The sequence below is a fragment of the Rhinoderma darwinii genome, chromosome 2, assembly GCF_050947455.1.
Source record: "Rhinoderma darwinii isolate aRhiDar2 chromosome 2, aRhiDar2.hap1, whole genome shotgun sequence".
NCBI classification, from domain to species: Eukaryota; Metazoa; Chordata; class Amphibia; order Anura; family Rhinodermatidae; genus Rhinoderma; species Rhinoderma darwinii.
Genome location: NC_134688.1, coordinates 458,899,118 through 458,971,206, shown reverse-complemented (window position 1 = coordinate 458,971,206; position 72,089 = coordinate 458,899,118). Strand labels below are relative to the sequence as shown.

The 72,089-nt window shown below is 46.1% G+C and overlaps 3 protein-coding genes across 3 annotated transcripts; all 3 read right to left on the bottom strand.

The window, feature by feature from the left end:
* Positions 1–2,008: 2,008 nt before the first annotated feature.
* LOC142741597 (uncharacterized) lies at positions 2,009–6,093 on the bottom strand. The gene is made up of 7 exons (XM_075850962.1): positions 5,895–6,093; positions 4,562–4,629; positions 4,150–4,292; positions 3,755–3,917; positions 3,121–3,176; positions 2,601–2,687; positions 2,009–2,382 (listed from the first exon to the last, which is right to left on the bottom strand). Exons 1-7 carry the CDS (start codon positions 6,017–6,019, stop codon positions 2,260–2,262), a joined length of 765 nt encoding a protein of 254 aa, XP_075707077.1. The 5' UTR covers positions 6,020–6,093; the 3' UTR covers positions 2,009–2,259.
* Positions 6,094–30,840: 24,747 nt separating this feature from the next.
* On the bottom strand, positions 30,841–34,926 carry LOC142741596 (uncharacterized). The gene is made up of 7 exons (XM_075850961.1): positions 34,735–34,926; positions 33,438–33,505; positions 33,026–33,168; positions 32,631–32,793; positions 31,998–32,053; positions 31,476–31,562; positions 30,841–31,257 (listed from the first exon to the last, which is right to left on the bottom strand). The coding sequence occupies exons 1-7, from the start codon at positions 34,857–34,859 to the stop codon at positions 31,135–31,137; spliced, it is 765 nt and encodes a 254-aa protein (XP_075707076.1). The 5' UTR covers positions 34,860–34,926; the 3' UTR covers positions 30,841–31,134.
* Positions 34,927–52,181: 17,255 nt separating this feature from the next.
* On the bottom strand, positions 52,182–54,869 carry LOC142741595 (uncharacterized). Its single transcript, XM_075850959.1, has 6 exons — positions 54,703–54,869; positions 54,291–54,433; positions 53,896–54,058; positions 53,263–53,318; positions 52,744–52,830; positions 52,182–52,525 (listed from the first exon to the last, which is right to left on the bottom strand). The coding sequence occupies exons 1-6, from the start codon at positions 54,731–54,733 to the stop codon at positions 52,403–52,405; spliced, it is 603 nt and encodes a 200-aa protein (XP_075707074.1). The 5' UTR covers positions 54,734–54,869; the 3' UTR covers positions 52,182–52,402.
* Between the last annotated feature and the right edge of the window lie 17,220 nt (positions 54,870–72,089).

Genomic DNA, 72,089 nt, shown 5'->3' with positions numbered 1-72,089 from the left:
GAGAGGACTTGTGGCTGGTGATCCCGTCAGATAACCCCTCGGCGTCCCGGGAATGAGTGCCAAGGGAAGCAGCAGAGTTGACCGGGGCCTTGGAGTCATCAACACCCGAAGAGAATCGCGGATTACGGTATCCTCAGAGAAGTAGCCGTAACAGACGACCGGCTTATCTACAGGACTACGAAGTACAAGTGCAGAGGACTGCACTTCAGAACGAGGGGGGAAGTGTAAGAGTGGTCAACACCACAGAGGACTTACCTGTCCGGAGCGGAGCGGGATGGCGTCGGCTGCTGTCTTGCGCGCGTGCATGTGCCGGAAGTGAGGTAACGCGCTACCAGAAGTAGTCAGAAGGGCGCGAAGAGAAGGAGGAGGTGAGAGGTGACACGCGACCGGAAGTGGTGAGAAGGGTGCGGAGAGAGGAGGGGAGGTGACGCGCGACCGGAGGAGAGGATGGAGGGCGGTAAGGAGAGAAGGAAGTGGGTGAGGTGAAGCTGCGGAGTGTGGCAGAAGGGAGAGAAGCGGCGGAAGAGAGAGAAGCGGCAGGGAGACCAGTGGAGCAGGAAACCAAGGCAGGCAGCCTTGGAGTGAGGGAAAAGCGAAAAAGAGCAGGACCAGAGAGAGACAGGCCGGACGAGTGTGAAGGAAAGGGCCGCAGTGAGTACCAAAGAACCCCCAGCCCAGCAGCACTAGCCGCCCAGCAGACAGCAGCACTAGCCGCCCAGCAGCACTAGCCGCCCAGTAGCACTAGCCGCCCAGCAGCCAGCAGCACTAGCTGCCCAGCAGCACTAGCAGCACTAGCCGCCCAGCAGCACTAGCCGCCCAGCAGCCAGCAGCACTAGCCGCCCAGCAGCCAGCAGCACCAGCCGTCCAGAGGTCCAGCCATCCAGAGGTCCAGCCGTCCAGAGGCCCAGCCGTCCAGAGGTCCACAGGTCCAGCCGTGCAGAGGTCCAGCCGTGCAGAGGTCCAGCCGTGCAGAGGTCCAGCCGTGCAGAGGTCCAGCCGTGCAGAGGTCCAGCCGTGCAGTGGTCCAGCCGTGCAGAGATTCAGCCGTGCAGAGATTCAGCCGTGCAGTGGTCCAGCCGTGCAGAGGTGCTGCAGCCAGACCCTGGGACGCCACCCCAAAGCCGAGGGAGAAGACGCAGAGGAGCACAGGTACTGGACTTGTTTCTCCCTAAGCGAGGACGAGGAAGCATGACTCCCGTAGTCGCGACAGTGCACCAGAGACTTTCCCATACCGAGGAGGCTGAACAGCCATTGAGCCACGTCCTTCAACGCCCCAACCTTTTTCCCGTGGCTACCTCCTGGCTGTGTTCCGGCGTTCATTTCAGAGGACAATTGTTACCCGAAGTTAAATGTTTTAACCATGAAGAGGAGATCCGTTTCTGAATTTCCACAGTAAACAACCGTTAAACCAACCGCAGTGTCGTATCTATTGCCCACCACAGCAGCACCCACCTCCACATGGATGTCTCCAGTCTGCCAGAGTTGCTCTCTAGCCTGGCTCTTAGAGATGGGTGCTGAGAGGGGTCACCCCCTCTATGACGTCTATATGCCCTAATAAGACATATAAAAAGGGGTTATCTTCATGAGACAACCCCTTTAATCCTTTCTTTCTCCTCATTTTTTTCAAACCCTTTTTAAGTAGTCAAATCTCAATACCCATATCCCTGCTCCACCCCTTGTCATCCCACTTTACCTCCCAACATTTTAATCTCCATTTGTAGAACATTTAGACCCTACCTCCGGTTCACCCAGCAGTGCCCATAAAACATACCAAATACGCCCATTTTGGATGCATAATGAATGTATAAGCTCCACCCCTTTGCGTTCCATTTCATGGTACAACCCTGTGTAATACGGGACTGTCGGGCGGTATTCTTACACTACATGGTCGTCTTTCTATGTGCAGTGCAGCAGAATATATTGTTGTTTGGTAAAAAGGACAAAACAAGTAAAAAAGTAAGTCTTTATATATAAAATTTTTATGAAAATAAAGTTTTATGTATAAAATATTATATACAAATATAATAAATCTTCAGCAGCGTAACTATAATGGATGCAGAGGTTGTGGTCGCACCAGGGCCCTGGAGCTTGAGGGGCCCAAATGTTCTCTGCCCCATATGAGGAGACCAGTGCTATAAATGCCTCATGATAGTTTGGGGCCATGTTACCGGTTTTACATTGGGGTCCAGGAACCTCAGGTTACGTCTCTGTAAAGCTGCGCTGGAGTTCAGACGAAGGGTCCTAACACTGTAATACAGCCTAGGGCCCCATTTTCTCAGGGTCTGGCTCCTTTTCTTCATTGCTGGGTGATGTTTCCTCCAGGTCGTCCCTCAGGATTATCCAGTCCTCCTTTAGGCTCTTCCTGAATTTTATTGTTAGAACCTGAGAAGAGAAAGAAGAACAGGACACGTTATATCCATTCCTATTCCCTGAGATTCCACGACATATAACAGTCTCTGGAGAGGGGAGGACTGAGCGGACGACAGAAGAGAGGGGGTCCGACAGCTGAGAGCGCCACAGTCCCCTCCTCCGCCAAATGTGTAAGAAATAAGGAGGGAGCAGTGTGAATATGTAGAATAGATCTGATCTCATATACTGACCTGGAAATCCCGATACAGCAGGATTTGACTTATACAGGAGCTGAATAACACCAGCCATTCCAGGATTGTTAGGGACGTTTTTGCAGACTGAAAAAAAGGGAAAGAAAATACATTTGACATTGTCTTTTCTGTTCTTCTTACCCTTCCACGTAGTGATAAATTATTACTGGGACTGGGGTCCCCGGGATTGTATATATTATATTCTATACAGCCGCTTCTTAGTTGTATCTGTGTCTGGAAAAGCAGAGTAACAACCTATATGTCCGCCATGACAGCGCTAATAGTTGTCATCCAGGTTCTACATCCTCATGAATAGCAGTGATACGTCCTCCGCTTCCATATTACTGCAGAACTCAGCAGATCACCCAAAACGTCATGAAAACTGGCGTCACCCCCCTGTTAAGGGCGTTTTCATGGCAGTCGTATTGTTGACATCCGGCTTTCCCAGAATAAGATATATATAAGAAATGGCTGTATAGAACTATGAAGAACTTGATCCTGAATGGTAAAACACACATACCTGTATACAGTGATCGCTGGTACAGAGGGCATACATAGCCATTTTACATGCCAACTCTGCAAGGAGGATGTATATAGGAAAATAACCGCACACCTGTAAAATGGACTTTATATGTGTCACATGTAAGTGGATAATCTAAGCTGTAAGGAGCGCGGCAGACGATGATGTAATGACATAGAGGAGGGGTCCTGCCACTAAACAGCCACGGAGGCATGAGCCACAAAGCCCCTCATTATACCTCAGTGCTGTTTATAGTCCTTTCTGTGATGCATAAGCTGAAATATAATAACTATTTCTTCCACATAATGGCGGCTCCATTAGAAGTTAGCAGGAGAGGTAGGGGTTAATATTATGGGTCACTTTATGGAGACAGAACTACCCCCAATGCCCACTTGTAATGTGCCCAGAAAAAGAATATTCAATATGTCCCTTTATTTGCTTCAGCTGAGGGTGCTGGTGGTCATGTCCCCAGGAGAAGTCCAGGGTTGGCAGCGCTGGTGACGTCATCTCTACTCATCACCCACATTGCTGTTATCTGTAGTGATGATGACGGGGCACAGGAATAAGGAGATCTATCATTACAATAAAGATGCTGCTCGCTATAAATGATAACGTGGTGACTCGGAAAGGATACTGCTCAGGAAGGCCAGAAACATCAGTACGGACAGGGCAGCTTTCGTACAGCGTACACAGCGGACGTTCCTGGATGCCGTGTACAGAGGTCCTGCCAGGCAGATACTGTAGAGTCCGGTACATAACATTGCTGCAAAGCCAATATAATTTCTCACACAGGATTCCTAGAAGGAAACACAAAATATATTACACGTCCCATCATGGATTACATGTCATCATACAGCGCACATGTCCCCCATATTATTAGATTATCCTGGACACCTTCCATTGTCAGGTTATACACAGTCCCTGCAGTGCTCCTTGGTCAGGGGTCATAGATGAGCAGCTGAGGGCCCGGCACCCTGAAGGGCCCTTAGTCCACGGTGTAGGGTCCCGGTTAACACTATATACACCAACCTGTAAATATATGGCTATCAAGTTCCCCACACAGGCCGTCCATCCGAGCGCCAGCAGCAGTTTCCGGAAGATGACGCCACAGATTTGTCTCTCAGCCGCTCTGATCTCTATTAGTCTGTACATTACGTACATGATGGCGACTTCTGAAATACAGAGCAAGACATCAGCCCATAGATGTTACATGTACTACACACAATAATGATATGTTATATAAATGTGAAGATAAAAACATGTTCACGGGTCGTATCACCCAATAACTAGGCAGATTCACCATTCAGGAGTCTGGGAAAGTTGGGTAACAACCTCTGTTGGAGCTGTCATAGCGGCCATGTTGGTTGTTACTCATCTTTCCCAGAGACGGATATAGGACTTATATTGAGCTCTATCCCAGATATAAATATAAGGCACTTACTTAGTAGGTTAGAGACGGTGGTCACTATCATCAGCACTATGGACTCTGGGATCTTCGCTCCAGTGTCGCTGAGAAGAGATAAAATCCATATGTAACATTAGTAGAGCTCCGTGCAGGTGACTAGAGCTCTCAGTAACACAAGTGACTTCACTGCCGGAGTTCTAGCAATTCCTCCATGTTACTAAGTGACCAAGAAATGAATCTTAATTTGGCCACTGCTGGAATAAGTGCTGGATACATTATAGTGAAGCTCTGGTTATTCCATCATGATTCCCTAATATCAGGTTATTATCAGAATTGACGCTTTATGAGCTGGAATCACTTTCTACATCACTGTCCCCAGGCCGATATCCCAGTCAGTGCTGTCAAATCATAAAAAGTGACGACTCAAGTCATGGAGAAGCTGGTACTGGACGGCAGCAGTGGTTATGTAGCCGGGGTCTCACTTTACCTCCCATATGGCACAGCTCCTCTCTGATTTGGCTGCCAACCAAATGTAAACAGAACGACCACCCTCTTTACACTGGGCAGATATCACCTACTATTATCCGGCTACAGAGACATGATCGGGATACACTTCTTTCACCAACCATGCCCCAGTAATGCCCACAGAACAACGCACCCCCTTACATCACATACACTGCAGCACATTCCTCCTCCTTGTCACATACACACATACAGTAAGTATACAGTATATACCTCCTTACACCTGAGTTGTTACTTAAATAGTTTTTTCCACTAAAGTAAGAGATCCCATATTGCTGGGATATGTAATCACTTACTGACTCATGGGGGGGGGGGGGCAACTGCCAGAACCCCTAACAATCCTTAGAATAAAGGGCCACATTACTAGATAAGCTTTTCCCTGCACAGCCGCGCTCCTCACCACCCGCTGTGCAGGGAACAGTAACAGGAGCCCCATTGTAATTCCCTGCACAGCGGGTGGCCGGGAGTGTCACTGTACAGGGGCAAGACCAAAGGGACCTTGGTTCCCTTCATTCTCTGGATTGACAGGGGTCCCAGAAGTCAGACCCCCACCAATCAGAATGTGATGGCATATCCTGGTCAGATACTCTAACCTTCTATGATGGGAATATCCCTTTAACATGAAATAAAAAAAATTATCCTAAGTTCCTTACATTAAACCCACTCCCATGAATTCCCTGGAGTTATATACAAAAGGGTCTAAAATAAAGTTTTTCTAATCTAGAACCTCATGACCCAGAATTCTTGTTACTATTAACATTCCGTCTTTATTAAAGGAACAGTGTCATCACAAATAATTTTCCGTCTTTATTAAGTGTCTCTACATTGTCTATAAAGAGTCTCTTACCTGATGCTCATCAATGGTGTCTCATAATGACCTTCAGCCATAGTCATGGTGTAAGTGGTAATAATACCAATGAAGGTCCACGCTGCCCAGAGACATGGCAGAACAGCCAAGCCTGGGCTCAACATATTGGTGATATATATGTTGTTCAGAAAAGTAGTATATAAATATTTGTCGCTTACAAAAGCAGTAGCCTTCTCCTCCTTCTATCCGAAATCAGAGAAAGTGATCAGTTTTCATTTTACCTATCCTTTGATAGGCACCCAGCTGATGATGTCACAACCCAGCTGATGATGTCACAATGACACAACAACCCAGCTGATGATGTCACAATGGGGCCTTGACATTGACCAGAGCTGGAAAAACTATTAGATCAGAAATAAAGTTATCTTGTAGAAGTCAATTATAAATATCAGATAAATTGTTATTGATGTATTACGGCCAATCACGTTTCCCCATTTTGGTATTTCAGGAGCCGCTGTAGATTACAGTTACAGTTGCAGCGTTGCTTCATCGTCACATCATAGGCGTTATATTATAATATAATGTATTCATTTTACCACTTACTATTATTCAGGAGGGAGATAACTCTATAGAACAATGCAAATTTATATATCAATGGGGCAGGATTTCTGCAAATTTGAATAAAAAGTGGCGTTTTGGGGGTTTTTCCGGGCGGAATACTTTTATATTTGGAAATATTCTGTGTAGATTGGGCATGGCAGTATGCAGAGTCTTAGCTAGGTTCTCCAGCACCCGGGGCAAAGATTCAGTTTGGCGCCCCCCCCCCCCAATCTCTTTCCCGACATCTCCTTCCCCCTCGCCATGTTTGTTTTCTCTACCAATCGACGTGTCATTTCTTTTCCACATTTCTTTTTATGTAACTCGAGCATAAAAACATTTGCACATTTTACAAGCAATATAGTTCTATACACAACACCAGAATAGTGTTCAGTACATAAATACAGCCCCAGAACCAAGCTCAGTACATAAATACAGCCCCAGAACCAAGCTCAGTACATAAATACAGCCCCAGAACCAAGCTCAGTACATAAATACAGCCCCAGAACCATGCTCAGTACATAAATACAGCCCCAGAACCAAGCTCAGTACATAAGTACAGCCCCAGAACCAAGCTCAGTACATAAATACAGCCCCAGAACCAAGCTTAGTACATAAGTACAGCCCCAGAACCAAGCTCAGTACATAAATACAGCCCCAGAACCAAGCTCAGTACATAAATACAGCCCCAGAACCAAGCTCAGTACATAAGTACAGCCCCAGAACCAAGCTCAGTACATAAATACAGCCCAAGAACAAAGCTCAGTACATAAATAGAGCCCCAGAACCAAGCTCAGTACATAAATACAGCACCGGAACCAAGCTCAGTACATAAATACAGCACCTGCCCAAACACAGCTCAATTTAGTGCAACCCCTGACGTATAGGTTCACACTAAATTGTTTCCAGCTCCCAGCATGGCCCGAACAATGGTGAGGAGGCTGGGAGTTGCTGTTTCACAAAAATAAATCATATCATAATCATACCACCCATCATCTCGCTGCAGATCATCCAGTGACTACAGTGCTGATTAGAGGCAGAATAAACATTTACATTAAGTGACTCACCGGTGACGTCTCAGATTCTAGTTCTTTTTCTCCATCCGGTCCAGACCTCTATGATGACTTCTCCCGGTCACAGCCCATTTCTGCAGTTTGTCTTCGTCTTCTCACTTTTCCAACATTTCTACACCTATAAACAAAGATAAAGTTCTCATTATACCACACACTATGTCCCTAAATATAATAGCGCCATACACTGCACCTCTAATTATAATAGCACCATACACCATGTCCCACACACACACAGTGCCCCCTGTAGATAGTGCCTGCCATAGAGCCCCCTGTAGATAGCGCCCCCTGTAGATAGTACCCCCATATAGCCCACCCTTATATAGTGTCCCACATATAGCTCCCCCTATAGTGCTTTAAAGATAGCCCACCCCTGTATATAGCCCCCCTGTAGATATAGCCCACCCCTGTATATAGTGCTCCACGTATAGCCCAACCCTGTATATAGCCCCCTGCAGATATAGCCCACCCCTGTATATAGTGCTCCACAGATAGCCCACCCCTGTATATAGCTGCCCTGTAGATATAGTCCAACCCTGTATATAGTGCGCCACATATAGCCCACCCCAGTATATAGCCCCCCCTGTAGATAGAGCCCCACCATAGAAAAAGCCCCTCTGGTAGATAAAGCCCCCCCCCCCCCATAGGTAAAGCCCCCCCCTGTAGATAATGCCACACACTTTTTTATTACGATAAAATAACAAACTATTCAAACTCCCCTTAATCCCGTTCCCACGCCGTCCGGCAGCAAAGGAGACCCGCTCTTTTCTGCGCAGGTCTCCTGGGGTTGAACGCTTCCCTGTCATTCAGCGCCTTTCAATTTCGCAAGCGGCGCAAAGTATCGCACCGCTTCACTCGTAGAAAGGAGCTGAATGGCCGGCAGTGGCGGATTAAGTAGACCATAGGCCCTGGGCTGTTTCACAAACTTGGGCCCCCCTTCCCTACCGCCGCTCTGCACTGTCTATAGTGAACACCACCTTTTTGTGTGAGCATTGACAATTGGGTGTTACGATTCCCCTTGTCAAAGGGTTGTGTCCCTACATACTGACAGTATCCAACCATCGCTGACAGTATCACTCTGTGTAGGGACACATCCTCCTCACAATGGGAATGATAACACGCATTTGTCTATTAGCTCTGGGTACACAGAGATATGTAGAATACAAGGATTACCTGCAACAGACATGTCAGGAGAGGAGATCCCCTATTGATCCAGTGACGTCTTCTCTGATGGGAGCCGTTTTCTTTTCTTCTCCATCTGACGCAGACCGTTATGGCGACTTCTCCTGATGAGACATCTTTGCCCATCGCTTCTGCAGCCATTTCCAGCCCTTATAGAAACACACAAATTTAGACACCAAGGCCCAGGACCATGCATTAAAGGGGTTGACTGGGCACAGACCGTTTTTTTATACTGATGACCAATCGACGTGCCCGGACAACCCCTTTTACTCAGGCTAATAAATTTGTAACCTAGACTAGATTATACAATGCCTACAGACCCCAGACATTCTAAACTATTGCAGTCCCGAAACCAGGCCCCCCTAAACAAATACAGACCCCGGAATAATCACGCTGAATAAATACAGACCTCAGACCGGACCCCTAAATACAGACACCAGACCTGACCCCCTACACTAATAATGACCCCAGACCTGACTCCCTTAATACAGACCTCAGACCAGACCCCCTAAACTAATACAGACCCCTAAATAAAGACCCCAAAACTAATACAGACCCCTAAATACAGACCTTATAAACTAATACAGACCCCAGACCACACCCCCAAATACAGACCCCTTAAATACAGACACCAGACCTCAAACTAATACAGACCCCCTAAATACAGACTCCAGACCAGAACCCCTATTCTAATAGACCCCAGACCAGACCCCTAAATACAGACCCTTAACCTAATACAGACCCTAGATCAGGCCCCCTAAATAGACCCTGTAAACTAATACAGACGAGAGATAAGACCCCCTAAATGCAGACCCCTAAATGCAGACCCCTAAACTAATACAGACCCTAGAACAGGCCCCCTAAATAGACCCTATAAACTAATACAGACCCCAGACCTCAAACTAAAACAGACCCCCTAAAAACCGACCCCAGACCACTTAAACTAACACAGACCCCTAAATATACAGACCATAAACCCCTTAAACTGATACAGACCCTAGACCAGACCCCCAAAATACAGACCCCTTAAACTAATAGACACCAAACCTTCTAAATACAGTCCCCAAACCAGGCCCCCTAAATACAGACCCCACACCAGACCCCTAAATACAGTCCCCCTAAATACAGACCCATTAAACAAATCAATCCCCTTATACTTACAGTCAGTCTTCTCTGTGGAGTCGCTGCTGATTCTGCTTCTGCTTCTGCTGCTGCTCGAGCTCCTGCGGTCATGTGACCAGCAGGTCTCTAAGCAATAGTAAAAACTTCAGAGATAAGGTCATGTGACCTTATGTCTAAAGGTCCTTTTGCAGGACATACACATTGCAGTTTCGTCGCGGTTTTTGTACTATGATAATCCGCCATTGATGGCCGGGCACGGAACGTACTCGGCCATTCATTGTGTAATGACAGGGATAGGGAAACAGACAAGTGAGCCCTAATCTACCCGCCACTCAGTCCCTGCCTACTTGCAACGACCCGCCCTAGGCGACGGGGTACAACTGGGCGACGGTCCCTACACTCAGTAAGTGCACGACAGACAACCAGACAAGGAAACACAGAACAAAGGGAAACGGGGCAGTTGCCCACGGCAACACCGTGAGCAACAAGAGAAGTAAACGAGCCGAGTCAAACCAGGAGAGTACGAGGTGCCAAACGCAGAGCAGGAGAGTAGTGAACAAGCCGAGTCAAACCAGGAGTGTACGAGGTACCAAACGCAGAGCAGAAGAGTAGTCAGTAAGCCAGGGTCATATGAAGCAGGGTCAAATAGTACAGAAGCTGCAGCAGTGCCAGGAAACCAACATAGAAGATTCACAAGCAAGGAGGAACAGGAAAGGCAGGTATAAATAGACAGAGGGCGGGAGCTAGCTCCGTCTGGCCAGACTGTGATAGGCTCTCCCACTCCTAAGCCTGCCATCCTGAGTGGTGGAAGATGGAGTCAGTCTCACAGACATAGAAGCAGGTGCAGACTGATTACCTATCGGCGTGGATACAGAAGCTGTGCCTGGCAGATCCTTAACACATTGGTTCTAATTGTACTTGTGTCCTATAGGCGCAGGTACAATTATAGTGCAGGAGGGGGTGGCGCTGGCGCCCCCCCTAAGTTGCGCCCGGGGCACATGCCCCGCCTGCACCCCCCCCCTAGCTACGCCCCTGGACGTGTGGACTGAAGGCATGCTGGGATTTATCACACAGCTGAGTTTTCTAAGTTTGGCAAAAAAAAATCATAAACTGTGGTCAAATAGGCGATCATCTATCTGGGAAATCATCTAGAGTGCCAAGACCAGCATGAGTAATGTAAAAACAGTCAGCCAATCAAAAGAACCCCAGGTACTTGTGCTGCCTAGATTATATATATACACTACCGTTCAAAAGTTTGGGGTCACCCAGACAATATTGTGTTTTCCATGAAAACTCACACTTATATTTATCAAATGAGTTGCAAAATGACTAGAAAATATAGTCACGATATTGACAAGGTTAGAAATAATGATTTTTATTTGAAATAATAATTTTCTCCTTCAAACTTTGCTTTGGTCTTGGAATGCTCCATTTGCAGCAATTACAGCATTGCAGACCTTTGGCGTTCTAGCTGTTAATTTGCTGAGGTAATCGGGAGAAATTTCACCCCATGCTTCCAGAAGCCCCTCCCACAAGTTGGATTGGCTTGATGGGCACTTCTTGCGTACAAGCTGCTCCCACAACAGCTCTATGTTGTTGAGATCTGGTGACTGCGCTGGCCACTCCATTACAGATAGAATACCAGCTGCCTGCTTCTTCCCTAAATAGTTCTTGCATAATTTGGAGGTGTGCTTTGGGTCATTGTCCTGTTGTAGGATGAAATTGGCTCCAATCAAGCGCTGTCCACAGGGTATGGCATGGTGTTGCAAAATGGAGTGATAGCCTTCCTTATTCAAAATCCCTTTTACCTTGTACAAATCTCCCACTTTACCAGCACCAAAGCAACCCCAGACCATCACATTACCTCCACCATGCTTGACAGATGGCGTCAGGCACTCTTCCAGCATCTTTTCAGTTGTTCTGCGTCTCACAAATGTTCTTCTGTGTGATCCAAACACCTCAAACTTCGATTCGTCTGTCCATAACACTTTTTTCCAATCTTCCTCTGTCCAATGTCTGTGTGCTTTTGCCCATATTAATCTTTTCCTTTTATTAGCCAGTCTCATATATGGCTTTTTCTTTGCCACTCTGCCCTGAAGGCCAGCATCCCGGAGTCGCCTCTTCACTGTAGGCGTTGACACTGGCGTTTTGCGGGTACTATTTAATGAAGCTGCCAGTTGAGGACCTGTGAGGCGTCTATTTCTCAAACTAGAGACTCTGATGTACTTGTCTTGTTGCTCAGTTGTGCAGCGGGGCCTCCCACTTCTCTTTGTACTCTGGTTAGAGCCTGTTTGTGCTGTCCTCTGAAGGGAGTAGTACACACCGTTGTAGGAAATCTTCAGTTTCTTGGCAATTTCTCGCATGGAATAGCCTTCATTTCTAAGAACAAGAATAGACTGTCGAGTTTCACATGAAAGCTCTCTTTTTCTAGCCATCTTGAGAGTTTAATCGAACCCACAAATGTAATGCTCCAGATTCTCAGCTAGCTCAAAGGAAGGTCAGTTTTATAGCTCCTCTAAACAGCAAAACTGTTTACAGCGGTGCTAACATAATTGCACAAGGGTTTTCAAGTGTTTTCTAATCATCCATTAGCCTTCTAAAACAGTTAGCAAACACAATGTACCATTAGAACACTGGAGTGATGGTTGCTGGAAATGGGCCTCTATACACCTATGTAGATATTGCATTAAAAACCAGACGTTTGCAGCTAGAATAGTCATTTAGCACATTAGCAAAGTATAGAGTGTATTTCTGATTAATTTAATGTTATCTTCATTGAAAAAAACTGTGCTTTTCTTTCAAAAATAAGGAAATTTCCAAGTGACCCTAAACTTTTGAACGGTAGTATATATATATATATATATATATATATATATATATATATATATATATGCACACATATATATATATAGCTGAAATCTGCTTACCGAAATTTTCATTTCCTGGAGTCCGGAGGCAGCACACATATGAGAGGTTATCTCCCTAGGTGTAATTAGAAGAGAACAGGTTAACAAGCAATAACCAATTAACTAGTAATGCAAGGACCTCCTTTATAAGGCCCAGAGAAACCCCACCTCCTTGTATGGTATGTAGCCGTTAAAATAATTAATCAGTCCTACGGACTCCAGGAAATTAAAATTTCGGTAAGCAAATTTCAGCTTTCCTGATCGTCCGTCGGCAGCACACAAATGAGATTTGTAAAGCAATGTTTATAGGGTGGGAGATCCAGTCGCTTTATTTAACCCCTTAAGGACGCAGCCTTGTTTTGGCCTTAAAGGGAATGTGTCGCATTTTTTTTGTTACAGTTAGTGTAACATTGTTATAATTTTTTAAATTTTTTCACAAGTCAGGAAATATTATAAATTAGATTCTAATTTATAACATTTCCCTGTGCTGGTCACTAGAGGGAGCAATTCCCAAAATTGCAGCATTGGCATGTGGTAAAGCATTGCTTTATGCTGCTAATTTGATGTAAACACACTCGCTCTAGTGAGCTCACAGAATCCCCCCTCCCTTATCCTGGCTAGTGCCAGGAGAAAGGAGGGGATTGAATGTTCAAACCTCCTACATTGTGTGCCGCCATTTTTTGAGCGAATACTCAGTGTAGTAGGTTTACATATAGTGGTAATCACACACTAAAACACGAGCATACACAGACATAACTTACCTGCTCCTGCCGCCGCCGCTCCCTCCGGTCCGTCCGCTCCGTCTGCTCCCTCCGCTCCTAGTGCTTGCTTCAGAACACATGTCCGGAAGCCGCAACCGGCAGTAGTCATCTTACTGTCCTGCTGCGGCTTCCGGTCCACAAGAAAATGGCGCCGGATGTCGCTCGGCCGAAGACCTTCCATTTGGACTGTGTGCATGCGCCGTTCCCACACAGACGGCGTACACCATAGTGAATGCAAACGTTTCCCGTTCGCAGTCTCTATGGGGATGTATGTGCCATATTCCATCTCTGTATGTGTCGTTAATCGACACATACAGAGATGAAAAAAAAAATAGCAGCCCCCATAGTGAAGAAAAAGTTAGAAAAAAAAAAAACTAAAAGACAAACACACAAATAAATAAAACATTTTTTAATAAAACACTAAAAGCAAATTGATCGAAAAAATTTTTTTTTTCGTGACACCCTTCCTTTAAGGTTCAGAGCCCATTTTTGAAATCTGACATATTTCACTACTTTATGTGGTAATAACGTCGGAATGCTTAAACCTATCCAAGCGATTCTGAGATTGTTTTCTCGTGACACTTTGAGCTTTATATTAGTGGTAAAATTTGTTCAATATAGTCAGTGTATATTTGTGAAAAATGTCAAAATTGAGAGAAAATTTTGAAAAAATAGCATTTTTCTGAATTTAAATGCATCGGCTTGTAAAACTGATGGTTATACCCCCCAAAATAGTTACTAGTTCACATTTCCCATATGTCTACTTTTAGATTGGCATCGTGTTTTGAAAATTTTTTTTATTTTTCTTGGATGTTACAAGGCTTAGAACATAAACAGCAATTTCTCATATTTTTAAGAAAATTTCCAAAGCCTTTTTTTTAAGGTACCTGTTCAGTTCTGAAGTGGCTTTGAGGGGCCTATGTATTAGACACCCCCATAAAACACCACAACTAGACCTCTCAAAGTATTAAAAACAGCATTTAGAAAGTTTTTAAAACCTTTAGGAATTTCACAGGAATTAAAGCAAAGTGGAGGTGAAATTTTCAAATTTCATTTTTCTTGCTGAATTTCAATTTTATTCCATTTTTTCTGTAACACAGAAGGTTTTCCAAGAGAAACACTACTAAATATGTATAGTCCAGATTCTGCCGTTTTTAGAAATGTCCCACATGTGTCTCTAGTGCGCTCGTGGACTAAAACACAAGCCCTAGAAGCAAAGAAGCACCTAGTGCATTTTGGGGCCTCTTTTTTATTAGAATATATTTTAGGCAGCATGCCAGCTTTGAAGAGGTGTTGAGGTGCCAAAACAGTAGGAATACCCCAAAAGTGACCCCATTTTGGAAACTACACCCCTGAAGGAATTAATGTATGGTTGTTGTTAACATTTTGACCCCACAGTTTTTTCACAGCACGTATTTGAATTGGGCTGTGAAATTTAAAAAATAAAAATTTTTCCAATAAGAAGACATTTTTGATAAAATTTCTTATTTTCACAAGAAATAAAATACCCAATTTTGTTGCCCAATTTGTCCTGAGTGCGGCAATACCCCATTTATGGTGATAAACTGCCGTTTGGGCCCATGGGAGGGCTCAGAAGGAAAGGAGCGCTATGTGTTCCAGATTTTGCTGGATTGGTTTTCGGGTGCCATGTCGCATTTGCAGAGCCCCAGAGATATCAAAACAATGGAAACCCACCAGAAGTGACCCCATTTTGGAAACTACACCCCTCAAGGAATTGATTTATGGTTGTTGTTACCATTTTGACCGCACAGTTTTTTCACAGCACGTATTTGGATTGGGCTGTGAAATTTAAAAAATGTAATTTTTTCCAAATATCTTATTTTATCTTATCTTATCTTATTTTCACAAGAAACAAAATACACCCTTTTGTTGCCCAATTTGTCCTAAGTGCGGCAATATCCCATTTGTGGTGATAAACTGCCGTTTGGGCCCATGGGAGGGCTCAGAAGGAAAGGACCACCATTTGGCCTACTGGGGATTTTCTGGTGCTGTCATGTATGCAGAAGCCCCTGAGGTACCAGTACAGTTGAAACCCCCGAGATGTGACCCCATTTTAAAAACGACACCCCTTAAGACATTCATCTAGAGGTGTAGTGAGCATTTTGACCCTACAGGTATTGTGTAAAAGGTAATGCGCAGCAGATGGTGCAGTGTGAATTTGCAATTTTCTATATATCTATGCCATTTCAGTGTCCAATATATTGTGCCCAGCATGTGCCACCAGAGATATACACCCCATAAACTGTAATGTGGGTTCTCCTGGATATGATAATACCCTACATGTGGCTGTTATCAGCTGCCTGGGCACACAGCAGGGCTCAGAAGGGAAAGATGAGAGGGGATAAGCTGTGCGGAGTGCGTCAGGGTAGATTAAAAATCTAAGGGATGTATGGTCAATTTTAAAACACTTTCATACAGAGCCTTGGTTTTTCGGGACACGTGTCACATTGATATATTGTGTCCTCCCTTATCCCTCTCTTATAGCAGACTTTGCACCTCTTTTGACTTTTTCCCTTCTTGCCAGTTTGGGGAACTTCTTCTGGAAAGTGTTGCCCTGGTATGATGCGTGTGGCCTCGCTTCTAGAAGTACTGGGTGCCCCCCCTTCTTGGTCCCTAAAGATTAGGTTCTTGATAATGATGTGCACGGCCAGCTTCTTATACCACACCGCATGGCGCTGTGGGGCTCGTCCTGGTACATGGGTACTGGTGTGACATCTCTCTTGTCCTTGTACTTGACACACAATATATTGCTGCTAGAATGTGCCTTGCTCTCACCCCTTATGAGTGTTTGCCCAAGCAGAGTCTTAGGGAGGCCTCTCAGATTTCTTCTAGCAGTGCCGCATGCCGCAGGACTTCTGGAAGTGAGGCACTAGAAGAGTGGGACACTGGTATAAAAATTATCCAGGTAGGAGTAGTAAGCCTGGTCCAGCAGTGGGTGCACCAAATCCCACACAATTTTTGCATTAACTCCCAGTAAGGGGGGGGGGGCATTCTGGAGTTTGAATACTGGTGTCCTTCCCTTCATATATCCTAAATTTGTAGGTATACCCTGATGCACTCTCGTACAGCTTACACATCTTCACACCATACCTTGCCCTCTTACTCGGCAGGTACAGGCGGAATTGAAGCCTCCCTTTAAAATGTACCATCAATAGAAATACACTTCTCGGGGGGTCTATGCTTAGAAAAACCGGGCACTGAAATAGTCTAATAGGGGTCTCCGTTTATACAAAACTGGGGCCATCAGAAGGTGGGCACGGCTCATTATCAGTATAATGTAAGAAGCGAAGTATTGCCTAATTTATTTTTTTAGGTTCCAGTTCAGTTCTGAAGTTGCTTTGAGGGGCCTATATATTAGACACCTATGAAACATCCCATTTTAGAACCTGGACCCCTCAAAGTATTCACAACAGGAGGGGCGTGGCCAACTGCCGACTGGAGAGGTCGCATGATTTAGGAGCTCCGCTCTCGGCCCCGATTTCCCTGCATTTATCCTGCTGACATACCGCTAAAATTACTCACAGAGCCAGAAGACGACCTCGCCGACGTAGAGAGGGTAAAATGAACCGCACACGGCAATCCATGGCTGCAGAGAAGTTGAAGGAGTTTGCCCGCGCTGCTCCTCAAGATGGCGCCGACGCTTCTTCCTCCTTGCCGCCTCCCCCACCAGAGAGTGCACAACAAGAAGTCCCGCCTGCTCCTGAGCCAGAACTTACGCTGGCACAGGTATCAACCAGATTCCTGGATGCCATACAGCTCTCCACCTCTTCCCTGACAGGAAAGATCGCTGAAGTGAAGTCGGATGTGGGCCTCCTCAGGCAGGACCTGCAGAACTTAAGGGACCGGGTGAGGGAGACGGAGGAACGCATATCTGGGCTAGAAGATAAAGTGGCGCCACAGACAGGGAAGCTGGCACAGCTAGACAGAGTGGCTACTCAATGGCTACAGCGAGCAGACGACCTGGAAAATCGTCTGAGACGCAATAATATACGGATCCTTGGGCTCCCAGAGCGCTGTGAAGGCAGACCCCTGCTCCTTTATCGAAGCCTGGTTTAAAGAGATTCTACCGAATGCTGTATTATCGCCGTCTTATACTATTGAAAGGGCGCACCGTGTACCTGGCAGACCGCCGCCGCCTTGCGCCCCACCGAGACCCCTGCTAGCACGCTTTCTCAGCAGTAGAGACCGGGATGCCATCCTGCAAGCTGCCCGTACACATGGAGAAATTCGATTCCAGAATACTACTATCCTGCTATTTCCGGATTTTTCTGCTGCATTACAGAAAACGAGGGCATCCTTTGTACAAGTCAAGAAGCGGTTGCGAGGTCTTCAAATTTCTTATTCAATGGCCTTCCCAGCACGATTGAGATTTATGCATCAAGACAAGACGGTTTTCTTCAACACTCCGCTGGAAGCGGATGAATGGCTGACTTCCTTGGGTCGTTCACCTCGACAATAGAAATGAAGTTTGCAGCAATATATGGAACTGTTCACCGTGAACACTTTGTTCTACCTGCCTTCCTGCACGGGATTTCGTTTTGGATGTCCAGATGAGTATTAGCCTGTCTTATCCTGAAATGGTGTCCTCATGCAAGTTTTGTCTTATATTATTTTTGTGATTTTTCATATGCAAGTTCTGAAAGAAGAGTTCTGAAAGGAACATTTAGTAATACTGCTGTTTATTGCTATATTGATGTAATTGGTACTGTGTGGCAGATGACTGTAAAGGGTATCATTTACTGTACATATGACCTCTCAATTTAACTTGGTAGTTTGAATAACGGGCGGGTGGAGGCTGGCCATTCTTTTCTAGAGAAACTGTATGCAAAGTTTGTAATTAGCGGACAATTATCCGTGAAATTGGGAATCATAACGCCGGTTCCCTTATTTCACTTGTGCTTTTTCTTTTCCTTTGTTCTTGTTCACCTGTATTAGTCATCTGATATATAGGTGATCCCCCGTTTTGCCTCAATTATCACTTCTGTGATACAAAAACGCGTAACAATTAGTGCGTAGCATTGGTTGTTCTATATTTGTTATTGTTGATAACCTGACTGTTTCACTGCATATCTCAACTGACGGTATTTATTATTGCTCTCTTACTGGTTTATTCTTAACTATTGAAGTATTATGACATTATCTATTCTTTCTGTGAATGTGAGGGGTCTGGGAGACTCCCATAAGAGGAACCTGACTTTTTCTTTTATCCGGCAGCAAGGTCCGCAGATAATATGCCTTCAAGAGACACATCTTATACAATCTACTGCCCATTGCTTAAATAGAACATGGATTCAGTGGTCGGCCCATTCTACACACAGTACGTATTCTAGAGGGGTTTCCATTTTGATACATAGATCGCTCAGATGGGAGCCGAATGTGGTGCAGACGGACAAGGAGGGCAGGTCAGTCTTCATACACGCGTGGATTGAAGGTCAGCAGTTCGTACTGATTGGACTTTATATTCCTCCTCCGGCCTCCATGAAGGTGTTATATGAGGCGGCTAGATTTGCATCCCAATTCCCTGCGGCTGGGGTGATTTGTATGGGAGACTTCAACCTTCTCCTAGATCCTTCCACAGACAAATTTTATCCTGGACTCGTGCCCGGACATCTACCCAGGTCTTCTCCGCTGGCTGGATTCTTGGGGGAGATGGGTTGGATGGATATGTGGAGGCAGCGTCATCCCAATGACCGCGAATACACGTGCTTCACACCTGGGAGAAACTCACTGTCCAGGATTGATTATGTGTGCAGTAACGCCAAAACCTACAGTATGCTAGAGCTTATTTCTCATTTACCCAGAGCAATGTCGGATCATTCGCCTATAATAGTAAAGCTCAACCTACGATCCCAACACTTGTATAGAGGGCCTAGGAAAATTCATCCATTCTGGCTTAAAGTATTTGGGGATCAGGACCGCATCCCGGATCAATTGACGGTGTTCTTTGCAGAAAATCTTCCCTTTGAGAACCATTGGGACGCACTGAAAGCATACCTGCGAGGGTGTTTGCAGTCCTCGATCTCCTACCACAAAAGACAGGCCTCTGGGGTGGAACAGCTGCTGGCCGCTGAATGTACGTCATTGGAAGCCGCATTTATAGAGGACCCCACGCCGTTAAACCAGCAGACGTGGCTACAGAGAGGCAGGGAATATGTCCATCTCCTCCAGGAAAAAACAAAGCGTCGCATATTCTTCTCCAACCAGAAATACTTTGAGCTAGGTAATCAATCCAGTAGCCTACTGGCACACCTGGTTCATAGTAATTCGGCCTCGCCGGCCATATTGCGTATTCACTCCGCGACAGGGGAAGTGGTACACGACAATGAGCGGATTATGTCACGTTTCGCTGAATTCTACAAAGGACTCTACGAATCTAAAATACAGGTGTCTCCAATGAATATCAGGGATTATCTGTTGGGAATAGATATTCCGCAGCTAACGGAGTCACAGAGGGAATTTATGGATGCCCCTATCACACTGCCTGAACTATCAGAAGCTTTGACCACTATGGCAAAGGGCAAAGCATCGGGCCCTGATGGAATCCCCCTGGAAGTATACACTAAATACCAGGACCAACTCCTACCACAGTTACTAGAAATATTGAATGCTTCCTTTCAAGAAAGAACCCTGCCAGCCTCGTTGTACGATGCGACTATAATTGTACTCCTGAAACCTGATAAAACACCATTGGATTGTGGATCCTACAGGCCCATCTCTCTACTCAACACAGATTACAAATTGCTGACTAAAGTACTGGCACTCAGATTAAACTCCGTCATCTCTGATATTATCCACCCGGACCAATCTGGGTTCATCCCTGGGAGAAGTACGTCTGATAACTTGAGGAGAGTTCAGACGGTGGCGCAGATAGGCGAACGTAACAAAAATGACTGGGCCTTGGCCTCCTTGGATGCTGCTAAGGCTTTCGACTCTGTGGAATGGACCTACCTAGCTAGTGTTCTGTCCAGCTTTGGATTCGGCCCTGCATTTGTGACATGGATACAGATCATCTATAAGCATCCCAGGTCTAACATAGCACTGAATGGCCTCGCATCTACCTCCTTTGACCTAGGTAGGGGAACAAGGCAGGGCTGCCCCCTGTCACCCCTGCTCTTTGCAATGGCAATGGAACCACTGGCAATACTCATTAGATCGGATTCGGAAGTAAAGGGGGTCCCACATAAGATGGGTGAGGATCGTATTGCACTGTACGCAGATGATATTATGTTATTTGTTTCGCAGATACAGTCTTCCCTCCCGAGAATGATGCATCTTATCAACACCTTTGGAGATTACTCTGGACTTCGCATTAATTGGTCCAAATCGACCATATTGTTTTTACAGCCTGGGGATACGCAATCTGTGGGCTCCACGAGAGAAGGTCTTGCTGTGGTTGATCAATTTAAATACTTGGGTATACATATTACCAGAAAGGCGACACTCTCCCTACAACTCAATGTGTATCCTTTATTGTCCGTTACCAGAGAAAAGTTTAAGACGTGGGCGGCCCTTCCATTGTCGGTCATGGGGAGAATTAATCTGATTAAAATGGTGATACTTCCTAAGAGTCTCTATGTTCTACAACATATATTCACTCCTATACCAAAGTCCTTCTTCCAGCAACTGGAGTCCCTCATCATTTCCTTTATATGGGGAAGGTCTAGGTCAAAACTGGCCTTACAGAAGCTACAAAGACCGAAGGAAATGGCTGGTATTGCTCTTCCGGACATTTACCTATACTACCTGGCCGGCCAACTCAAATACCTTGGCACCTGGACCCAAGCCAAACGTCCTCCGGGCCTTGAGGGTATGTTACTGGACTATTCCGCACATAAGTCACTGTGGCCGGTGTTGTTTCATCAGGAAGTGCCAAGGTCCTCTTTACTGCCTGTCTGTCGAGTGGCAAGGGAAGTTTGGAAAGTGGCTATGACTATCTCGAGTTCTTCGGACATCCCCGCGGAAACTCCTCTGTGGCATAATACGATGCTGGACTCCCTAGTTAAGTTCACGGATGCCGCATACTGGATTGATGTGGGTGTCACAGTGCTTGGAGACGTGTATGAAAATAATATCCTTCTGTCTTTCGAACAGATGCAAGAAAAATTCCGGCTTCCTCGACAGCATTTCTTCAGATATCTACAGATGCGTCACCTCCTGGCTGAGCAGTTTCCGAGACAGCATCAACCCATCTCCTCCTATCCGCTCATTGGGGTGGTCCGGTCACAGGGCCCCAGAGGTCTGATCTCTACTATTTACGCTCACCTGCTTGAACAGAAGGCTAATGCGGCTCCGCTGCCGATTGTCTCCAGGTGGTCTCAGCTAATTCCTTCTCTGACGGAGGAAACTATTGAAGACCTACTGCAATCACATTTGCATGTATCACCTGCTGCTAATAATAAGTTCATCCAGCTGTACTATATCCACCAGGCGTACCTGACACCTCAGCGTCTATTTAAAATGAAATACATATCGGAACCTGCTTGCCCGAAATGTTCGCATGCCCCAGCTGACTTCTGGCATATGGTATGGATGTGCCCACACATCCGATCTTACTGGTCAGAGATCATCGGATTCCTCAACTTAATGCTACCATTTCCTGTTGTGGGGACTCCAGAATTATGTCTATTCGGAATACTGGAGGAAGACATATGGTCCGGTCATACAAGAATCTTTCTGCAGGAGACCCTCTTTTTGGCCCGAAAATACATTTTTATGAAATGGATGGATCGCCGACCTCCTAAGGTTGCAGTATGGAAGCAGATGGTCAATTCTACAATATCATATGAACGGATCATTTTTAAGCATAGAGATCGGCTAGACAAATTTCATAAGATATGGGACATATGGTGCAACAGCTCTGATTCAACGTACACCCCTCGGGAGCTAGAGGTAGCAGTGGAGGCGATGAGGGGAGGGAGGGGACGATAGGTGGGATGCGAAGAGACGGATAATGTAGTGGATCTCCCGGACCTCTCACATATAAACACATTGTATGAGCATTATACTGTTAAAAATGTAGTGAATGGACTTATCTTTTGTGAATTTTATTATGCCTCTTTTGAGTAGTGAAGTAAACAGGACGGCAATATTGTTGAGATTTGTACAGCACCTGCGAGTGCTTTGTTGTATTGTTCGGGACACTGTTGTCCTTTACCTTTGTCATGTATACCTCATATTGTGATAAAACAAACTCACTTTTCAATAAAACGAGTTAAAAAAAAAAAGTATTCACAACAGCATTTAGAAAGTTTATGAACTTTTTAGGTGTTTCACTGGAATTTAGAGCAAAGTAGAGGTGACATTTACATATTTATTTTTTTTGTCAGAAAATCCTTTTTATTCCATTTTTTTCTATAACACAAAAGGTTTTACCCAAGAAACGCAACTCAATACGTATTACCCAGATTCTGCAGTTTAGAGAAATATCCCACATGTGGCCCTAGTGCGGTAATGGACTGAAGCACCGGCCTCCGAAGCAAAGGAGCACCTAGTGGATTTTGAGGCCTCCTTTTTATTAGGCACCATGTACGGTTTGAAGAGGTCTTGTGGTGCAAAAACAGTGGAAACCCCTAAAAAGTGACCCTATTTTGGAATCTAGACACATTGAGGAATTCATTGTAGTTTTCTTGGGGTGCATGCGGCTTTTTGATCAGTTTTTATTCTATTTTTAAGTGGCGTGGTGACTAAAAAACAGCAATTCTACTATTGTTTTTTTATTCTATTTTTTTTACAGCGTTCACCGTGCGCTATAAATGACATATTCACTTTATTCTGCGTGGCGATACGATTACGGCGATACCAGATGTTTATAGTTTTTTTTATGTCTTATGGCGTTTGCACAATAAAATACGTTTTGTAAAAAATCATTCACTTTTTGTGTTACCTTATTCTAAGAGCCACAACTTTTTTATTTTTCCATCAATAAAGCCGTGCGAGGGATTGTTTTTTGCGTAACAAACTTTAGTTTCGATCAGGACCATTTTTAGGTATATTCGACATCTCTTTTTATTCCATTTTTTGGGAGGTGAAGTGACCAAACAATTGTTATTCTGCTACGGTTTACTATTATTTTCTTTTACGGCGTTCACCGCGCGGTATAAATAACGAAATAATTTTGTAGTTCAGGCCGTTAGGGACGCGGCGATACCAATTATGTATAGTTTACTTATTTGTTTATATATTTTTATTAATAATAAAGGACTGATAAGGGAAAAAGGGGGATTTTTACTTTTATCACTTTTAAAACTTTTATTTTCTTATTTTTACACATCTTTTTTTTTTACTTTATTACTTTGTCCCACTAGGGGACTTGAGGGCAGGAGACCCTGATCGCAATTCTAACACACTGCACTACATGCGTAGTGCAGTGTATTAGAACTGTAAGCTACTCACTGACAGCAAGCACAGTGGGTCCTGACTTTGTACGACACAGGATTGATCTGCAGAAGAGTCTCGAAGGGTCCAAGGAACCTGGGAGCAAATTTGCAAGATGGCACCCTCAGCCGGATATTCCTGGAAGACAGCCAGACCTTAATGCCTGGAAGAAACTGGGGAGGTTCTCGTCTTCTAGTGTCTGCCTTTCTCTTCATGCGGTCCACCGCCAGCAGAATAGAAGATCGTGTCTGCTGCCATATCTGCAGAAAGTCCCTGAAGGTAGAGTCGGCTGCAGGCACCTGGGACATAGTAGAGCCGGGCAGGCGTATTTGAGGATGTTGGCCGAAGACTATGAAGAATGGACTGGAGGTGGTGGACTCACTGGTATGGTTATTTTAGAGAACTCCGTCCACGGGAGCAGCTGCACCTAGTCATCATGTCGTCTGGAGACAAAGTGCCGATGGACAGAGTGTACCTATTGCAGATTGGGCCGAGAGGGTACGGGCAGGTGCCATTAGCCCACCAAGCCGATTTAGCACTCAATTCCCTAGAGGGGGACGCAAGGAGAGCTGTACTGGTCCTACCAGCTGACCAGCGTGACACGCTAGAAGCTATTATCAATAGACTGGACTCATTATTCGGGGATGTCACTTCAGTCGCTGATCTACATGCGGGTGCAAAGGAATGGGGAGTCCCTCCAACAATTTGCAGTGGGGCTTCAAGGTATGTGGAGTCGGTTGGTGAAGAAAGACCCAGAGGGATGTGCGGCGCTACCCGAGCCCGACCAGATTGTGAGGGACCAGTTTATCTGCGGAATGGATAGCCGCACCTTGAGGAGGGAGCTGCGAGAGTTCATCAGAGCCACACCAACAGTGACGATGGGCATGTGCTAAGAGAAGTCCTGGAACTCCATCGAGAGGAAGCTGGGGAAGCAAATGTAGCCTCACAATGTACCGGCCCTACAGAAGCGACACCAGGTGGAGGGGAGCGACGGGTATCCGGGTTTCAAGATTTCGCCCAGGATATCCGGGAAGCAATCCGGGAGTTGAAAACGGAGGTCGCGCAGTTGAGAGTGATGGCCCATAGACCACCGCCGCGATCATCCATAGGGCCGCCAGGTGGCCCTCGTCGTTGTTGGCGCTGTGATCAACCAGGACATTTTGCCCGAGAGTACAAAGCGGAGCGGTTGCCCAGAAGGCTACAGCAGCCGTTAAATTAGGAACTACCGCCGCTGAGGGTCAAGCCGCGGGCAATTCACTGTTAAGCCCATGAGGGAACGGGGAACTGTTGACGGGCCGATGTCCAGTTGTGACGGCCGTCATTGGGGGAGTGGAGGTCCCCTGCCTTATTCATACGGGATCCGAGGTGACGACCATGACGTACCAGCTATTCCACGACAAGTTCCAGAACCATCAGAGGTTAGAGGCACCCTGGATAGAGCTAACGGCAGCCAATAGCCTTCCAATTCCGATGGCGGGGGTGACCTGGCTACCGGTGGAGGTGTTTGGATGAGAGTTCCAGCGGGCCGGCATTGTGGTGGTCCATAACTGTGCTCAACCAGGTGTGCCCGTAATCATCGGCATGAATGTTCTGCAAGAGATACATGGGCTAATGTTCAACGAAGTCGGTGACAGTTATTTGGAGCGTCTGGCGTCTGATCAGAAGGTACAACGGACCCTATTTCATGTTCATCAGGTGTGTCAACGGTAAGGAAGCTGGAAGACTCTCGTGGGGCAAGTTGGAATGGTCCGCGCTCCAAGCAGAACGGGAATCCGGGTGCAACCCCGTCAAGAGGTCGCTGTTCCTTTGATGGTCGGGACATACCACCGGCTGAAGGGCACCCTGGTCGTAGTGGAACCCGTAAAGACTATGGAGAATCCTAGTGCGTGGGTGGTAGGAAGGACGATGTGTCGAATCGCAAGAGGCATGGTCACAGTCCGGTTGATGAATCCCACACAGAACGCCATTGTCATCTCAGCGGGCACACTACTGGCAGGCATCGAGTCCGGCCGGAAGACGTGTCCTACTCCAGAACAGGATTCAAGCAATCGGCTGTTGCAACAGTTAGAGCTGGACGGAGTGGCCCCGACGACAGAGCCCGAGGAGCAGTTGAAGCTTTTGGTGCGACGGTTTGACTGGGTGTTCGCCCAACATGAAGAGGACTACAGGTGTACCACCACTATCGAGCACGAAATCCACACCGGAATCAACCCACCTATCAGGGAACGGTATCGAAATATCCAACCGGCGTTGCATCGAGAGGTGAAGGACCTATTACAGAAGATGTTGGAAGGCCAAGTGATCAGGGAGAGTCAAAGTCCGTCGGCGGCTCCAATCGTTCTGGTACGTAAGAAGGATGGCACTCTCAAATTTTGCGTGGACTATCGGAACTTAAACGCATGCACTCATCGGGATGCCTATCCGCTACCACGGGTGCAGGAGTCGTTAACTGCCATGCAAGAAGAACGATTTTATAGGAAGGAGTTAAAATTAAAAAAATAACTTATACTTACCTCTCTCCTCCCAGCCAGTGGGTATTGGCAGGTGCCCGTGAAGGAAGAAGACAAGGAGAAGACGGCATTTATCACTCCCTCTGGACTATTTGAATTTAACTGAATGCCGTTTGGGCTCACCAACGCGCCCAGTACATTCCAGAGGTTAATGGAACATTGCTTAGGGGACTTGAATTACGAGTCGGTGCTGATCTACCTGGACGGCATCGTAATTTTCTCCAAGACCTTCACCGAACATCTCCGGCACCTACATGTGGTGTTGGAGGGGCTGGGCAAGTATGGTCTCAAATTGAAGCCTAGTAAGTGTAAGTTGGCCCGTCAACAGATCAAGTACCTCGGTCATCTCATGGATGGGGAGGGAATCGCCCCAGACCCTGGGAAGGTGAAGGCGGTACAAGAGTGGCCCGTGCCGAAAAACACAACGGAAGTAAGGGCCTACTTGGGATTAGTCGGATACTATCGACAATTTATTCAGGACTTCGCCAAGATCGCAGCCCCCCTGAATCAACTACTGTGCTGACAACCCATGCAGAAGAAGGGAAGTCACAGTCAGAGTGTCGCCGAACAGTGGCAGGAACCTCAACAACGGGCGTTCGAGGAGTTGAAGACCAGACTAGTGTCAGCCCCTAGCTTAGCGTTCGCTGACTTTAATCGAACATTCCGGTTATACACCGATGGTAGCTTAAAAGGACTGGGAGCCGTGCTGGCACAACAGCAAGGGGGAAAAGAACGGGTCATTGCGTATGGGAGCCGCAGCCTCCGACCAACGGAACGCAACCCCGCTAACAACAGCTCCTTCAGACTAGAGCTTCTAGCTACAGTGTGGGCCGTGACGGAACGCTTTGCCGAATATTTGGCCGGCAGCAAGGTGGACATTTACACTGATAACAACCCCCTGGCCTACCTAAATACTGCAAAATTGGGAGCGATGGAACAGAGGTGGGTGGCCCGGTTGGCTCGGTTCGACTACATTATCCATTACAAACCAGGCAAGGATCACACCAATGCGGATGCGCTGTCCCGACAGCCCAGTGAAGTCCCTTACGGAGAGGTGGATGAAGAACAAGAGGAAATCGAGATTCCCCCACTGCGAGTGGTCCCGACAGAGTTAAGGACCAAGAGGGTCACTACAGTGGTCCAAGCAACTGCCGGGATGGCTGAACTGTATGACCAAACCGAATGGGCGTGACGCCAACAGCTGGATGAGGACATCAGGGTAGCCGCAGCCTGGGAAATTCAAGGGAAAAGACCAACACCGGCGGAGAGGAGCAGACTGACGTTGTGAGCACGGATCCTGAGCCGCCAATTAGAGCGGTTGAAGCTGCGTAATGGAGTCCTGTACCGCAGAGTGTGGGCTCCGCTAGAGTACCAAGAACTATGGCAGCTGGTGTTACCAAAGGCAGACGTGAAGTCATTATGCAGGTGGATGCATGAGAAGGGAGGCCACTTTGCAGCAAACAAAACGGTTCAATTGATCCGTAATCACTTCTACTCTCCAGGATTAGAGGAAGTAACCAGGCACGTATGCGAAGAATGTGCGACCTGTGTGGTGCACAAGGCTACTGAACAGTGCGTAGAGCCGATGGTCATCAAGACGGGAGAACCGCTGGAGCTGTTGTCGGTCGACTTCCTGACCATACAGGAAGTCACGTTGGGTCACAAGTATGCCTTAGTCTGTGTCGACCACTTCTCCAAATTTGCGGTAGTGATTCCAACCCGGGATCAGACTGCATCAACAACAGCCACTGCATTGTGGAAACACGTTCTTCGTCCTTACGGGTGTCTGAGACGACTACTATCCGACCAAGGGCCAAATTTCGAATCCGAACTTATCCAGGAGCTGTGTGCCCTAGATGGAATAAGAAAATCGAGGACGACGCCTTACCACCCGCAAGGCAATGCGGCCTGTGAAAGATTTAACTGCACATTACTTGGTCTGCTGAGAACCCTGGGGGAGGAGAAACAGGAACGATGGCCCGATTACATAGACGAACTGGTGTGCACCGCACAACGGGTTACACCGCATATCAGCTGATGTTCGGCCGTCCCAGTCGGTTGCCACTAGCGCTCCTTTGGGAGACCACAGAATCTCACGTGGACAGGTCTCCCGCTGAATGGGTACAGGAACACCAGAGGCATTTGAACATCGCGAAAGGCAGGGTGGAGAGAGTTGGAGTAAGAGAGAATACTCAGAACCGAGCTAAATGTCACGCAATCTTTCATCCTGGAGATCGAGTATTGGTCCTGAACCGCCGAGTGACACGCAGGGGTAAGCTAGAACCCCGATGGGAAAGAAGACCATATGTGGTAATTAAGCGTATTGATCCTGAGCTCCCGGTGTATGAAGTACGGCCAGAAGGGGATCGGGGCCAGAGTAGAAACCTACACCGGAACCTGTTGCAGCCCTGCACCTTTCCCATGCCAGACGTGGTATACTCGCCAGGACCAGAAGAGCAGTGGGGTTCGTTGCCGACTGCTGCAGGAGAGGACTTGTGGCTGGTGATCCCGTCAGATAACCCCTCGGCGTCCCGGGAATGAGTGCCAAGGGAAGCAGCAGAGTTGACCGGGGCCTTGGAGTCATCAACACCCGAAGAGAATCGCGGATTACGGTATCCTCAGAGAAGTAGCCTTAACAGACGACCGGCTTATCTACAGGACTACGAAGTACAAGTGCAGAGGACTGCACTTCAGAACGAGGGGGGAAGTGTAAGAGTGGTCAACACCACAGAGGACTTACCTGTCCGGAGCGGGATGGCGTCGCCTGCTGTCTTGCGCATGCGCATGTGCCGGAAGTGAGATAACGCGCGACCAGAAGTGGTCAGAAGGGCGCGAAGAGAAGGGAGGAGGTGAGAGGTGACGCGCGACCGGAAGTGGTGAGTAGGGTGCGGAGAGAGGAGGGGAGGTGACGCGCGACCAGAGGAGAGGAAGGAGGGCAGTAAGGAGAGAAGGAAGTGGGTGAGGTGAAGCGGCGGAGTGTGGCAGAAGGGAGAGAAGCGGCGGAAGAGAGAGAAGCGGCAGGGAGACCGGTGGAGCTGGAAACCAAGGCAGGCAGCCTTGGAGTGAGGGAAAAGCGAAAGAGAGCAGGACCAGAGAGAGACAGGCCGGACGAGTGTGAAGGAAGGGGCCGCAGTGAGTACCAAAGAACCCCCCAGCCCAGCAGCACTAGCCGCCCAGCAGACAGCAGCACTAGCCGCCCAGCAGACAGCAGCGCTAGTCGCCCAGCAGCACTAGCCGCCCAGTAGCACTAGCCGCCCAGCAGCCAGCAGCACTAGCCGCCAAGCAGCACTAGCAGAACTAGCCGCCCAGCAGCACTAGCCGCCCAGCAGCCAGCAGCACTAGCCGCCCAGCAGCCAGCAGCACCAGCCGTCCAGAGGTCCAGCCGTCCAGAGGTCCAGCCGTCCAGAGGCCCAGCCGTCCATAGGTCCGGCCGTCCACAGGTCCAGCCATGCAAAGGTCCAGCCGTGCAGAGGTCCAGCCGTGCAGTGGTCCAGCCGTGCAGAGGTCCAGATGTGCAGAGGTTCAGCCGTGCAGTGGTCCAGCCGTGCAGAGGTGCTGCAGCCATACACTGGGACGCCACCCCAAAGCAGAGGGAGAAGACGCAGAGGAGCACAGGTACTGGACTTGTTTCTCCCTAAGCGAGGACGAGGAAGCATGACTCCCATAGTCGCGACAGTGCACCAGAGACTTTCCCATACGGAGGAGGAGGAACAGCCATTGAGCCACGTCCTTCAACGCCCCAACCTTTTTCCCGTGGCTACCTCCTGGCTGTGTTCCGGCGTTCATTTCAGAGGACAATTGTTACCCGAAGTTAAATGTTTTAACCATGAAGAGGAGATCCGTTTCTGAATTTCCACAGTAAACAACCGTTAAACCAACTGCAGTGTCGTATCTATTGCCCACCACAGCAGCACCCACCTCCACATGGATGTCTCCAGTCTGCCAGAGTTGCTGTGTGTTAGCGGCTCTCTAGCCTGGCTCTTAGAGATGGGTGCTGAGAGGGGTCACCCCCTCTATGACGTCTATATGCCCTAATAAGACATATAAAAAGGGGTTATCTTCATGAGACAACCCCTTTAATCCTTTCTTTCTCCTCATTTTTTCAAACCCTTTTTAAGTAGTCAAATCTCAATACCCATATCCCTGCTCCACCCCTTGTCATCCCACTTTACCTCCCAACATTTTAATCTCCATTTGTGGAACATTTAGACCCTACCTCCGGTTCGCCCAGCAGTGCCCATAAAACATACCAAATACGCCCATTTTGGATGCATAATGAATGTATAAGCTCCACCCCTTTGCATTCCATTTCATGGTACAACCCTGTGTAATACGGGACTGTCGGGCGGTATTCTTACACTACATGGTCGTCTTTCTATGTGCAGCTCAGCAGAATATATTGTTGTTTGGTAAAAAGGACAAAACAAGTAAAAAAGTAAATCTTTATATATAAAATTTTTATGAAAATAAAGTTATGTATAAAATATTATATACAAATATAATAAATCTTCAGCAGCGTAACTATAATGGATGCAGAGGTTGTGGTCACACCAGGGCCCTGTATCTTGAGGGGCCCAAATGTTCTCTGCCCCATATGAGGAGACCAGTGCTATAAATGCCTCATGATAGTTTGGGGCCATGTTACTGGTTTTACATTGGGGTCCAGGAACCTCAGGTTACATCTCTGTAAAGCTGCGCTGGAGATCAGACGAAGGGTCCTAACACTGTAATACCGCCTAGGGGCCCATTTTCTCAGGGTCTGGCTCCTTTTCTTCCTTGCTGGGTGATGTTTCCTCCAGGTCGTCCCTCAGGATTATCCAGTCCTCCTTTAGGCTCTTCCTGAATTTTATTGTTAGAACCTGAGAAGAGAAAGAAGAACAGGACACGTTATATCCATTCCTATTCCCTGAGATTCCACTAAATATAACAGTCTCTGGAGAGGGGAGGACTGAGCAGACAACAGAAGAGAGAGGGTCCGACAGCTGAGAGCGCCACAGTCCCCTCCTCCGCCAAATGTGTAAGAAATAAGGAGGGAGCAGTGTGAATATGTAGAATAGATCTGATCTCATATACTGACCTGGAAATCCCGATACAGCAGGATTTGACTTATACAGGAGCTGAATAACACCAGCCATTCCAGGATTGTTAGGGACGTTTTTGCAGACTGAAAAAAAGGGAAAGAAAATACATTTGACATTGTCTTTTCTGTTCTTCTTACCCTTCCATGTAGTGATAAATTATTACTGGGACCGGGGGTCCCGGGATTGTATATATTATATTCTATACAGCCGCTTCTTAGTTGTATCTGTGTCTGGAAAAGCAGAGTAACAACCTATATGTCCGCCATCACAGCGCTAATAGTTGTCATCCAGGTTCTACATCCTCATGAATAGCAGTGATACGTCCTCCGCTTCCATATTACTGCAGAACTCAGCAGATCACCCAAAACGTCAAGAAAACTGGCGTCACCCCCCTGTTAAGGGCGTTTTTTCATGGCAGTCGTATTGTTGACACCCGGCTTTCCCAGAATAAGATATATATAAGAAATGGCTGTATAGAACTATGAAGAACTTGATCCTGAATGGTAAAACACACATACCTGTATACAGTGATCGCTGGTACAGAGGGCATACATAGCCATTTTACATGCCAACTCTGCAAGGAGGATGTATATAGGAAAATAACCGCACACCTGTAAAATGGACTTTATATGTGTCACATGTAAGTGGATAATCTAAGCTGTAAGGAGCGCGGCAGACGATGTTGTAATGACATAGAGGAGGGGTCCTGCCACTAAACAGCCACTGAGGCATGAGCCACAAAGCCCCTCATTATACCTCAGTGCTGTTTATAGTCCCTTCTGTGATGTATAAGCTGAAATATAATAACTATTTCTTCCACATAATGGCGGCTCCATTAGAAGTTAGCAGGAGAGGTAGGGGTTAATATTATGGGTCACTTTATGGAGACAGAACTTCCTCAATGCCCACTTGTAATTTGCCCAAAAAAAGAATATTCAATATGTCCCTTTATTTGCTTCAGCTGTGGGTGCTGGTGGTCATGTCCCCAGGAGAAGTCCAGGGTTGGCAGCGCTGGTGACATCATCTCTACTCATCACCCACATTGGTGTTATCTGTAGTGATGATGACGGGGCACAGGAATAAGGAGATCTATCATTACAATAAAGATGCTGCTCGCTATAAATGATAACGTGGTGACTTGGAAAGGATACTGCTTAGGAAGGCCAGAAACATCAGTACAGACAGGGCAGCTTTCGTACAGCGTACACAGCGGACGTTCCTGGATGCCGTGTACAGAGGTCCTGCCAGGCAGATACTGTAGAGTCCGGTACATAACATTGCTGCAAAGCCAATATAATTTCTCACACAGGATTCCTAGAAGGAAACACAAAATATATTACACGTCCCATCATGGATTACATGTCATCATACAGCGCACATGTCCCCCATATTATTAGATTATCCTGGACACCTTCCATTGTCAGGTTATACACAGTCCCTGCAGTGCTCCTTGGTCAGAGGTCATAGATGAGCAGCTGAGGGTCCGGCACCCTGAAGGGCCCTTAGTCCACAGTGTAGGATCCTGGTTAACACTATATACACCAACCTGTAAATATATGGCTATCAAGTTCCCCACACAGGCCGTCCATCCGAGCGCCAGCAGCAGTTTCCGGAAGATGGCGCTACAGATTTGTCTCTCAGCCGCTCTGATCTCTATGAGTCTGTACATTACGTACATGATGGCGACTTCTGAAATACAGAACAAGACATCAGCCCATAGATGTTACATGTACTACACACAATAATGATATGTTATATAAATGTGAAGGTAATAACATGTACAGGGGACGTATCACCCAATAAATAGCCAGATTCGCCATTCAAGAGTCTGGGAAAGTTGGGTAACAACCTCTGTTGGAGCTGTCATAGCGGCCATGTTGGTTGTTTCTCATCTTTCCCAGAGACGGATATAGGTCTTATATTGAGCTCTATCCCAGATATAAATATAAGGCACTTACTTAGTAGGTTAGAGACGGTGGTCACTATCATCAGCACTATGGACTCTGGGATCTTCGCTCCAGTGTCGCTGAGAAGAGATAAAATCCATATGTAACATTAGTAGAGCTCCGTGCAGGTGACTAGAGCTCTCAGTAACACAAGTGACTTCACTGCCGGAGTTCTAGCAATTCCTCCATGTTACTAAGTGACCAAGAAATGAATCTTAATTTGGCCACTGCCGGAATAAGTGCTGGATACATTATAGCGAAGCTCTGGTTATTCCATCATGATTCCCTAATATCAGGTTATTATCAGAATTTACCCTTTATGATCTGGAATCACTTTCTACATCACTTTCCCCAGGCCGATATCCCAGTCAGTGCTGTCAAATCATAAAAAGTGATGACTCAAGTCATGGAGAAGCTGGTACTGGACGGCAGCAGTGGTTATGTAGCCGGGGTCTCACTTAACCTCCCATATGGCACAGCTCCTCTCTGATTTGGCTGCCAACCAAATGTAAACAGAACGACCACGCTCTTTACACTGGGCAGATATCACCTACTATTATCCGGCTACAGAGACATGATCGGGATACACTTCTTTCACCAATCATGCCCCAGTAATGCCCACAGAACAACGCACCCCCTTACATCACATACACTGCAGCACATTCCTCCTCCTTGTCACATACACACATACAGTAAGTATACAGTATATACCTCCTTACACCTGAGTTGTTACTTAAAGAGTTTTTTGCACTAAAGTAAGAGATCCCATATTGCTGGGATATGTAATCACTTACTGACTCATGTGGGGGGGTGGGGGGGCAACTGCTAGAACCCCTAACAATCCTTAGAATAAAGGGCCACATTACTAGATAAGCTTTTCCCTGCACAGCCGCGCTCCTCACCACCCGCTGTGCAGGGAACGCTAACACAGCCCCATTGTAATTCCCTGCACAGCGGGTGGCCGGGAGTGTCACTGTACAGGGGCAAGACCAAAGGGACCTTGGTTCCCTTCATTCTCTGGATTGACAGGGGTCCCAGAAGTCAGACCCCCACCAATCAGAATGTGATGGCATATCCTAGTCAGATACTATAAACTTCTATGATGGGAATATCCCTTTAACATGAAATAATTTTTTTTTATCCTAAGTTCCTTGCATTAAACCCACTCCCATGAATTCTGTACAGTTATATACAAAAGGGTCTAAAATAAAGTTTTTCTAATCTAGAACCTCATGACCCAGAATTCTTGTTACTATTAACATTCCGTCTTTATTAAGTGTCTCTACATTGTCTATAAAGAGTCTCTTACCTGATGCTCATCAATGGTGTCTCATAATGACCTTCAGCCATAGTCATGGTGTAAGTGGTAATAATACCGATGAAGGTCCACGCTGCCCAGAGACATGGCAGAACAGCCAAGCCTGGGCTCAACATATTGGTGATATATATGTCGTTCAGAAAAGCAGTATATAAATATATTTCGCTACCAAAAGCAGTAGCCTTCTCCTCCTTCTATCCGAAATCAGAGAAAGTGATCAGTTTTCATTTTACCTATCCTTTGATAGGCACCCAGCTGATGATGTCACAACCCAGCTGATGATGTCACAATGACACAACCCAGCTGATGATGTCACAATGGGGCCTTGACATTGACCAGAGCTGGAAAAACTGTTAGATCAGAAATAAAGTTATCTCGTAGAAGTCAATTATAAATATCAGATAAATTGTTATTGATGTATTACGGCCAATAACTTTTCTCCATTTTGGTATTTCAGGAGCCGCTGTAGATGACAGTTACAGTTGCAGCGTTGCTTCATCGTCACATCATAGGCGTTATATTATAATATAATGTATTCATTTTACCACTTACTATTATTCAGGAGGGAGATAACTCTATAGAACAATGCAAATTTATATATCAATGGGGCAGGATTTCTGCAAATTTGAATAAAAAGTGGCGTTTTGGGGGTTTTTCCGGGCGGAATACTTTTATATTTGTAAATATTCTGTGTAGATTGGGCATGGCGGTATGCAGAGTCTTAGCTAGGTTCTCCAGCACCCGAGGCAAAGATTCAGTTTGGCGCCCCCCCCCCCCCAACCTCTTTCCCGACATCTCCTTCCCCCTCGCCGTGTTTGTTTTCTCTACCAATCGACGTGTCATTTCTTTTCCACATTTCTTTTTATGTAACTCGAGCATAAAAACATTTGCACATTTTACAAGCAATATAGTTCTATACACAACACCAGAATAGTGGTCAGTACATAAATACAGCCCCAGAACCAAGCTCAGTACATAAATACAGCCCCAGAACCAAGCTCAGTACATAAATACAGCCCCAGAACCAAGCTCAGTACATAAATACAGCCCCAGAACCATGCTCAGTACATAAATACAGCCCCAGAACCAAGCTCAGTACATAAATACAGCCCCAGAACCAAGCTTAGTACATAACTACAGAGCCAGAACCAAGCTCAGTACATAAGTACAGCCCCAGAACCAAGCTCAGTACATAAGTACAGCCCCAGAACCAAGCTCAGTACATAAATACAGCCCCAGAACCAAGCTCAGTACATAAATACAGCACCAGCACAAACACAGCTCAATTTAGTGCAACCCCTGACGTATAGGTTCACACTAAATTGTTTCCAGCTCCCAGCATGGCCCGAACAATGGTGAGGAGGCTGGGAGTTGCTGTTTCACAAAAATAAATCATATCATAATCATACCACCCATCATCTCGCTGCAGATCATCCAGTGACTACAGTGCTGATTAGAGGCAGAATAAACATTTACATTAAGTGACTCACCGGTGACGTCTCAGATTCTAGTTCTTTTTCTCCATCCGGTCCAGACTATGATGACTTCTCCCGGTCACAGCCCATTTCTGCAGTTTGTCTTCGTCTTCTCACTTTTCCAACATTTCTACACCTATAAACAAAGATAAAGTTCTCATTACACCACACACTATGTCCCTAAATATAATAGCGCCATACACTGCACCTCTAATTATAATAGCACCATACACCATGTCCCACACACACACACAGTGCCCCCTGTAGATAGTGCCTGCCATAGAGCATCCTGTAGATAGCGCCCCCTGTAGATAGTGCCCCATATAGCCCACCCTTATATAGTGTCCCACATATAGCTCCCCCTATAGTGCTCTAAAGATAGCCCACCCCTGTATATAGCCCCCCTGTAGATATAGCCGACCCCTGTATATAGTGCTCCACGTATAGCCCAACCCTGTATATAGCCCCCTGCAGATATAGCCCACCCCTGTATATAGTGCTCCACAGATAGCCCACCCCTGTATATAGCTCCCCTGTAGATATAGTCCAACCCTGTATATAGTGCTCAACAAATAGCCCACCCCTGTATATATCCCCCTGTAGATATAGCCCACCCCTGTATATAGTACTCCACAGATAGCCCACCCCTGTATATAGCCCCCCTGTAGATATAGTCCACCCCTGTATATAGTGCTCCACGTATAGCCCAACCCTGTATATAGCCCCCTGCAGATATAGCCCACCCCTGTATATAGTGCTCCACAGATAGCCCACCCCTGTATATAGCTCCCCTGTAGATATAGTCCACCCCTGTATATAGTGCTCCACATATAGCCCACCCCAGTATATAGCCCCCCTGTAGATAGAGCCCCACCATAGAAAAAGCCTCCCTGGTAGATAAAGTCCCCCCCCCATAGGTAAAGCCCCCCCCCCCTGTAGATAATGCCACACACTTTTTTATTACGATAAAATAACAAACTATTCAAACTCCCCTTAATCCCGTTCCCACGCCGTCCGGCAGCAAAGGAGACCCGCTCTTTTCTGCGCAGGTCTCCTGGGGTTGAACGCTTCCCTGTCATTCAGCGCCTTTCAATGACGCAAGCGGTGCAAAGTATCGCGCCGCTTCACTCGTAGAAAGGAGCTGAATGGCCGGCAGTGGCGGATTAAGTAGACATAGGCCCTGGGCTGTTCCACAAACTTGGGCCTCCCTTCCCCACTGCCGCTCTGCCGTGTCTATAGTGAACACCACCTTTTTGTGTGAGCATTGACAATTGGGTGTTACGATTCCCCTTGTCAAAGGGTTGTGTCCCTACATACTGACAGTCTCCAACCATCGCTGACAGTATCACACTGTGTAAGGACACATCCTCCTCACAATGGGAATGATAACACGCATTTGTCTATTAGCTCTGGGTACACAGAGATATGTAGAATACAAGGATTACCTGCAACAGACATGTCAGGAGAGGAGATCCCCTATAGATCCAGTGACGTCTTCTCTGATGGGAGCCGTTTTCTTTTCTTCTCCATCTGACGCAGACCGTTATGGCGACTTCTCCTGATGAGACATCTTTGCCCATCGCTTCTGCAGCCATTTCCAGCCCTTATAGAAACACACAAATTTAGACACCAAGGCCCAGGACCATGCATTAAAGGGGTTGTCCGGGCACAGACCGTTTTTTATACTGATGACCTATCGATGTGCCCGGACAACCCCTTTTACTCAGGCTAATAAATTTGTAAAATAGACTACATTATACAATACCTACAGACCCCAGACATTCTAAACTATTGCAGTCCCGAAACCAGGCCCCCCTAAACAAATACAGACCCCGGAATAATCACGCTGAATAAATACAGACCTCAAACCGGACCCCTAAATACAGACACCAGACCTGACCCCCTACACTAATAATGACCCCAGACCTGACTCCCTTAATACAGACCTCAGACCAGACCCCCTAAACTAATACAGACCCCTAAATAAAGACCCCAAAACTAATACAGACCCCTAAATACAGACCCCATAAACAAATACAGACCCCAGACCACACCCCCAAATACAGACCCCCTAAATACAGACACCAGACCTCAAACTAATACAGACCACCTAAATACAGACTCCAGACCAGACCCCCTACACTAATAATGACCCCAGACCTGACTCCCTTAATACAGACCTCAGACCAGACCACCTAAACTAATACAGACCCCTAAATAAAAACCCCAAAACTAATACAGACCCCTAAATACAGACCCTATAAACTAATACAGACCCCAGACCACACCCCCAAATACAGACCCCTTAAATACAGACACCAGACCTCAAACTAATACAGACCCCCTAAATACAGACTCCAGACCAGACCCCCTATTCTAATAGAGACCCCAGACCAGACCCCTAAATACAGACCCCTAACCTAATACAGACCCTAGATCAGGCCCCCTAAATAGACCCTGTAAACTAATACAGACGAGAGATAAGACCCCCTAAATGCAGACCCCTAAATGCAGACCCCTAAACTAATACAGACCCTAGAACAGGCCCCCTAAATAGACCCTATAAACTAATACAGACCCCAGACCTCAAACTAAAACAGACCCCCTAAAAACCGACCCCAGACCACTTAAACTAACACAGACCCCTAAATATACAGACCATAAACCCCTTAAACTGATACAGACCCTAGACCAGACCCCCAAAATACAGACCCCTTAAACTAATAGACACCAAACCTTCTAAATACAGTCCCCAAACCAGGCCCCCTAAATACAGACCCCACACCAGACCCCTAAATACAGTCCCCCTAAATACAGACCCATTAAACAAATCAATCCCCTTATACTTACAGTCAGTCTTCTCTGTGGAGTCGCTGCTGATTCTGCTTCTGCTGCTGCTCGAGCTCCTGCGGTCATGTGACCAGCAGGTCTCTAAGCAATAGTAAAAACTTCAGAGATAAGGTCATGTGACCATCAGGTCTCTAAGCAATAGTAAACACTTCAGAGATAAGGTCATGTGACCTTATGTCTAAAGGTCCTTTTGCAGGACATACACATTGCAGTTTCGTCGCGGTTTTTGTACCATGATAATCCGCCATTGATGGCTGGGCACGGAACATACTCGGCCATTCATTGTGTAATGACAGGGATAGGGAAACAGGCAAGTGAGCCCTAATCTACCCTCCACTCAGCCCCTGCCTACTTGCAACGACCCGCCCTAGGCGACGGGGTACAACTGGGCGACGGTCCCTACGCTCAATAAGTGCACGACAGACAACCAGACAAGGAAACACAGAACAAAGGGAAACGGGGCAGTTGCCCACGGCAACACCGTGAGCAACAAGAGAAGTAAACGAGCCGAGTCAAACCAGGAGAGTACGAGGTGCCAAACGCAGAGCAGGAGAGTAGTGAACAAGCCGAGTCAAACCAGGAGTGTACGAGGTACCAAACGCAGAGCAGAGGAGTGGTCAGTAAGCCAGGGTCATATGAAGCAGGGTCAAATAGTACAGAAGCTGCAGCAGGGCCAGGAAACCAACAGAGAAGATTCACAAGCAAGGAGGAACAGGAAAGGCAGGTATAAATAGACAGAGGGCGGGAGCTAGCTCCGTCTGGCCAGACTGTGATAGGCTCTCCCACTCCTAAGCCTGCCATCCTGAGTGGTGGAAGATGGAGTCAGTCTCACAGACATAGAAGCAGGTGCAGACTGATTACCTATGGGCGTGGATACAGAAGCTGTGCCTGGCAGATCCTTAACACATTGGTTCTAATTGTACTTGTGTCAGATAGGTGCAGGTACAATTATAGTGCAGGAGGGGGTGGCGCTGGCGCCCCCCTCTAAGTTGCGCCCGGGGCACATGCCCCGCCTGCCCCCCCCCTAGCTACGCCCCTGGACGTGTGGATTTAAGGCATGCTGGGATTTATCACACAGCTGAGTTTCCTAAGTTTGGCAAAAAAAAATCATAAACTGTGGTCAAATAGGCGATCATCTATCTGGGAAATCATCTAGAGTGCCAAGACCAGCATGAGTAATGTAAAAACAGTCAGCCAATCAAAAGAACCCCAGGTACTTGTGCTGCCTAGATTATATATATATACACTACCGTTCAAAAGTTTGGGGGTCACCCAGACAATTTTGTGTTTTCCATGAAAACTCACACTTATATTTATCAAATGAGTTGCAAAATGACTAGAAAATATAGTCAAGATATTGACAAGATTAGAAATAATGATTTTTATTTGAAATAATAATTTTCTCCTTCAAACTTTGCTTTGGTCTTGGAATGCTCCATTTGCAGCAATTACAGCATTGCAGACCTTTGGCGTTCTAGCTGTTAATTTGCTGAGGTAATCGGGAGAAATTTCACCCCATGCTTCCAGAAGCCCCTCCCACAAGTTGGATTGGCTTGATGGGCAAGCTGTCAAGCTGCTCCCACAACAGCTCTATGGGGTTGAGATCTGGTGACTGCGCTGGCCACTCCATTACAGATAGAATACCAGCTGCCTGCTTCTTCCCTAAATAGTTCTTGCATAATTTGGAGGTGTGCTTTAGGTCATTGTCCTGTTGTAGGATGAAATTGGCTCCAATCAAGCGCTGTCCACAGGGTATGGCATGGCGTTGCAAAATGGAGTGATAGCCTTCCTTATTCAAAATCCCTTTTACCTTGTACAAATCTCCCACTTTACCAGCACCAAAGCAACCCCAGACCATCACATGACCTCCACCATGCTTGACAGATGGCGTCAGGCACTCTTCCAGCATCTTTTCAGTTGTTCTGCGTCTCACAAATGTTCTTCTGTGTGATCCAAACACCTCAAACTTCGATTCGTCTGTCCATAACACTTTTTTCCAATCTTCCTCTGTCCAATGTCTGTGTGCTTTTGCCCATATTAATCTTTTCCTTTTATTAGCCAGTCTCATTTTTCTTTGCCACTCTGCCCTGAAGGCCAGCATCCCGGAGTCGCCTCTTCACTGTAGGCGTTGACACTGGCGTTTTGCGGGTACTATTTAATGAAGCTGCCAGTTGAGGACCTGTGAGGCGTCTATTTCTCAAACTAGAGACTCTAATGTACTTGTCTTGTTGCTCAGTTGTGCAGCGGGGCCTCCCACTTCTCTTTCTACTCTGGTTAGAGCCTGTTTGTGCTGTCCTCTGAAGGGAGTAGTACACACCGTTGTAGGAAATCTTCAGTTTCTTGGCAATTTCTCGCATGGAATAGCCTTCATTTCTAAGAACAAGAATAGACTGTCGAGTTTCACATGAAAGCTCTCTTTTTCTAGCCATTTTGAGAGTTTAATCGAACCCACAAATGTAATGCTCCAGATTCTCAACTAGCTCAAAGGAAGGTCAGTTTTATAGCTCCTCTAAACAGCAAAACTGTTTACAGCGGTGCTAACATAATTGCACAAGGGTTTTCAAGTGTTTTCTAATCATCCATTAGCCTTCTAACACAGTTAGCAAACACAATGTACCATTAGAACACTGGAGTGATGGTTGCTGGAAATGGGCCTCTATACCCCTATGTAGATATTGCATTAAAAACCAGACGTTTGCAGCTAGAATAGTCATTTAGCACATTAACAATGTATAGAGTGTATTTCTGATTAATTTAATGTTATCTTCATTGAAAAAAACGTGCTTTTCTTTCAAAAATAAGGAAATTTCCAAGTAACCCTAAACTTTTGAACGGTAGTGTATATATATATATATATATATATATATATATATATATATATGCACACATATATATATATATATATATATATATATATATAGCTGAAATCTGCTTACCGAAATTTTCATTTCCTGGAGTCTGGAGGCAGCACACAAATGAGAGGTTATGTCCCTAGGTGGAATTATAAGAGAACAGGTTAACAAGCAATAACCAATTAACTAGTAATGCAAGGACCTCCTTTATAAGGCCCAGAGAAACCCCACCTCTTTGTATGGTATGTAGCCGTTAAAATAATTAATCAGTCCTACGGACTCCAGGAAATGAAAATTTCGGTAAGCAAATTTCAACTTTCCTGATCGTCCGTCGGCAGCACACAAATGAGATTTGTAAAGCAATGTTTATAGGGTGGGAGATCCAGTCGCTTTATTTAACCCCTTAAGGACGAGGCCTTGTTTTGGCCTTAAAGGGAATGTGTCGCATTTTTTTTGTTACAGTTAGTGCAACATTGTTATAATTTTTTAAATTTTTTCACAAGTCAGGAAATATTATAAATTAGATTCTAATTTATAACATTTCCCTGTGCTGGTCACTAGAGGGAGCAATTCCCAAAATTGCAGCAGTGGCATGTGGTAAAGCATTGCTTTATGCTGCTAATTTGATGTAAACACACACGCTCTAGTGAGCTCACAGAATCCCCCCTCCCTTATCCTGGCTAGTGGCAGGAGAAAGGAGGGGATTGAATTTTCAAACCTCCTACACTCTGTGCCGCCATTTTTTGAGCTAACACACAGTGTAGTAGGCTTACATACAGTGGTAATCACACACTAAAACACGAACATACACAGACATAACTTACCTGCTCCTGCCGCCGCCGCTCCCTCCGGTCCGTCCGCTCCGTCTGCTCCCTCCGCTCCTAGTGCTCGCTTCAGAACACATGTCCGGAAGCCGCAACCGGCAGTAGTCATCTTACTGTCCTGCTGCGGCTTCCGGTCCACAAGAAAATGGCGCCGGATGTCGCTCGGCCGAAGACCTTCCATTTGGACTGTGTGGGAGCGGCGCATGCGCCGTTCCCACACAGACGGCGTACACCATAGTGAATGCGAACGTTTCCCATTCGCAGTCTCTATGGGGATGTATGTGCCGTATTCCATCTCTGCATGTGTCGTTAATCGACACATACAGAGATGAAAAAAAAATGGCAGCCCCCATAGTGAAGAAAAAGTTAGAAAAAAAAAAAGTAAAAAACAAACACACAAATAAATAAAAAATGTTTTAATAAAACACTAAAAGCAAATTGATCTAAAAAATATTTTTTTTCGCGACACCCTTCCTTTAAGGCTCAGAGCCCATTTTTGAAATCTGACATATTTCACTACTTTATGTGGTAATAACGTCGGAATGCTTAAACCTATCCAAGCGATTCTGAGATTGTTTTCTCGTGACACTTTGAGCTTTATATTAGTGGTAAAATTTGTTCAATATAGTCAGTGTATATTTGTGAAAAATGTCAAAATTGAGAGAAAATTTTGAAAAAATAGCATTTTTCTGAATTTAAATGCATCGGCTTGTAAAACTGATGGTTATACCCCCCAAAATAGTTACTAGTTCACATTTCCCATATGTCTACTTTTAGATTGGCATCGTGTTTTGAAAATTTTTTTTATTTTTCTTGGATGTTACAAGGCTTAGAACATAAACAGCAATTTCTCATATTTTTAAGAAAATTTCCAAAGCCTTTTTTTTAAGGTACCTGTTCAGTTCTGAAGTGGCTTTGAGGGGCCTATGTATTAGACACCCCCATAAAACACCACAACTAGACCTCTCAAAGTATTCAAAACAGCATTTAGAAAGTTTTTCACAGGAATTAAAGCAATGTAGAGGGGAAATTAGCAAATTTCATTTTTCTTGCTGAATTTCAATTTTATTCCATTTTTTCTGTAACACAGAAGGTTTTCCAAGAGAAACACTATTAAATATGTATAGTCCAGATTCTGCAATTTTTAGAAATGTCCCACATGTGTCTCTAGCGCGCTCGTGGACTAAAACACAAGCCCTAGAAGCAAAGAAGCACCTAGTGCATTTTGGGGCCTCTTTTTTATTAGAATATATTTTAGGCAGCATGCCAGGTTTGAAGAGGTGTTGACGTACCAAAACAGTAGGAATCCCCCAAAAGTGACCCCATTTTGGAAACTACACCCCTCAAGGAATTAATGTATGGTTGTTGTTAACATTTTGACCCCACAGTTTTTTCACAGCACGTATTTGAATTGGGCTGTGACATTTAAAAAATAAAAAATTTTCCAATAAAAAGACATTTTTGATACAATTTCTTATTTTCACAAGAAATAAAATACCCAATTTTGTTGCCCAATTTGTCCTGAGTGCGGCAATACCCCATTTATGGTGATAAACTGCCGTTTGGGCCCATGGGAGGGCTCAGAAGGAAAGGAGCGCTATGTGTTTGTTGGAGTCCAGATTTTGCTGGATTGGTTTTCGGGTGCCATGTCGCATTTGCAGAGCACCAGAGATATCAAAGCAATGGAAACCCACCAGAAGTGACCCCATTTTGGAAACTACACCCCTCAAGGAATTGATTTATGGTTGTTGTTACCATTTTGACCGCACAGTTTTTTCACAGCACGTATTTGGATTGGGCTGTGAAATTTAAAAAATGTAATTTTTTCCAATAAGATGTCATTTTTTATCAAAATATCTTATTTTATCTTATCTTATCTTATTTTCACAAGAAACAAAATACCCCCTTTTGTTGCCCAATTTGTCCTAAGTGCGGCAATATCCCATTTGTGGTGATAAACTGCCGTTTGGGCCCATGGGAGGGCTCAGAAGGAAAGGACCACCATTTGGCCTACTGGGGATTTTCTGGTGCTAAGTCATGTATGCAGAAGCCCCTGAGGTACCAGTACAGTTGAAACCCCCGAGAAGTGACCCCATTTTAAAAACGACACCCCTTAAGACATTCATCTAGAGGTGTAGTGAGCATTCTGACCCCACAGGTATTGTGTAAAAGGTAATGCGCAGCAGATGATGCAGTGTGAATTTGCAATTTTCTATATATCTATGCCATTTCAGTGTCCAATATATTGTGCCCAGCATGTGCCACCAGAGATATACACCCCATAAACTGTAATGTGGGCTCTCCTGGGTATGGCAATACCCTACATGTGGCTGTTATCAGCTGCCTGGGCACACAGCAGGGCTCAGAAGGGAAAGATGAGGGGGGATAAGCTGTGCGGAGTGCGTCAGGGTAGATTAAAAATCGAAGGGATGTATGGTCAGTTTTAAAACACTGTCATACAGAGCCTTGGTTTTTCGGGACACGTGCCACATTGATATATTGTGTCCTCCCTTATCCCTCTCTTATAGCAGAGTTTGCACCTCTTTTGACTTTTTCCCTTCTTGCCAGTTTGGGGAACTTCTTCTGGAAAGTGTTGCCCTGGTATGATGCGTGTGGCCTCGCTTCCAGAAGTACTGGGTGCCCCCCCTTCTTGGTCCCTAAAGATTAGGTTCTTGATAATGATGTGCACGGCCAGCTTCTTATACCATACCGCATGGCGCTGTGGGGCTCGTCCTGGTACATGGGTACTGGTGTGACATCTCTCTTGTCCTTGTACTTGACACACAATATATTGCTGCTAGAATGTGCCCTGCTCTCACCCCTTATGAGTGTTTGCCCAAGCAGAGTCTTAGGGAGGCCTCTCAGATTTCTTCTAGCAGTGCCGCATGCCGCAGGACTTCTGGAAGCGAGGCACTAGAAGAGTGGGACACTGGTATAAAAACTATCCAGGTAGGAGTGGTAAGGCTGGTCCAGCAGTGGGTGCACCAAATCCCACACAATTTTTGCATTAACTAATTTTTTTCTATAACACAAAAGGTTTTACCCAAAAAACGCAACTTAATATTTATTGCCCAGATTCTGCAGTTTTGAGAAATATCCCACATGTGGCCCTAGTGCGGTAATGGACTGAAGCACCGGCCTCCGAAGCAAAGGAGCACCTAGTGGATTTTGAGGCCTCCTTTTTATTAGGCACCATGTCCGGTTTGAAGAGGTCTTGTGGTGCCAAAACAGTGGAAACCCCTAAAAAGTGACCCTATTTTGGAATCTAGACACATTGAGGAATTCATTGTAGTTTTCATGGGGTGCATGCGGCTTTTTGATCAGTTTTTATTCTATTTTTAGGTGGCGTGGTGACTAATAAACAGCAATTCTACTATTGTTTTTTTATTCTTTTTTTTATACTGCGTTCACCGTGCGCTATAAATGACATATTCACTTTATTCTGCGGTGCGATACGATTACGGCGATGCCATATGTTTATAGTTTTTTTATGTCTTATGGCGTTTGCACAATAAAATAAGTTTTGTAAAAAATCATTTACTTTTTGTGTTACCTTATTCTAAGAGCCAGAACTTTTTTATTTTTCCATCAATAAAGCGAGGGATTGTTTTTTGCGTAACAAACTTTAGTTTCGATCAGGACCATTTTTAGGTATATTCGACATCTCTTTTTATTCCATTTTTTGGGAGGTGAAGTGACCAAACAATTGTGATTCTGCTACGGTTTACTATTATTTCCTTTTACGGCGTTCACCGCGCGGTATAAATAACGAAATAATTTTGTAGTTCAGGCCGTTAAGGACGCGGCGATATTAATTATGTATAGTTTACTTATTTGTTTATATATTTTTATTAATAATAAAGGACTGATAAGGGAAAAAGGGGGATTTTTACTTTTATCACTTTTAAAACTTTTATTTTCTTATTTTTACACATCTTTTTTTTTTACTTTATTACTTTGTCCCACTAGGGGACTTGAGGGCAGGAGGCCCTGATCGCAATTCTAACACACTGCACTACATGCGTAGTGCAGTGTATTAGAACTGTCAGCTACACACTGCCAGCAAGCACAGTGGGTCCTGACTTTGTACGACACAGGATTGATCTGCAGAAGAGTCTCGAAGGGTCCAAGGAACCTGGGAGCAAATTTGCAAGATGGCACCCTCAGCCGGATATTCCTGGAAGACAGCCAGACCTTAATGCCTGGAAGAAACTGGGGAGGTTCTCGTCTTCTAGTGTCTGCCTTTCTCTTCATGCGGTCCACCGCCAGCAGAATAGAAGATCGTGTCTGCTGCCATATCTGCAGAAAGTCCCTGAAGGTAGAGTCGGCTGCAGGCACCTGGGACATAGTAGAGCCGGGCAGGGGTATTTGAGGATGTTGGCCGAAGACTATGAAGAATGGACTGGAGGTGGTGGACTCACTGGTATGGTTATTTTAGAGAACTCCGTCCACGGGAGCAGCTGCACCCAGTCATCATGTCGTCTGGAGACAAAGTGCCGATGGACAGAGTGTACCTATTGCAGATTGGGCCGAGAGGGTACGGGCAGCCGCCCGTTTGTTCCAGGTGCCATTAGCCCACCAAGCCGATTTAGCACTCAATTCCCTAGAGGGGGACGCAAGGAGAGCTGTACTGGTCCTACCAGCTGACCAGCGTGACACGCTAGAAGCTATTATCAATAGACTGGACTCATTATTCGGGGATGTCACTTCAGTCGCTGATCTACATGCGGGTGCAAAGGAATGGGGAGTCCCTCCAACAATTTGCAGTGGGGCTTCAAGGTATGTGGAGTCGGTTGGTGAAGAAAGACCCAGAGGGATGTGCGGCGCTACCCGAGCCCGACCAGATTGTGAGGGACCAGTTTATCTGCGGAATGGATAGCCGCACCTTGAGGAGGGAGCTGCGAGAGTTTATCAGAGCCACACCAACAGTGACGATGAGCGATGTGCTAAGAGAAGTCCTGGAACTCCATCGAGAGGAAGCTGGGGAAGCCAATGTAGCCTCACAATGTACCGGCCCTACAGAAGCGACACCAGGTGGAGGGGAGCAACGGGGATCCGGGTTTCAAGATTTCGCCCAGGATATCCGGGAAGCAATCCGGGAGTTGAAAACGGAGGTCGCGCAGTTGAGAGTGATGGCTGATAGACCGCCGCCGCGATCATCCAGAGGGCCGCCAGGTGGCCCTCGTCGTTGTTGGCGCTGTGATCAACCAGGACATTTTGCCCGAGAGTACAAAGCGGAGCGGTTGCCCAGAAGGCTACAGCAGCCGTTAAATTAGGAACTACCGCCGCTGAGGGTCAAGCCGCGGGCAATTCACTGTTAAGCCCATGAGGGAACGGGGAACTGTTGACGGGCTGATGTCCAGTTGTGACGGCCGTCATTGGGGGAGTGGAGGTCCCCTGCCTTATACATACGGGATCCGAGGTGACGACCATGACGTACCAGCTATTCCACGACAAGTTCCAGAACCATCAGAGGTTAGAGGCACCCTGGATAGAGCTAACAGCAGCCAATAGCCTTCCAATTCCGATGGCGGGGGTGACCTGGCTATCGGTGGAGGTGTTTGGATGAGAGTTCCAGCGGGCCGGCATTGTGGTGGTCCATAACTGTGCTCAACCAGGTGTGCCCGTAATCATCGGCATGAATGTTCTGCAAGAGATACATGGGCTAATGTTCAACAAAGTCGGTGACAGTTATTTGGAGCGTTTGGCGTCTGATCAGAAGGTACAACGGACCCTATTTCATGTTCATCAGGTGTGTCAACGGCAAGGAAGCTGGAAGACTCTCGTGGGGCAAGTTGGAATGGTCCGCGCTCCAAGCAGAACGGGAATCCGGGTGCAACCCCGTCAAGAGGTCGCTGTTCCTTTGATGGTCGGGACATACCACCGGCTGAAGGGCACCCTGGTCGTAGTGGAACCCGTAAAGACTATGGAGAATCCTAGTGCGTGGGTGGTAGGAAGGACGATGTGTCGAATCGCAAGAGGCATGGTCACAGTCCGGTTGATGAATCCCACACAGAACGCCATTGTCATCTCAGCGGGCACACTACTGGCAGGCATCGAGTCCGGCCGGAAGACGTGTCCTACTCCAGAACAAGATTCAAGCAATCGGCTGTGGCAACAGTTAGAGCTGAATGGAGTGGCCCCGACGACAGAGCCCGAGGAGCAGTTGAAGCTTTTGGTGCGATGGTTTGACTGGGTGTTCGCCCAACATGAAGAGGACTACGGGTGTACTACCACTATCGAGAGCACGAAATCCACACCGGAATCAACCCACCTATCAGGGAACGGTATCGAAATATCCGACCGGCGTTGCATCGAGAGGTGAAGGACCTATTACAGAAGATGTTGGAAGGCCAAGTGATCAGGGAGAGTCAAAGTCCGTCGGCGGCTCCAATCGTTCTGGTACGTAAGAAGGATGGCACTCTCAAATTTTGCGTGGACTATCGGAACCTAAACGCATGCACTCATCGGGATGCCTATCCGCTACCACGGGTGGAGGAGTCGTTAACTGCCATGCAAGAAGAACGATTTTATAGGAAGGAGTTAAAATTAAAAAAATAACTTATACTTACCTCTCTCCTCCCAGCCAGTGGGTACTGGCAGGTGCCCGTGAAGGAAGAAGACAAGGAGAAGACGGCATTTATCACTCCCTCTGGACTATTTGAATTTAACTGAATGCCGTTTGGTTTGGACGACTATTATCCGACCAAGGGCCGAATTTCGAATCCAAACTTATCCAGGTGCTGTGTGCCCTAGATGGAATAAGAAAATCGAGGACGACGCCTTACCACCCGCAAGGCAATGCGGCCTGTGAAAGATTTAACTGCACATTACTTGGTCTGCTGAGAACCCTGGGGGAGGAGAAACAGGAACGATGGCCCGATTACATAGACGAACTGGTGTGGGCTTACAACCACACGGTGCACCGCACAACGGGTTACACCGCATATCAGCTGATGTTCGGCCGTCCCAGTCGGTTGCCATTAGCGCTCCTTTGGGAGACCACAGAATCTCACGTGGACAGGTCTCCCGCTGAATGGGTACAGGAACACCAGAGGCGTTTGAACATCGCGAAAGGCAGGGTGGAGAGAGTTGGAGTAAGAGAGAATACTCAGAACCGAGCTAAATGTCACACAATCTTTCATCCTGGAGATCGAGTATTGGTCCTGAACCGCCGAGTGACACGCAGGGGTAAGCTAGAACCCCGATGGGAAAGAAGACCATATGTGGTAATTAAGCGTATTGATCCTGAGCTCCCGGTGTATGAAGTACGGCCAGAAGGGGATCGGGGCCAGAGTAGAAACCTACACCGGAACCTGTTGCAGCCCTGCACCTTTCCCATGCCAGACGTGGTATACTCGCCAGGACCAGAAGAGCAGTGGGGTTCATTGCCGACTGCTGCAGGAGAGGACTTGTGGCTGGTGATCCCGTCAGATAACCCCTCGGCGTCCCGGGAATGAGTGCCAAGGGAAGCAGCAGAGTTGACCGGGGCCTTGGAGTCATCAACACCCGAAGAGAATCGCGGATTACGGTATCCTCATAGAAGTAGCCGTAACAGACGACCGCCTTATCTACAGGACTACAAAGTACAAGTGCAGAGGACTGCACTTCAGAACGGGGAAGTGTAAGAGTGGTCAACACCACAGAGGACTTACCTGTCCGGAGCGGAGCGGGATGGCGTCGGCTGCTGTCTTGCGCGCGCGCATGTGCCGGAAGTGAGGTAACGCGCGACCAGAAGTGGTCAGAAGGGCGCGAAGAGAAGGGAGGAGGTGAGAGGTGACGCGCGACCGGAAGTGGTGAGAAGGGTGCGGAGAGAGGAGGGGAGGTGACGCGCGACCGGAGGAGAGGAAGGAGGGCGGAAAGGAGAGAAGGAAGTGGGTGAGGTGAAGCGGCGGAGTGTGGCAGAAGGGAGAGAAGCGGCAGAAGAGAGAGAAGCGGCAGGGAGACCGGTGGAGCAGGAAACCAAGGCAGGCAGCCTTGGAGTGAGGGAAAAGCGAAAAAGAGCAGGACCAGAGAGAGACAGGCCGGACGAGTGTGAAGGAAGGGGCCGCAGTGAGTACCAAAGAACCCCCCAGCCCAGCAGCACTAGCCACCCAGCAGACAGCAGCACTAGCCGCCCAGCAGACAGCAGCACTAGTCGCCCAGCAGCACTAGCCGCCCAGTAGCACTAGCCGCCCAGCAGCCAGCAGCACTAGCCGCCCAGCAGCACTAACAGCACTAGCCGCCCAGCAGCACTAGCCGCCCAGCAGCCAGCAGCACTAGCCGCCCAGCAGCCAGCAGCACCAGCCGTCCAGAGGTCCAGCCGTCCAGAGGTCCAGCCGTCCAGAGGTCCAGCCGTCCAGAGGTCCAGCCGTCCACAGGTCCAGCCGTGCAGAGGTCCAGCCGTGCAGAGGTCCTGCCGTGCAGTGGTCCAGCCGTGCAGAGGTCCAGATGTGCAGAGGTTCAGCCGTGCAGTGGTCCAGCCGTGCAGAGGTGCTGCAGCCAGACCCTGGGACGCCACCCCAAAGCAGAGGGAGAAGACGCAGAGGAGCACAGGTACTGGACTTGTTTCTCCCTAAGCGAGGACGAGGAAGCATGACTCCCGTAGTCGCGACAGTGCACCAGAGACTTTCCCATACGGAGGAGGAGGAACAGCCATTGAGCCACGTCCTTCAACGCCCCAACCTTTTTCCCGTGGCTACCTCCTGGCTGTGTTCCGGCGTTCATTTCAGAGGACAATTGTTACCCGAAGTTAAATGTTTTAACCATGAAGAGGAGATCCGTTTCTGAATTTCCACAGTAAACAACCGTTAAACCAACCGCAGTGTCGTATCTATTGCCCACCACAGCAGCACCCACCTCCACATGGATGTCTCCAGTCTGCCAGAGTTGCTGTGTGTTAGCGGCTCTCTAGCCTGGCTCTTAGAGATGGGTGCTGAGAGGGGTCACCCCCTCTATGACGTCTATATGCCCTAATAAGACATATAAAAAGGGGTTATCTTCATGAGACAACCCCTTTAATCCTTTCTTTCTCCTAATTTTTTCAGACCCTTTTTAAGTAGTCAAATCTCAATACCCATATCCCTGCTCCACCCCTTGTCATTCCACTTTACCTCCCAACATTTTAATCTCCATTTGTGGAACATTTAGACCCTACCTCCGGTTCACCCAGCAGTGCCCATAAAACATACCAAATACGCCCATTTTGGATGCATAATGAATGTATAAGCTCCACCCCTTTGCGTTCCATTTCATGGTACAACCCTTTGTAATACGGGACTGTCAGGCGGTATTCTTACACTACATGGTCGTCTTTCTATGTGCAGCGCAGCAGAATATATTGTTGTTTGGTAAAAAGGACAAAACAAGTAAAAAAGTAAATCTTTATATATAAAATTTTTATGAAAATAAAGTTTTATGTATAAAATATTATATACAAATATAATAAATCTTCAGCAGCGTAACTATAATGGATGCAGAGGTTGTGGTCGCACCAGGGCCCTGGAGCTTGAGGGGTCCAAATGTTCTCTGCCCCATATGAGGAGACCAGTGCTATAAATGCCTCATGATAGTTTGGGGTCATGTTACTGGTTTTACATTGGGGTCCAGGAACCTCAGGTTACGTCTCTGTAAAGCTGCGCTGGAGTTCAGACGAAGGGTCCTAACACTGTAATACAGCCTAGGGGCCCATTTTCTCAGGGTCTGGCTCCTTTTCTTCATTGCTGGGTGATGTTTCCTCCAGGTCGTCCCTCAGGATTATCCAGTCCTCCTTTAGGCTCTTCCTGAATTTTATTGTTAGAACCTGAGAAGAGAAAGAAGAACAGGACACGTTATATCCATTCCTATTCCCTGAGATTCCCCGACATATAACAGTCTCTGGAGAGGGGAGGACTGAGCGGACAACAGAAGAGAGAGGGTCCGACAGCTGAGAGCGCCACAGTCCCCTCCTCCGCCAAATGTGTAAGAAATAAGGAGGGAGCAGTGTGAATATGTAGAATAGATCTGATCTCATATACTGACCTGGAAATCCCGATACAGCAGGATTTGACTTATACAGGAGCTGAATAACACCAGCCATTCCAGGATTGTTAGGGACGTTTTTGCAGACTGAAAAAAAGGGAAAGAAAATACATTTGACATTGTCTTTTCTGTTCTTCTTACCCTTCCATGTAGTGATAAATTATTACTGGGACCGGGGTCCCCGGGATTGTATATATTATATTCTATACAGCCGCTTCTTAGTTGTATCTGTGTCTGGAAAAGCAGAGTAACAACCTATATGTCCGCCATGACAGCCTAATAGTTGTCATCCAGGTTCTACATCCTCATGAAAAGCAGTGATACGTCCTCCGCTTCCATATTACTGCAGAACTCAGCAGATCACCCAAAACTTCAAGAAAACTGGCGTCACCCCCCTGTTAAGGGCGTTTTCATGGCAGTCGTATTGTTGACACCCGGCTTTCCCAGAATAAGATATATATAAGAAATGGCTGTATAGAACTATGAAGAACTTGATCCTGAATGGTAAAACACACATACCTGTATACAGTGATCGCTGGTACAGAGGGCATACATAGCCATTTTACATGCCAACTCTGCAAGGAGGATGTATATAGGAAAATAACCGCACACCTGTAAGATGGACTTTATATGTGTCACATGTAAGTGGATAATCTAAGCTGTAAGGAGCGCGGCAGACGATGATGTAATGACATAGAGGAGGGGTCCTGCCACTAAACAGCCACTGAGGCATGAGCCCCAAAGCCCCTCATTATACCTCAGTGATGTTTATAGTCCCTTCTGTGATGCATAAGCTGAAATATAATAACTATTTCTTCCACATAATGGCGACTCCATTAGAAGTTAGCAGGAGAGGTAGGGGTTAATATTATGGGTCACTTTATGGAGACAGAACTTCCCCAATGCCCACTTGTAATGTGCCCAGAAAAAGAATATTCAATATGTCCCTTTATTTGCTTCAGCTGTGGGTGCTGGTGGTCATGTCCCCAGGAGAAGCCCAGGGTTGGCAGCGCTGGTGACGTCATCTCTACTCATCACCCACATTGCTGTTATCTGTAGTGATGATGACGGGGCACAGGAATAAGGAGATCTATCATTACAATAAAGATGCTGCTCGCTATAAATGATAACGTGGTGACTTGGAAAGGATACTGCTCAGGAAGGCCAGAAACATCAGTACGGACAGGGCAGCTTTCGTACAGCGTACACAGCGGACGTTCCTGGATGCCGTGTACAGAGGTCCTGCCAGGCAGATACTGTAGAGTCCGGTACATAACATTGCTGCAAAGCCAATATAATTTCTCACACAGGATTCCTAGAAGGAAACACAAAATATATTACACGTCCCATCATGGATTACATGTCATCATACAGCGCACATGTCCCCCATATTATTAGATTATCCTGGACACCTTCCATTGTCAGGTTATACACAGTCCCTGCAGTGCTCCTTGGTCAGGGGTCATAGATGAGCAGCTGAGGGCCCGGCACCCTGAGGGGCCCTTACTCCATAGTGTAGGATCCTGGTTAAAACTATATACACCAACCTGTAAATATATGGCTATCAAATTCCCCACACAGGCCGTCCATCCGAGCGCCAGCAGCAGTTTCCGGAAGATGGCGCCACAGATTTGTCTCTCAGCCGCTCTGATCTCTATTAGTCTGTACATTACGTACATGATGGCGACTTCTGAAATACAGAACAAGACATCAGCCCATAGATGTTACATGTACTACACACAATAATGATATGTTATATAAATGTGAAGATAATAACATGTTCACGGGTCGTATCACCCAATAACTAGGCAGATTCACCATTCAGGAGTCTGGGAAAGTTGGGTAACAACCTCTGTTGGAGCTGTCATAGCGGCCATGTTTGTTGTTACTCATCTTTCCCAGAGACGGATATAGGTCTTATATTGAGCTCTATCCCAGATATAAATATAAGGCACTTACTTAGTAGGTTAGAGACGGTGGTCACTATCATCAGCACTATGGACTCTGGGATCTTCGCTCCAGTGTCGCTGAGAAGAGATAAAATCCATATGTAACATTAGTAGAGCTCCGTGCAGGTGACTAGAGCTCTCAGTAACACAAGTGACTTCACTGCCGGAGTTCTAGCAATTCCTCCATGTTACTAAGTGACCAAGAAATGAATCTTAATTTGGCCACTGCTGGAATAAGTGCTGGATACATTATAGGTAAGCTCTGGTTATTCCATCATGATTCCCTAATATCAGGTTATTATCAGAATTGACCCTTTATGAGCTGGAATCACTTTCTACATCACTGTCCCCAGGCCGATATCCCAGTCAGTGCTGTCAAATCATAAAAAGTGACGACTCAAGTCATGGAGAAGCTGGTACTGGACGGCAGCAGTGGTTATGTAGCCGGGGTCTCACTTTACCTCCCATATGGCACAGCTCCTCTCTGATTTGGCTGCCAACCAAATGTAAACAGAACGACCACCCTCTTTACACTGGGCAGATATCACCTACTATTATCCGGCTACAGAGACATGATCGGGATACACTTCTTTCACCAATCATGCCCCAGTAATGCCCACAGAACAACGCACCCCCTTACATCACATACACTGCAGCACATTCCTCCTCCTTGTCACATACACACATACAGTAAGTATACAGTATATACCTCCTTACACCTGAGTTGTTACTTAAAGAGTTTTTTCCACTAAAGTAAGAGATCCCATATTGCTGGGATATGTAATCACTTACTGACTCATGGGGGGGGGGTGGGGGGGCAACTGCTAGAACCCCTAACAATCCTTAGAATAAAGGGCCACATTACTAGATAAGCTTTTCCCTGCACAGCCGCGCTCCTCACCACCCGCTGTGCAGGGAACGCTAACACAGCCCCATTGTAATTCCCTGCACAGCGGGTGGCCGGGAGTGTCACTGTACAGGGGCAAGACCAAAGGGACCTTGGTTCCCTTCATTCTCTGGATTGACAGGGGTCCCAGAAGTCAGACCCCCATCAATCAGAATGTGATGGCATATCCTAGTTATATACTATAACCTTCTATGATGGGAATATCCCTTTAACATGAAATAAAATTTTTTATCCTAAGTTCCTTACATTAAACCCATTCCCATGAATTCTGTACAGTTATATACAAAAGGGTCTAAAATAAAGTTTTTCTAATCTAGAACCTCATGACCCAGAATTCTTGTTACTATTAACATTCCGTCTTTATTAAGTGTCTCTACATTGTCTATAAAGAGTCTCTTACCTGATGCTTATCAATGGTGTCTCATAATGACCTTCAGCCATAGTCATGGTGTAAGTGGTAATAATACCGATGAAGGTCCACGCTGCCCAGAGACATGGCAGAATAGCCAAGCCTGGGCTCAACATATTGGTGATATATATGTCGTTCAGAAAAGCAGTATATAAATATATTTAGCTAACAAAAGCAGTAGCCTTCTCCTCCTTCTATCCGAAATCATAGAAAGTGATCAGTTTTCAATTTACCTGTCCTTTGATAGGCACCCAGCTGATGATGTCACAACCCAGCTGATGATGTCACAATGACACAACAACCAAGCTGATGATGTCACAATGGGGCCTTGACATTGACCAGAGCTGGAAAAACTGTTAGATCAGAAATAAAGTTATCTTGTAGAAGTCAATTATAAATATCAGATAAATTGTTATTGATGTATTACGGCCAATCACGTTTCCCCATTTTGGTATTTCAGGAGCCGCTGTAGATTACAGTTACAGTTGCAACATTGCTTCATCATCACATCATAGGCGTTATATTATAATATAATGTATTCATTTTACCACTTACTATTATTCAGGAGGGAGATAACTCTATAGAACAATGCAAATTTATATATCAATGGGGCAGGATTTCTGCAAATTTGAATAAAAAGTGGCGTTTTGGGGGTTTTTCCGGGCGGAACACTTTTATATTTGGAAATATTCTGTGTAGATTCGGCATGGCGGTGTGCAGAGGCGTAGCTAGGTTCTCCAGCACCCGGGGCAAAGATTCCGTTTGGCGCCCCCCCCTAACCTCTTTCCCGACATCTCCTTCCCCCTCGCCGTGTTTGTTTTCTCTACCAATCGACGTGTCATTTCTTTTCCACATTTCTTTTTATGTAACTCGAGCATAAAAACATTTGCACATTTTACAAGCAATATAGTTCTATACACAACACCAGAATAGTGCTCAGTACATAAATACAGCCCCAGAACCAAGCTCAGTACATAAATACAGCCCCAGAACCAAGCTCAGTACATAATTACAGCCCCAGAACCAAGCTCAGTACATAAATACAGCCCCAGAACCATGCTCAGTACATAAATACAGCCCCACAACCAAGCTCAGTACATAAGTACAGCCCCAGAACCAAGCTCAGTACATAAATACAGCCCCAGAACCAAGCTTAGTACATAAGTACAGCCCCAGAACCAAGCTCAGTACATAAATACAGCCCCAGAACCAAGCTCAGTACATAAATACAGCCCCAGAACCAAGCTCAGTACATAAGTACAGCCCCAGAACAAAGCCCAGTACATAAATACAGCCCCAGAACAAAGCTCAGTACATAAATACAGCCCCAGAACCAAGCTCAGTACATAAATTCAGCACCAGAACCAAGCTCAGTACATGAATACAGCACCAGCACAAACACAGCTCAATTTAGTGCAACCCCTGACGTATAGGTTCACACTAAATTGTTTCCAGCTCCCAGCATGGCCCGAACAATGGTGAGGTAGCTGGGAGTTGCTGTTTCACAAAAATAAATCATATCATAATCATACCACCCATCATCTCGCTGCAGATCATCCAGTGACTACAGTGCTGATTAGAGGCAGAATAAACATTTACATTAAGTGACTCACCGGTGACGTCTCAGATTCTAGTTCTTTTTCTCCATCCGGTCCAGACCTCTATGATGACTTCTCCCGGTCACAGCCCATTTCTGCAGTTTGTCTTCGTCTTCTCACTTTTCCAACATTTCTACACCTATAAACAAAGATAAAGTTCTCATTATACCACACACTATGTCCCTAAATATAATAGCGCCATACACTGCACCTCTAATTATAATAGCACCATACACCATGTCCCACACACACACAGTGCCCCCTGTAGATAGTGCCTGCCATAGAGCCCCCTGTAGATAGTGCCCCCATATAGCCCACCCTTATATAGTGTCCCACATATAGCTCCCCCTATAGTGCTCTAAAGATAGCCCACCCCTGTATATAGCCCCCCTGTAGATATAGCCGACCCCTGTATATAGTGCTCCATGTATAGCCCAACCCTGTATATAGCCCCCTGCAGATATAGCCCACCCCTGTATATAGTGCTCCACAGATAGCCCACCCCTGTATATAGCTCCCCTGTAGATATAGTCCAACCCTGTATATAGTGCTCCACATATAGCCCATCCCAGTATATAGCCCCCCTGTAGATAGAGCCCCACCATAGAAAAAGCCCCCCTGGTAGATAAAGCCCCCCCCCATAGGTAAAGCCCCCCCAAGGTAGATAATGCCACACACTTTTTTATTACAATAAAATAACAAACTATTCAAACTCCCCTTAATCCCGTTCCGACGCCGTCCGGCAGCAAAGGAGACCTGCTCTTTTCTGCGCTGGTCTCCTGGGGTTGAACGCTTCCCTGTCATTCAGCGCCTTTCAATGACGCAAGCGGCACAAAGTATCGCGCCGCTTCACTCGTAGAAAGGAGCTGAATGGCCGGCAGTGGCGGATTAAGTAGACCATAGGCCCTGGGCTGTTTCACAAACTTGGGCCCCCCTTCCCCACTGCCGCTCTGCACTGTCTATAGTGAACAACACCTCTTTGTGTGAGCATTGACAATTGGGTGTTATGATTCCCCTTGTCAAAGGGTTGTGTCCCTACATACTGACAGTATCCAACCATCGCTGACAGTATCACTCTGTGTAGGGACACATCCCCCTCACAATGGGAATGATAACACGAATTTGTCTATTAGCTCTGGGTACACAGAGATATGTAGAATACAAGGATTACCTGCAACAGACATGTCAGGAGAGGAGATCCCCTATAGATCCAGTGACGTCTTCTCTGATGGGAGCCGTTTTCTTTTCTTCTCCATCTGACGCAGACCTTTATGGCGACTTCTCCTGATGAGACATCTTTGCCCATCGCTTCTGCAGCCATTTCCAGCCCTTATAGAAACACACAAATTTAGACACCAAGGCCCAGGACCATGCATTAAAGGGGTTGTCCGGGCACAGACCGTTTTTTATACTGATGACCTATCGATGTGCCCGGACAACCCCTTTTACTCAGGCTAATAAATTTGTAACCTAGACTAGATTATACAATACCTACAGACCCCAGACATTCTAAACTATTGCAGTCCCGAAACCAGGCCCCCCTAAACAAATACAGACCCCGGAATAATCACGCTGAATAAATACAGACCTCAGACCGGACCCCTAAATACAGACACCAGACCTGACCCCCTACACTAATAATGACCCCAGACCTGACTCCCTTAATACAGACCTCAGACCAGACCCCCTAAACTAATACAGACCCCTAAATAAAAACCCCAAAACTAATACAGACCCCTAAATACAGACCCTAAAAACTAATACAGACCCCAGACCACACCCCCAAATACAGATCCCTTAAATACAGACACCAGACCTCAAACTAATACAGACCCCCTAAATACAGACTCCAGACCAGACCCCCTATTCTAATAGAGACCCCAGACCAGACCCCTAAATACAGACCCCTAACCTAATACAGACCCTAGATCAGGCCCCCTAAATAGACCCTGTAAACTAATACAGACGAGAGATAAGACCCCCTAAATGCAGACCCCTAAATGCAGACCCCTAAACTAATACAGACCCTAGAACAGGCCCCCCTAAATAGACCCTATAAGCTAATACAGACCCCAGACCTCAAACTAAAACAGACCCCCTAAAAACCGACCCCAGACCACTTAAACTAACACAGACCCCTAAATATACAGACCCTAAACCTCTTAAACTGATACAGACCCTAGACCAGACCCCCAAAATACAGACCCCTTAATCTAATAGACACCAAACCTTCTAAATACAGTCCCCAAATGAGGCCCCCTAAATACAGACCCCACACCAGACCCCTAAATACAGTCCCCCTAAATACAGACCCATTAAACAAATCGATCCCCTTATACTTACAGTCAGTCTTCTCTGTGGAGTCGCTGCTGATTCTGCTTCTGCTTCTGCTGCTGCTCGAGCTCCTGCGGTCATGTGACCAGCAGGTCTCTAAGCAATAGTAAAAACTTCAGAAATAAGGTCATGTGACCTTATGTCTAAAGGTCCTTTTGCAGGACATACACATTGCAGTTTCGTCGCGGTTTTTGTACCATGATAATCCGCCATTGATGGCCGGGCACGGAACGTACTCGGCCATTCATTGTGTAATGACAGGGATAGGGAAACAGACAATTGAGCCCTAATCTACCCGCCACTCAGTCCCTGCCTACTTGCAACGACCCGCCCTAGGCGACGGGGTACAACTGGGCGACGGTCCCTACACTCAGTAAGTGCACGACAGACAACCAGACAAGGAAACACAGAACAAAGGGAAACGGGGCAGTTGCCCACGGCAACACTGTGAGCAACAAGAGAAGTAAACGAGCCGAGTCAAACCAGGAGAGTACGAGGTGCCAAACGCAGAGCAGGAGAGTAGTGAACAAGCCGAGTCAAACCAGGAGTGTACGAGGTACCAAACGCAGAGCAGAAGAGTAGTCAGTAAGCCAGGGTCATATGAAGCAGGGTCAAATAGTACAGAAGCTGCAGCAGGGCCAGGAAACCAACAGAGAAGATTCACAAGCAAGGAGGAACAGGAAAGGCAGGTATAAATAGACAGACGGCGGGAGCTAGCTCCGTCTGGCCAGACTGTGATAGGCTCTCCCACTCATAAGCCTGCCATCCTGAGTGGTGGAAGATGGAGTCAGTCTCACAGACATAGAAGCAGGTGCAGACTGATTACCTATGGGCGTGGATACAGAAGCTGTGCCTGGCAGATCCTTAACAGTACCCCCCGTTTTATGAGGGGCCACCGGACCACTTCTAGATGGACCTGGTTTATTGGGGAAACGAAGGTGGAACCTCCTGACCAATACCCCAGCGTGAACATCCCGGGCGGGTACCCAAGTCCTCTCCTCAGGCCCGTATCCTCTCCAATGGACCAGGTACTGGAGGGAGCCTTGGACCATCTTGCTGTCCACAATCTTGGCCACCTCGAATTCTACCCCCTCAGGGGTGAGAACGGGGACAGGAGGTTTCCTCGAGGGAGCCAAGGACGGAGAGCAGCGTTTAAGGAGGGAGGCATGAAACACGTCGTGTACTCGAAAAGATGGGGGCAACTCCAGTCGGAAGGAGACAGGATTGAGGACTTCAATGACCTTGTACGGCCCTATAAACTGGGGAGCAAACTTCTTGGACGGGACTTTAAGGCGCAAGTTCTTAGACGATATCCACACCAGATCCCCGACCATAAACAAGGGGTTAGCAGAACGTCTTCTATCTGCCTGAGTTTTTTGTATGCTCTGGGATGCCTCTAGGTTCTTCTGAACCTGGGCCCAGACTGTGCACAGTTCCCGATGAACGACCTCTACCTCGGGATTGTTGGAACTACCAGGTGAAACGGAGGAGAACTGTGGATTAAACCCAAAATTACAGAAAAAGGGGGAGACCCCTGACGAGTTACTGACCTGGTTATTAAGGGAAAATTCGGCGAGGGGAATGAATGAGACCCAATCATATTGACAGTCAGAGATAAAACACCTTAAATATTGTTCTAGAGACTGATTAGTCCTCTCGGTTTGGCCATTAGTTTCAGGATGGAAGGCAGAGGAGAAGGACAGATCAATCTCCAACTTTTTACAGAAGGCTCTCCAAAACAAAGAAACAAATTGTACCCCTCTGTCAGAAACAATATTGACAGGGACCCCATGGAGACGCAGGATGTGTTTGACAAACAAGGTAGCTAACGTCTTAGCATTGGGTAGTCTTTTGAGGGGCACAAAGTGGCACATCTTACTGAAGCGGTCTACTACAACCCACACCACCGACTTGCCTTGAGATGGAGGCAAATCGGTGAAAAAATCCATGGAGATATGGGTCCAAGGTCTCTGGGGAATGGGCAAAGAACGTAGTAAGCCCACTGGTCGGGACCTGGGCGTCTTGGACCTAGCACAAACCTCACAAGCGGCGACGTAGGCCTTAACGTCTTTAGGCAACCCAGGCCACCAATAGTTTCTGGCAATGAGGTGCTTGGTACCCAGGATGCCTGGATGACCAGATAGTGCGGAGTCATGATTTTCCCTAAGTACCCTTAGCCGGAATTGCAGGGGAACAAACAGCTTGTTCCGAGGAAGGTTCCCGGGAGCTGAACCTTGATCGGCAGCAATTTCAGAGACTAAATCAGAATCAATAGAGGAAATTATTATACCTGGAGGCAAAATACAAGCAGGATCTTCCTCCGAAGGAGGGCTGGCCATGAAGCTACACGACAGTGCATCAGCCTTAATATTTTTAGACCCAGCCCTATAGGTAACCAAAAAATTGAATCTGGTAAAAAATAACGCCCGTCGAGCTTGTCTCGGGTTTAGCCTCCGGGCCGATTCTAGGAAAACCAGATTCTTGTGGTCGGTAAGGACCGTTACCTGGTGCCTAACCCCCTCCAGCAAGTGGAGCCACTCTTCAAATGCCCATTTAATGGCTAAGAGTTCGCAGTTGCCAATATCATAGTTACTCTCAGTGGGCGAAAACTTCCTGGAGAAGTAGGCACAGGGACGGAGATGGGTGAGGGACCTGGTACCCTGGGATAAGACAGCCCCCACTCCCACCTCGGACGCGTCAACCTCCACAATAAATGGCTCCATTTGGTTGGGCTGAACCAACACCGGGGCCGAAATAAAGCACTTCTTAAGGGCCTCAAAAGCCTGGACAGCCTCAGGAGGCCAGTGGAGGAGATCAGCACCCTTGCGAGTGAGGTCCGTAAGAGGCTTAGCGATGACCGAGAAGTTAGCAATAAATCTCCTGTAATAAATAGCGAACCCCAAGAAGCACTGTAACGCCTTCAGGGAGGCAGGTTGGACCCATTCCGCCACAGCCTGGACCTTGGCGGGGTCCATGCGGAATTCATGAGGAGTGAGGATTTGACCCAAAAATAGTATCTCCTGCACCCCAACCACACATTTTTCGGTCTTCGCAAACAGTTTGTTTTCCCGAAGGACCTGGAGCACCTTCCTGACATGCTCAATGTGGGAGGACCAGTCCTTGGAAAACACAAGTATGTCATCAAGGTACACTACAAGAATTACCCCCAGGTAATCTCTTAAAATCTCATTTATGAAATTCTGGAAGACCGCGGGAGCATTACACAACCCAAAGGGCATGACGAGGTATTCGAAATGACCTTCGGGCGTGTTAAACGCAGTCTTCCACTCATCCCCCTCTTTGATGCGGATAAGGTTATACGCCCCCCGTAGATCAAACTTAGAGAACCATTGGGCCCCCTGAACCTGATTAAAGAGATCAGGAATCAAAGGAAGGGGATACTGGTTCCTTACAGTGACCTTATTCAAGTTACGGTAGTCAATGCATGGCCTAAGACCACCATCCTTCTTCCCTACGAAGAAGAAGCCAGCACCTACCGGAGAAGTAGAGGGGCGAATGTAACCCTTGGCCAGGCATTCCTGGATATACTCTCTCATGGCTTCACGTTCGGGACAAGAGAGATTAAATATGCTACCCTTAGGGAGCTTAGTTCCTGGTACCAAATCGATAGCGCAATCGTATTCTCTATGAGGAGGTAACACTTCGGAGGCCTCCTTAGAGAAAACATCAGCGAAGTCCTGAACAAACTCAGGTAGCGTGTTCACCTCCTCAGGGGGAGAAATAGAATTAACAGAAAACATGACGTCAAGCGTTCATTACCACATTTGGTAAGATCCCCAGTATTCCAGTCAAACGTGGGATTATGCAACTGCAACCAGGGAAGGCCTAAAACCAAATCGGACGATAATCCCTGCATCAACAGTACAGAGCACTGCTCCAAATGCATGGAGCCAACAAGGAGTTCAAAAACAGGGGTATGCTGTGTAAAATAACCATTAGCAAGAGGAATGGAGTCGATACCCACTACCGGGACAGGTTTAGGCAAATCAATCAAAGGCATAGCTAGAGACATAGCAAATTCCACAGACATGATATTAGCAGACGACCCTGAATCCACGAAGGCACTGCCGGTAGCAGACCTACCACCAAAAGAGACCTGAAAGGGAAGCAAGATTTTATTACATTTCATATTTACGGGAAATACCTGTGCGCCCAAGTGACCTCCCCGATGATCACTTAGGCGCGGAAGTTTTCAGGCTGCTTATTCTTACGCCTAGGACAGGTGTTCACTTGATGCTTGTCATCCCCACAATAGAAGCAGAGACCATTCTTCCTGCGGAACTCTCTACGTTGTTGGGGGGACACGGAGGCCCCCGAGTTGCATGGGTACCTCTGAGTCTTCCGTGGAAGAACGAAGCAACGGAACCTCGGGAGGCATCATGGGGGAGTCAGAGGAGAAAACACATAAACATTCACGTTGTCGTTCCCTGAGACGTCGGTCAAGTCATACCGCTAAAGCCATAACCTGGTCTAGGGAGTCAGAAGAGGGATAGCTAACTAGCAGGTCTTTCAGGGCATTCGACAGACCCAACCTAAACTGGCACCTTAAGGCAGGGTCATTCCACCGAGAAACTACGCACCACTTCCTAAAGTCAGAGCAATACTCCTCCACAGGTCTCTTACCCTGACGTAAGGTCACCAGCTGACTCTCGGCAAAAGCAGTCCTGTCAGTCTCGTCATAAATGAGTCCGAGAGCAGAAAAGAAAAGATCAACGGAGGAAAGTTCAGGGGCGTCAGGAGCCAAGGAGAAGGCCCATTCTTGGGGCCCTTCCTGGAGCCAGGACATAATTATACCCACCCGCTGGCTCTCAGAACCTGAGGAGTGGGGCTTTAAACGAAAATAGAGCCTACAACTCTCCCGAAAGGAGAGAAAAGTCTTCCGGTCCCCTGAGAACCGGTCAGGCAACTTGAGGTGGGGTTCAAGAGGTGAGGTGAGGGGCACTACCATGGTAGCATCAGGCTGGTTGACCCTCTGAGCCAGGGCCTGGACCTGTAGGGAGAGACCCTGCATTTGCTGAACCAGGGTCTCAAGGGGGTCCATAGTGGTGTGAGGGACCAGGGTAGAGTAGGTATATGGCTTGTGAATATGTAATGACAGGGATAGGGAAACAGACAAGTGAGCCCTAATCTACCCGCCACTCAGTCCCTGCCTACTTGCAACGACCCGCCCTAGGCAACGGGGTACAACTGGGCGACGGTCCCTACACTCAGTAAGTGCACGACAGACAACCAGACAAGGAAACACAGAACAAAGGGAAACGGGGCAGTTGCCCACGGCAACACTGTGAGCAACAAGAGAAGTAAACGAGCCGAGTCAAACCAGGAGAGTACGAGGTGCCAAACGCAGAGCAGGAGAGTAGTGAACAAGCCGAGTCAAACCAGGAGTGTACGAGGTACCAAACGCAGAGCAGAAGAGTAGTCAGTAAGCCAGGGTCATATGAAGCAGGGTCAAATAGTACAGAAGCTGCAGCAGGGCCAGGAAACCAACAGAGAAGATTCACAAGCAAGGAGGAACAGGAAAGGCAGGTATAAATAGACAGAGGGCGGGAGCTAGCTCCGTCTGGCCAGACTGTGATAGGCTCTCCCACTCCTAAGCCTGCCATCCTGAGTGGTGGAAGATGGAGTCAGTCTCACAGACATAGAAGCAGGTGCAGACTGATTACCTATGGGCGTGGATACAGAAGCTGTGCCTGGCAGATCCTTAACACATTTGTTCTAATTGTACTTGTGTCCTATAGGCGCAGGTACAATTATAGTGCAGGAGGGGGTGGCGCTGGCACCCCCCTCTAAGTTGCGCCCGGGGCACATGCCCCGCCTGCCCCCCCTTAGCTACGCCCCTGGACGTGTGGATTGAAGGCATGCTGGGATTTATCACACAGCTGAGTTTCCTAAGTTTGGCAAAAAAAAAACATAAACTGTGGTCAAACAGGCGATCATCTATCTGGGAAATCATCTAGAGTGCCAAGACCAGCATGAGTAATGTAAAAACAGTCAGCCAATCAAAAGAACCCCAGGTACTTGTGCTGCCTAGATTATATATATACACTACCGTTCGAAAGTTTGGGGTCACCCAGACAATTTTGTGTTTTCCATGAAAACTCACACTTATATTTATCAAATGAGTTGCAAAATGACTAGAAAATATAGTCAAGATATTGACAAGGTTAGAAATAATGATTTTTATTTGAAATAATAATTTTCTCCTTCAAACTTTGCTTTGGTCTTGGAATGCTCCATTTGCAGCAATTACAGCATTGCAGACCTTTGGCTTTCTAGCTGTTAATTTGCTGAGGTAATCGGGAGAAATTTCACCCCATGCTTCCAGAAGCCCCTCCCACAAGTTGGATTGGCTTGATGGGCACTTCTTGCGTACAATACGGTCAAGCTGCTCCCACAACAGCTCTATGGGGTTGAGATCTGGTGACTGCGCTGGCCACTCCATTACAGATAGCATACCAGCTGCCTGCTTCTTCCCTAAATAGTTCTTGCATAATTTGGAGGTGTGCTTTGGGTCATTGTCCTGTTGTAGGATGAAATTGGCTCCAATCAAGCGCTGTCCACAGGGTATGGCATGGTGTTGCAAAATGGAGTGATAGCCTTCCTTATTCAAAATCCCTTTTACCTTGTACAAATCTCCCACTTTACCAGCACCAAAGCAACCCCAGAATATCACATTACCTCCACCATGCTTGACAGATGGCGTCAGGCACTCTTCCAGCATCTTTTCAGTTGTTCTGCGTCTCACAAATGTTCTTCTGTCTGATCCAAACACCTCAAACTTCGATTCGTCTGTCCATAACACTTTTTTCCAATCTTCCTCTGTCCAATGTCTGTGTGCTTTTGCCCATATTAATCTTTTCCTTTTATTAGCCAGTCTCATATATGGCTTTTTCTTTGCCACTCTGCCCTGAAGGCCAGCATCCCGGAGTCGCCTCTTCACTGTAGGCGTTGACACTGGCGTTTTGCGGGTACTATTTAATGAAGCTGCCAGTTGAGGACCTGTGAGGCGTCTATTTCTCAAACTAGAGACTCTAATGTACTTCTCTTGTTGCTCAGTTGTGCAGCGGGGCCTCCCACTTCTCTTTCTACTCTGGTTAGAGCCTGTTTGTGCTGTCCTCTGAAGGGAGTAGTACACACCGTTGTAGGAAATCTTCAGTTTCTTGGCAATTTCTCGCATGAAATAGCCTTCATTTCTAAGAACAAGAATAGACTGTCGAGTTTCACATGAAAGCTCTCTTTTTCTAGCCATTTTGAGAGTTTCATCGAACCCACAAATGTAATGCTCCAGATTCTCAACTAGCTCAAAGGAAGGTCAGTTTTATAGCTCCTCTAAACAGCAAAACTGTTTACAGCGGTGCTAACATAATTGCACAAGGGTTTTCAAGTGTTTTCTAATCATCCATTAGCCTTCTAACACAGTTAGCAAACACAATGTACCATTAGAACACTGGAGTGATGGTTGCTGGAAATGGGCCTCTATACACCTATGTAGATATTGCATTAAAAACCAGACGTTTGCAGCTAGAATAGTCATTTAGCACATTAACAATGTATAGAGTGTATTTCTGATTAATTTAATATTATCTTCATTGAAAAAAACTGTGCTTTTCTTTCAAAAATAAGGAAATTTCCAAGTGACCATAAACTTTTGAACGGTAGTGTATATATATATATATATATATATATATATATATATATATGCACACACATATATATATATATATATATATATATCCAAAAAGAAAATTCAGCAGCACTCCAATGTTCAAGGTGAAAAAAAGGTGAAGTTAACCTACTATGCATGTACAACATGAAGAATTTAGATCTAAATACGAGCAACTGTCAAATAATTACGCTCTTGACACGATATTGTTAAACATGGATTTCCTACATCGAGACCAAATTAACTTAAAGAATAAAGTTCAAGAATTGAGTGATATATTACGCACCCTTATGTCTATTGAGGAATTTGGATTGCACATGGAAAAACTACAGGTCACTCTTTCTAAAACACGAGCCGAAACAGAGGAAGTCAAAAAACGCAAATGGTACAGAGATCAACTTGATTATAAGACAGGTCAAATATTTACATGGGACCGTGCTTATGATCGAGTGATGGATCCATCAAGGAGGGAACAAAGAGGACGTGGTCTTAAGAATTATTTCAGTGGAGAAAATCGATATCAGGAACATCGACTAAAGGAAAATGGTCAATACCGATATGAAAATCAGGCCAATGATTTTTTAGGAGGAACAAGTATGGAGCACAGAAATCAAAACCCACCAGGAGGGCAGGACATAAAAGAAACCGAGGAAGGAAGAACCCGCTCACAAAAGCAACAGCGTCAAGTGAATCAGAGGACTGTGTACAACAACCAAAAAAGGAATGTAGTGAAACCGTGGTAAATATCTCTTCCCATATATTGTCTGATGCACAATTGCAATTGTTAGCCAGGGGCTTGTCTTTATGTCCGAGTCAACGTCTAGATTGGTTTCAATTAGAACTTGATTTATATAATTTTATTAGATCAATTAAACTGAAAGTGTGGTTTGACTCTAAGCCCCACGACAATATAGTGGTGACTGAATCTAAACCAATTTGTCTTAAAGACTTTGGTTTATTTAATAAGAGTGGCTTTCAGCCGCCTGTGATATCGAATTCTATTGAAACATATATGGAGTTAGTCAAGAAAGATCTGTCTAAATTACGTGTACTGAACAATGATTGTCTTAATCACCCTAATGTCACTACTGCAGAAATGACGGCTATGCATGAGTTGATCCATAACCACGACCTCACCATCAAACCCGCTGACAAAGGGGGTGCGGTCGTGGTTATGGATACCGCAACATATATGTTGGAAGCTCATAGACAGTTGAGTGATACAGATATTTACAAATTATTAAGAACTGACCCTAGGTGTGATATTGAGAAGAAGATAAGTAATTTTCTGACATCAGCAGTTGATGAGGGTATTATCGACTCTGCGTTATATACCTTCTTGCTTATAGATCATCCAAACACTCCTTGTCTTTATTTACTTCCCAAGATTCACAAGGGATTAGTGAATCCGCCAGGTCGCCCGATTGTATCTGGTAGGGGTTCCCTTTTAAACAATATTTCGATTTTTGTAGACAAGGCATTGAGACAATTTGCAACAGACACTAGATCCTATATTAGGGACACCACAGATTTCCTTCAGAAATTAAAACAGATAAGACCTCCAGCAGGAGCCCTGCTGGTGTCTTTTGATGTTGTCTCCCTCTATACCTCTATAGGACATGATAGAGGTATGGAGGCAGTGAGACGGAGACTAATGGATTCTGACTATGATATCCCGTGTAGGGAATTCATCATGTCTCTCCTAGAACTTATTTTGACTAATAATTACTTCATGTTCAACGACAAATTTTACATTCAATTGAAGGGGACGGCGATGGGGTCCAATATGGCCCCTACCTACGCTAATATTTTCATGGACATGATGGAGGAGACATGCGTCTATGTGTCCCACCACTTCACCCATGTACTGGGGTGGTGGAGATACATAGACGATGTCTTCCTCATCTGGACGGATACTGTAGCAAACTTGGAATCTTTCCACCAGTTTCTGAATCAGATTGATCAAAATATCCAATTTACTATGACCTATTCTAATGAAATGGTACAGTTTTTGGATGTCAATGTAATACTGAGGGACAATGTCCTAACTACTAGGCTATATACGAAAGATACAGATCGTAATACCCTTTTACAGTTTGAGAGCTGTCACCCTAGGAACATGATACGGTCTTTGCCATTGAGTCAGATGATGAGAGCAAAACGGATTGTAGATGATCCGAATGATTTAGATACGTCCCTAGACCTCATGATCGCTAATTTTGCACAAAGGGGATACCCTAAACATTTATTATATACTCACAAAATGAAGATTAAGAGTATTCCGAGGGAAACATTGACTAAACCGTATAAACACATTAAAAGCAAAAGATTACCATTTATATCTACATATAATGTGTTGAGTGGCAGTATATCCAGCATTTTGAATAGACATTGGCCTATTATCAAAAATAGCTATAACCATATTTGTGAACTAAACAATCCACCCTTAATGTCTTACCGTAGATCTAAGAATCTACGGGACAATCTTGTTAGAACCAGAGTTGGTGAACAACAGCTAAAAGGGACACAAGTGTTATTAAAGTCTTTAAGACCAGGTAATTTCCCATGCCATAGATGCATCAATTGCAATCTTATGCAGAGGGGTAATACTTTTGATCATCCTGTGACACATAAGTTATTTAAGATTAAACACCATGTAACTTGTGATACAGACTGGGTTATTTATGTACTTTGGTGCCCCTGCCATTTATTGTATGTAGGGGAAACTACATGTGATTTTAAAACAAGGTTGAATAACCATCGGTACTCAATAAGAAAAAAGAAATGTGACTTACCTGTTGCAAAACATTTTACTGATCATGGCCATACTGAAAAGGATATAAAATTTATGATCCTTGACCATATCCCTGTATCCTATAAGGGTGGTGATCGACATAGGGCACTACATAAATGTGAACTTCAATGGATTTTCCAATTGAATACCTTGCGACCTAATGGTCTTAACGTTGAATTTAATGTAGCCAGAGTTGCTTCCTGAGACCGTTACCTCCTGTTGTGTCTGGACTTCTGGTGATGTTCTCCTCTTTAAAAAGAAAAAATGTGTGATACATACATTTTTGACATGTTTTTAATAAAATAATTTTTCTATTATAGATAAACATGGGACTGCAGGACCACTTCAGATCAACTTTATTGATATTACGATAACCAATATTAGCTATATCTGCGATGGAAAGGTGGTTGAAATGTTCTCTTGCTCAATGTGTCTGTTTCTCAGCATATTTGATTTTTTATTAGTTTCTTCCTTTCCCATGGCTGGGTGATATTTACGGCACATCTTTTCCCTCTTTTTTATATTTACGTTTATTATTTTAAATACAGTGAGTCCGTTACACGGGTTATAGGTGATATGGTTGGGACCGCGTACACGATGTTGTGTGCGTTTCTTTCCACGAACCTGATTGACGGAGACCGCCGCCCACGGAATGTGGTCGGGATCCCGTCTTCCTCGTGTGGATTCTACTTGTTTATTTATATATGACTATGAATGAGCTTCTGTCACCCTAATTATGATGTGCGGTAAACTGCCTATTCCCATGCAGGTATAATACTTGGGTATATTTACCCTGTTGGTGCTGTGTAAAGACAAGATGAGCAAAAGATCTTTTTAGTTAATTCATATTTTCTATCTGTACTGTATGTAATGGCCTTTTCGGAGGATCGATATGTCTAAATTCTTGAAGCGATGTGTCATTTCCGGGTTATACGGATCGACCACATATAATTGAATATTATGAGGACTTTGTTTACTAACGATCGGTATCCTAGTTACTATAGCGAGACGTCATATCCGGTCCGGACTGATCCGACGCATGCGCAGTGGAGCTGGACAGATACTGGCTGTGAATGACAAGTGTTATACGTCTTACAACAATACCTGCGTTCTGATTGGTTAAGTGGTCGTGCAGTCTCTGAATCTCACCCAGCTGGTGAATATTGCGATTTAAAGAATGTTATATTTTCTTGCATGAGAAATGTATGTTTTATGTTGTTTTTAACATCAACGTATTGTTTTCACTATTTGTATCGATTGATGTCGCTTCGATACTCTTTCTTTGCTGTATCACGTTATTTTGAGATGTATATATCAACCTCATTATTCTAATGAGATTGATGACACTGATTGTATACACACTATATAAATCACTGAACTTGTATGTATCACTATGCTTGAGAAAGGTCCCAAGGTGGGACGGAAACGTTGCATTGCCATGTTGGCTCAATAAACTTCACCTTTTTTTCACCTTGAACATTGGAGTGCTGCTGAATTTTCTTTTTGGATATACGTATGGTCTTTGGATCGGGACTATCAGCTGGCACCCTTCATTACTGGAACCTATATACTGAATTAGAGTGCTGCCGTTTTTTCTACTGGTATATATATATATATATATATATATATATATATATAGCTGAAATCTGCTTACCGAAATTTTAATTTCCT

Bases quoted from the DNA above. Each gene is read 5' to 3' on its own strand.
- LOC142741596 (XM_075850961.1), bottom strand. From the start codon at position 34,859: ATGTTGAGCCCAGGCTTGGCTGTTCTGCCATGTCTCTGGGCAGCGTGG. The intron at 33,506-34,734 runs GTAAGAGACTCT...ATCTCTTCTCAG, and splicing joins ACACCATTGATGAGCATCAG to CGACACTGGAGCGAAGATCC. The intron at 31,258-31,475 runs GTCAGTATATGA...TTCTCTTCTCAG, and splicing joins TGCTGTATCGGGATTTCCAG to GTTCTAACAATAAAATTCAG.
- LOC142741597 (XM_075850962.1), bottom strand. From the start codon at position 6,019: ATGTTGAGCCCAGGCTTGGCTGTTCTGCCATGTCTCTGGGCAGCGTGG. The intron at 2,688-3,120 runs GTATGTGTGTTT...CCTTTTTTTCAG, and splicing joins CCAGCGATCACTGTATACAG to TCTGCAAAAACGTCCCTAAC. The intron at 2,383-2,600 runs GTCAGTATATGA...TTCTCTTCTCAG, and splicing joins TGCTGTATCGGGATTTCCAG to GTTCTAACAATAAAATTCAG.
- LOC142741595 (XM_075850959.1), bottom strand. From the start codon at position 54,733: ATGATAGTGACCACCGTCTCTAACCTACTAA. The intron at 54,434-54,702 runs GTAAGTGCCTTA...TCTGTATTTCAG, and splicing joins CACCGTCTCTAACCTACTAA to AAGTCGCCATCATGTACGTA. The intron at 53,319-53,895 runs GTATCCTTTCCA...TCCTCCTTGCAG, and splicing joins GTTTCTGGCCTTCCTGAGCA to AGTTGGCATGTAAAATGGCT.